At 35.1% G+C, this 72,089-nt stretch overlaps 1 pseudogene; it reads right to left on the bottom strand.

The window, feature by feature from the left end:
• Positions 1–22,232: 22,232 nt before the first annotated feature.
• On the bottom strand, positions 22,233–62,396 carry LOC149535152 (uncharacterized; annotated as a pseudogene).
• Between the last annotated feature and the right edge of the window lie 9,693 nt (positions 62,397–72,089).

Below are 72,089 nucleotides of genomic sequence, written 5' to 3'. Positions count from 1 at the left end.
TCAAATCTTTTTTTTTTTTTTTTTTGTAACTTCAAGTCATGCAATTGCACATTCAAGTCTATGTGTTCCAAAGTCATCATTTTGTAAGAAATTTTTGATATAGGCTTAGCTCTTGGTACTCCAAAATTTTTTTTGGGAGGTAGTCCTAGTAGCTCCTCAGGAAACACATCCCCAAAATATTCAAGAAAAGGAAATTTATATTCATAGCATTCTTCTTGACTAATTCTCCTCTCTACTTCTATATCACAATGATACCTTGTTTATACAGATAAGGATATTTATTTTTATAGCATTCTTCTTGATTAATTCTACTATGTAGTTCTATATCACACTGATACCTTAGTCTCATATATAAACATATCATTAGGGAAGCTGATTTCTTCGGACATACATACATGCACACATAGACATGTATTCATATACTTTCATCTACAAAGAATTTAATGTCGATCAAGTTTTAAATCGGGTGTGTTGGTTTTGTTTAAAGAATATCGATTAGTATTGACTATTGGATTAGCTTTTAAATGATATAGTTGAGATGTGACCATGTAGGGTCATGAATCAATGTGGCACACACACATGTAATCATCAAATTTCATTGACAAAACACTTAATATCGATTAAGTCTCAAATTAGGTGTGTTAGTTTTGTTTAAAGAATACTGATTAGTGTTGACTATCAGGTTAGTTTTGAAATGATATATTTGAGACATGACCATGTAGGGTCATGAATCTACGTGGCATGAGCCACATAGGGTCATGCCCCTACATGTCCATGCCTCAAGATATATTTATATGCCATGTGTTTAATTGCAGATTGATATCAATAACAACAGACAATATCAATCTTAGTAAGGAAGACAAAATCATTTATATAACAAGTAAAATTCACAATAGGACAATATGATCAAAGGTTTGCACTTTCCTCCAATAAAGATCTTATATTAACACCTATGTTTTCTCTTTGCTACTAAGTTGAATTTTTTGTGGAAATCAAGGGCAAAATACTTATTTCATTGACCATGGCAAGAGGTTGTCTTAGAAAACAAATTCCTTATATAAATTCTTTCTCTTCAAGGTAAGATCATATACTCTAATTTGCTAATGCTCACTCTTATCCCTACTTCATGGAAAGACATTTTTGAGGATCATAGTGTCAGAGTACTAGCTAATAGGTGGCAAGTCTAACTATCAAGGTGGATCACTGTCATGTGTCCATGTGGTGTAGTAACTGGGACTGTCACAAAGGTCGAATTGAAGTTTTTGACAACCGAAGCTATTGACATTGCCGGCAGTAGAAGTTTGGTGGGGGCCAGATTATTTAGCGAGCTAAAAATTTGGTTTTCGAACATCATAAAAGTTTGTTTTATCCCAAATTTTTGGGTTGGAAAACATGCAAAGTGTTTAAAAGACACTACCTGTGAGCCTTATTTCAAAGGGAATGCCGCTGGTGAGTGTAGACGTTGTGTGGTGTGGCCAGGAGTTGTATGACACTTGTCAGAATGAGGTTAGCTAGACTATGTGACTGAGGCCAATGTAAATGCCCACCAATAAATGTAGAGTTGAAAATTAATGCTTGCTTGTAGAATTAATGTCACAGAATATTCCTCTGCACAGGGTCGAGATCTGACAACCCAGTTCTGCAAAAAAAAATTTCCCTGACTGGGCAAAATTTTTTGAAAATACCCAAATCAAAAAATAAATTGCAAAGATTAAAATTAAATTCAGATCTGAAATAAATTTGCAAATCGAATTAGATCATGCTCGGTTTGCAAATCAGTGCCTTCGGGTGCCGGTTTGTAATTTTTTTTGGCCTCATGATCAACTTTAACCTAGCATAGGCAAATTTATAGTTGATCTTCAACAATTGATGTTCCAGACACAATGGTGAAGTTAGATCTGACTCTAGACACCCAATTTTTGTAGATACTTCAGATTCAGGTCAAGGTGCTAAAGCATGAACGGTCTCGAATGGCTATGTGTAGAGAATCTCCCTAAGCTCTAATACACATAAGAATTGCCTTAGGGAATAATTCATCCAAGACCAAGGAACTCAAACACAAGCACAACAGTAGACCAAAGAGATAGTATGATTAGAATGATGATATATTCATTCAATATGCCATATGAAAGTACACTAGGAGTGCCTATATATAAAGTCCTCTGGAGAGCTTCTAGAATGAATAGAAGTCAGCAACATGATAAGTCATACAACTAGGCACATGTCCACCAAATATGGGTTATCCTCCATTAAGCACAGAAGTAAGTGCGATGATGAGAGGATAAGCCTACAATGGTGTAGCATGCAAATTTATGTTGTAGACAACATGTGCTAAAAAGGAAGTGAGAATAACTATGTTGTCTATATGAAAACTCAGTGAATGATGCAAACTCCAATGTTGTAGACACCATGTGCTGAATTAGAGTTGTGTACTTCTATGTTGTCAACATCACAACTCATGAGAGTACACAAACTCCTAAGTGTCTCACCTAAATAAATAATAAAATAATGCAATATAATAAAATAATGCATTAATCTAAGTAAACTTAAGTAAGCATAAATAATAAATACTTATTTTCACCAACACCCCCCCTTAAGTGCAACTGAGGGAAACACTCTTAAGCTTATGAAATCTAGGATGAAATACATGATGGGTCCCAGCTACTAGGCCATGTTAGGTACCCATGTACATAATGCAAATGCAATCTCTCATAAAGTGGAGAAAGAGGAAAAACCTCATGGGAAAAACCCTCCCCCAAAAAGAGAGATGAAAAATACATACGATGTGTGGATGGATGGAGTAATCAAGATCCCCCCATTACGACATACATCTAGTATATACATAAAAGAAAAATGAGAAGAGGAAGAGAGACAGAATAGGCTCCCCTCCCCCCCAAAGAAGAATGCTTTCTAGTGACTGCTCGAATGAAGAAGTTGATCCAAGACTACAAAATGGTGTTCCTCTCCTTAGGAAGAAACAAGGCTAAGGGTACAAATGAGATGCTTTCGCTGTGCATAGAAAAATTTTCATAGATAAGTGATGTATCTGAAACCTGATCAACTGGTTGAAGAACCTATCTCAAAGAATTGTCAGTCTCCTCAGCTGATGAAGAACTCCTCTAGAACTGTTGATCATGAGTATCCATAATCACTTCAACCTATAACGATTGATCATGTAGAGAATGAACAAGAGGGTCGGATGGAGCCCTCATGACAATTGAAGAAGGTATTGTTGCATCAAGAAGAAGAAGTAGATCATCAATACTGTCTCCCAAATCTGTTACTGAAGTTGGAGCTAGAAGACTGGATGTACCCTACTGTGCTATACCTATCACCATGGCAATATATGCATGTGGACTGGACTGATGTCATGACCTCTTGCTGCAACTATTGATAGAACCCCACTTGTTTGAATATGTTGAAGCACTATCATTGGTGTCACTATCAGTTTCCACATAGTATGATGTGTGGAGAGGATTAGAGGACAAGCTTGGTGAACTTTCTTCAAAGTGTACATCCTTCTCCACAAAAATTTGATGTGTCTCTAGATCCAATAGTTTGTATGCCTTCACATAGTCTTCATAACCAATGAAAGTACAAGGCCGAGATGACTATGCGTTGCATCCCCTAGAAGATGTGTTTTCCCATCCAGGACAATTGAAGAGTTTAAAGTGTGTCACAATAGGTTTTCTACTGCACCATGCCTCAAAGGGAGTCTTGCCATCTAAGGTTGGATGAGGAGATCGATTAAGAATGTGAGTGACACTACTAATTTCTTTGACTTCTAATGATGGATCTAGAGACTTGGCTTGTATCATGCAACTCACCATGGATTTGAGAGTCCTAATCCTCAATGCTACAACATCTGTCTTATGCAGAGTAAATGCTGGCAGATTCTGAAGATCAATTCCCTCAAGTTTACAGAAGTCCTTAAGTCTTTTGTTCACATATCTACTTTCATTGTCCATCCTTAGAAATTTGACGGCTTTCCTTGATTTCTATTCAACATGAGTCTTGAAGGCTAGAAACTTGTCCAACACTTCATTCTTATGATGAAGAAAGTAGACCCAAGTGTACCTTGAAAAGTCATCAATGAAGGCAAGTATGTAGTGACCCTAGCTGACTGTTATTACTACAAAAGGTCATATCCATTGAACCTATTGAACATTCACCTATGGAAAAGTTTATTTGGGGTAGACCTTTGCACATTCTATTTGTGCAAAGCTGCTGAAGGTAGTGGAAGGAAAGATGTCCATACCACTCATGCCATAATTGGATTTGGGAATTTGATTGTGTTAACAAGGCCCATAAAGGAGACTTGGACACAAAATGGGAGAAAGAGTACAACCTTTTGTCATCATTCACTTTCCCCACTACAACCAATGAGTCATCTTTCAAACTATGTACCTGTACTAAGTCTAGAAGGAACTCAACTCTATGTCCATCTCCAAGGTGAGTGATTTGGTAAATCGAGAGGAGATTAGAACTTAGGTTTGGAACATAGATAACATCTTGAAATTCTCCATTTTCCATTTCCATATTTCATTTCCCTTCAACTTCCATTTTGGTATCATCTCCCATGAAGATGTGCAATACCTTTGACTGCTTCAATGAAGAAAAATCCTACTTTGAAGAACCCATATGATAGGAGGCACCTGAGTCAAGAATCCATTCCTTTGAAGAATTTGAATCTGCTATGAGTGCTTGCCCTTTGCCCTTTGAATCTAAAGAAGATCCTTTCTCCTTGTAAGCATTACACAATGGAACATTATGTTTCTTCATGATAGAGGTCAACTCATCAATCTTCTTATGATGACACTCATGTTCTTCATGACCCATTTTCTTGCAATAAGGACACTTTTTCTTCTCCTTATTGTTGTCCCTCTTCTTGTTGGAATTTGAGGAAGACTTTCCTTGTTGATTGGATTGTGGTGTTGTCTTTTCTGCATCCTCTGATTTGTTCTTCTTCCACTTCTTATTCTTACCCTTTCCTTTATTTGAAGATTGACCAGTTGAATTTTGAGAACCCTCATTATTGGCCACCAATGCTTTAGACTTAGGTGAATTGAGAATCCTCATTGATATCAACTTCTTTTCTTTTGTATACAATAGATCAACATATTCATCAAAAGAGACTGTCTTATAGGCAAACCCTAATATAGTCTTTGAGGTGTTATAAGAGGAAACAAATGTGGAGTACTTAGAAGGTAGCTTGTTATGTATGAGATAGATCAATTTGTCATTTTTGATAGGATGCCCACAATCATTAAGTTTTGTCTTTAGTTCATTCACCTTAATGATGAAATCCTATATAGAATCAAATGACTTTGGATCTAAGGAGACAAGCTCATCTTCAATTTTGAAAACATCCTCTTCAGACACTTTACCATATAGGTTTTCGAGGGTATCCCAAGCTTCCTTGGATGTAGAAGGCTTCTTAATTTGATACATGATCTTTTCATCAACCTCCAAACATATATCACCTAGGGCTTTCCTATCCATTGCCACCCAAGTTAAAATATCACTTTCTAATAAATATCACCTATTGGTTCAGGAAGGATACCATCTACATATTGAGAAACTCCATTGTGCATTAAATGGTACCACATTTTGATGGACCATGTACCATAGTTATGTGGAGTTAATTTTGGAAACTTAAAATTTCCCATAATGTAGAAAATGAAAGAAAATTGCAGAAAAGAAGGAACACAACACCAAGAACACCCTCCATTTTCACTAAATCAAGAAACCCCCTCGAAATAGATGCTTTTGGTACTTTATAAGTAGTGCGATTACAATGGCCACTTGCCAATTTTTGGCCTTCGTGGACTTCTGATATTTCTTGTTACAACCTCTTGAAAGATTAGAAATCTGGAACTTTACAATGTACAACAATTTGAAGTAATACAAAGCAAAGAAAGGCCCTATTTTTGAAAGTGGCACTTTTGTCCACACAACCCACAATCTGATTGTAGATCTAGAAAGTAGATAAAATGCACTTAAAAAAAAAATGAAATCTATTTTCAATTCCAGATGTGCCCGTTCGGAGCATTTGAAGTTGCAAAATACAACATTAGACAGGTATAGCCACCAAAAGACACAATTTGTAACAAATCCATGCACCAAAACTAGAAAAGAGCTGCACCATTGAAAAGTTCAGAAAATTCTACCCAATTTGAAAAAATAATGCACTTGATTTGGAGTCCAGATGACTGAGTTATGGCCTCCCAAAGTTGGACTGCAAAATCAAAAATCAATCTAAAGAGGGGTTGCATCAGCAAAAGATGGGGTTAAATTTGACAATCATACGATCATCACAACAGTTTAAATTTTCCTTGGAATGATGGTTAGATAGCTGTCAAATTTAGGCTCATAAACTTGATGATGTTAGCAACTCCAAGCCTTGCAATGATGTTAGCATGATGTCAGCAACTTGCATAGCAATACAGAACCACACAGACTGTATGGAAAATATAATGTGTTCGGCTGATTGTACTCCACACTAGACTATATGGATCACTAATGCAGGGCCACGTAAGTCCTGATTTGGCATATGGTAGCTGACAGGTTGCAGGTGATGTGGTATATAGTATACGTGTCCGAGGTAGAGTGTAAGCCACATGTTAAACTGAGATTGGATGATGTGGCACTAATTGGATCACCATGTCAGAGTACTAGCTAAATGGTGGTAGGTTTGACTGTCGAGGTGGACCACTATCATGTGGCCACATGGCGCAGTAACTAGGATTGTTGTAGAGGTCAGATTGAAGTTTTTGATGGTCAGAGCTATTGATGTTGCCGACGGTAGAAGTTTGGCGGGGGTCAGATTATTTAGTGGGCTAGAAGTTTGGTTTTAAGATGTTGGAAAAGTTTTTTTTGTCCCACATTCGTGGGTTGGAAAACATGCAAAGTGTTTAAAAGATAGTGCCCACAAGCCTTATTTCAAAGGGAATGTCGCCCATGAGTGTAGATGTCGTGTGGTGTGGCTAGCAGTTGTATGACGCTCGCCATAATGAGGTCGGCTGGACTTTATGGCCAGGGTCAGTGTAAATGCATGTTGATATATGCAGAGCTAAGAATTAATGCCCACTTGTAGAATTAATCTCACAGAATATTCCTCTGTGCAGGGCTGGGATCTGTCAGCCTAGTTTTGCAAAAATAATTTTTCTTGACTAGGTAAAAAAATATGAAAATACCCAAATTAGAAAATAAATTATAGAGATCAAAATTAAATTCAAATTTGAAATAAATTTGTAGATCAAATCATATCACACTCGGTTTGCAAATTGGTGCCTTTGGGTGCCAATTTGCAAATTTTTTTGGCCTTAGGATCAACTTTAGCCTAGCATAGGCAAATTTATAGTCAATCTTCACCAAATTGATGTTTTGGACGTAATGGCATGGTCAAATTTGGCTCTAGATGCTCCCAATTTCTATAGATACTTCAGATTTGGGTCAAGGTATTGAAGCATGAACAATCTCAAATGGCTATGTGTAGAGAATCTCTCCGAGCTTTGGTACCGTGTAAGAATTGCCTTAGGGCAGAATTCACCCAAGACTAAGGAACTCAAACACAAGCACATTAGTAGACCAAAGAGAGAGTATAATCAGAATGACAATATATTCATTCAATATTCCATATGAAAGTACACTAGAAGTGCTTTTTTATAAAGGCCTATGGAGAGCTTCTAAAATGAGTCAACAACATGATAAGTTATACAACTAGGCACATCTCCACTTGATATGGTTTATCGTCCATTAAGCACAAAAGTAAGTGTGATGATGAGAGGATAAGCCTACAATGGTGTAGCACACAAATTTATGTTGTAGAAGAGATGTGCTAAAAAGGGAGTGTGAATAATTATGTTGTCTACATGATAACTCAGTGAATGATGCAAACTCTAGTGTTGTAGACACCATGTATTGAATTAGAGTTTTGTACATCTATTTTGTCAACATGAAAACTCATGAGACTACACAAACACCTAAGTGTCTCACCTAAATAAATAATAAAATAATGCATTAACCTAAGTAAACTTAAGTGTAAATAGTAAATACTTATTTACACCAACAATTGGATTAGCTCTTGGTACTCCAATTTTTTTTTGGGAGGTAGTCTCAGTAGCTCCTTAGGAAACCTCTCCAAAATATTCAAGATAAGAAAAATTATCTTTATAACATTCTTCTTGATTAATTCTCCTCTCTACTTCTATATCACATTGATACCTTATCTATATAGATAAGGATATTTATCTTCATAGCATTCTTCTTGATTAATTCTCCTCTCTAGTTCTATATCACATTGATACCTTACTCTTATCTATAAACATGTCATTGGGGAAGTTGATTTCTTTAGGCTCATTCAACTATTCAATTTTGACAACAAACAACCTTTTTTCTCACTTCATCTTAGTTGAATGGAATAAAGTTGTCTCAACTTCAATTCATGTTTAGTTTTGTGTAAATATAACTTATTCCCTAATTTTTTAAAACTCTCTATTGTTTTGGTAAAATAATCAATTCAAGCTCAATGCTTCCATAACCAATTTATTCTTGGAATAATATAAAATGATCCTAATAATGTGACATAAATATATACTTATATCGTGCAACCTTAAATTTTAACTTTGGTATTAAAAAAAAATTATCTACATGAGCTCTTAACCAATTTTTATATTCTATTGACCATGCATTGGCCATAAAATCAACTCTTTAAACAAAATCTATAAAGCACTTTAGGTAAAACAAAGCTTTTTGTTGCTCTAGTATCGATTAAATACTATATATGGGATTACCATATTAGATATTTGTGGTTTCATTTAAAGTGATCTAGTACTTCAATTTCTTATTATCCAATACTATATAGATTCTTTATTGAAATGTTATTTACTGATTAGGTAATTAAACCCTCTGTGATTGCCCTCCTTTAGCTCTTGTCAATCATTGATTGACATAGTGCTTATCTCCACAGGTATAACACCCACTTGAATAACCCTTCTTAGTTAACTTGTTTGTTGTTTCATTGTCCCTTATAGGATTGAAGAACCCCTTTCTATCCCCTCTACAATGTTTTTGATTCCTTTTATATCTCTTTCTACTCTTGTTTTGGATTAAGGGAAAATAATGTTTTGGGGGGACCCTAAAACTCAAAACAAGGTTGGTTTTGAACAAAGGGACCTGAAACCCACACTGAAAGACATGCAATAGACTCCACAAAAATATAAAGAAAAAAGGATAGAACATAACCAAGACAAAGAAGAGGGAGTGAAATAACACACATCCCCCACAAACACAAGTTGATGGTCAAGAAAATAAAATACAATCAATCATTATACCACCCCAAAAAAGAGATAAAAACAAGATTAATATTTCCCCTTCATCCCATCTTGTGGGATCTAAGGGTCATGTCAAAAGAAGATGAGTTTTTTGAATGTTTTCCATTGACTATAACCCATCCATCTTCAACCTTGTAAGTTGTAGAATGCTAGGAAAGTGAATCCACTAATCTATGAGAACCAACAGTAATAGGCTTGTCCAGGGGAGCATAATCAACACTAATTGTGACAAAGGTAGCTTGCTCGAGAAGATAAGAACCAACATCCCCGGTGGGCTCAACATTTCCTATTGTAGTAGGGCTAGTAGGCACCGTTGGAGTAGAAGGAGATGAAGGGATACAACAACAATAGAATCAACTGAGTTTCATGAAGTAGGAGAAATAGTCAGTACACCATCATTTGATGGAGAAACAACAACATCCAAAGAGGTATTATTCTTAGTAAAACCAAAAGGTGCCTCACCACCATGGATCGATAGTGGAGCATTCCCATCCAACTGAGTAGGGTCCTTAGAACTATGTAATGAGCATTTGAAATGCCCTTCCACCATGAGGAATAATTTTTTGGTTTAGCTTTCACTATCCTAGAGTTAGCTGCAACATGCCTAGTCTTGAAACACTTTCTAAATCTAAAAAGGAAGCCCTTATAGTCTAGAGGCTTAATCACCATGACCCCTATTTGTACTCTTTTTTTTTAGTTAATTTAGTTTCATTTTTTATTGAAAGGTTGAGAGGGTTGTGACCATTTCACCTTATTTCAACATCTATCCTTGATGGTATCATCCTTTATGAGTCTTAACTCCTTCCAATGACTCTTTCATAGGTTTAGATTGTGGCAATTGGTGCAAGAACATCTACATGACCACCAATTTGGTTATTAAGAGTCATACTATACTTCATCATTCAAAATTTATCATTTACTTATTGTTGAGGTACACACTTCAATCAATTACATTTATGAGTACTTATCAATGAAAAATTATCCATGTCCAAGTTCTGAAAATTCTAATAATTTATGGTCATAGAAAAGTTGTGATAACCATATTTTGTCTAATGATTATACAAACTTATCCTAGGTTACCTTTGCAAACTTAGGAATAAACTTGGATCTCTTCTTTTTTCCAAAAAATTATAGCTTCTCTTGTCACTTAGTAGGTGTTGTGGCTTCACAACACACACCCCATTTCTAATTCAAAAATGTGGTTCCTCTCTTTTCTTTTTAGGATAGAGAGACCTGTTCTTGACAATAGGGCATCTTCTTAGATACCTCAAAGAATAGGCTTCTTATTAGTTAGGTTTAGGAGTCTAGTTAGTCCATGTTGTTCACAAAAATGTGTCCAAAAGATCAATTTTTCAATAAGGCATAAAAGAGCACACATGTACACTACACACCCCTATGCACCTAGATAAGGTGCACTAGCTAAGGGATCTCCCCTTTTAGTGCATAGACACATTAGGTGTGCTAAGTGTGCACTTTCCTACATGTGTGACTATAAATAAGAATTACCCCCTCTTTGTCCTCATTTATTCTCTTGACCTCCAGATTGATCCACATTCACATGTCCACAAGCATTGCAACTTTGCACTTAAACACTAAGGTAGTCTCTGTGTGTAGATGCCCCCAAAGTAGGGTACCCTTGCCCAAGAAATCTACACAAACATGATGCAAAATTGCACACCTTGCATAGTTGCCCATGTGTGCAACTATGCTAAGTGCATAGACCACTACCAAGAAAATTAAATCCCTATCTAGGTGCACCCTGCACACCCAAGCATGTGCACTAGTGTTCCATTTCTCCCTTTTTAGGTTTTGTCAGTTTTTATCTATTTGCATCACTTTTTTGACAACCATCTTAGCCGTTAAGTGTCATTTTGATCTCCTAGTAGCGACATACTAACATATGTCTCTTGTGCAAGTTCAAATGGAGTTCTCATCTTCATCCATGGAAGCAAAGATTATACCAAAGCCAGTGACCTTTAAGTTTTAATGTGTACCAAGGAAGTCTTAGTTTGTGACAAACATTTATAAATTTGTGACATGAAGCTAGGTCATAACGATTGGAATGAATCCTTGGTCCTCTGCAACAAGCTACATGAGAGATTAGAGATGATCTCATCACTCATATTGAGTGTTCTGGTGAATGAGGCATCACAACTGGTGTCGCTATAGTCCTCTAAATTGATTATGGTAGTGGTCGAATGTTACATGCCCATGGAGAAGGTGGTAAAGAGTGTCATTGGGGAAATTGTCCCTGATATCCAACCAAACAACATTGGAAAGGTCTTTCACCTTCCTATCATAGATCAATACCAAAATATCACCTATGATAAGCTGATAAGTGGTATCAGGAGCATGAAAAAGAAGCTAAAGATCTGGTGTAAGAGAAGTACCTTCTCACTAGGATCCCACCTAATAGAAGGTTTGGGAAAGTTGACATGACCCATGAATATATGATATATGACATTGAGATATCCTTAGCAGATATTTAATCATTCTTTCTCAAAATAATTTTCATAATTCAAGCATATAAAAATCTGTTACATACCAATAGTATAAATCCAATAAACTCTAATAAAATTTCTTAAAACATGTTATTGCACAATAACCAACATTCAAAGTCAAATCTTAAACACAGTTTTATATTTAGGTTGGAACATGAAGAAAATAACCTATAAGCACACGTGAGAAACCTAATGTGATATCTCCATGAACAATGAGTTTATGTCCACTATCTATTAACATGAGGGGCTACGTCCTCACATTGGCTGAAAGGTGAAGCTTTCTAAATAACTCTTGCAAGAGAGAGACTAAAATTTGAATCATAAAAATGAGCATACCCATGAATGAATCTCTTCTCCTTTTAATCCTCACACCTGTGACTCTTCGGCTTCCTTCCCATCTTTTTGTCTTATCCCTCCTTGTCACCTTTAGCCCACCTTATAATATTAAATTGCCCCTTTTTATTCACACATAATTTTTTTTAATATTATAGGAATATGTCTTTAGATCTTCTAATGTCCCAAAAAGGGGACATTACAAATATCCCCTCCTTGAGATTTCTTATCCTCAAGCAATCAATACTAGGATTCCATACGAATCTACAAGTAGCTCTGTAGTCCAATCTGAGAATAAATCCTGCCACACTATGAAGTAAGGTGTCAAACTACAACCATGTTGACCTTATGGTCAAATAATTTTTTTATTAGGGACTTAGCACTTCATTAGTTGGTTTCATTGTTATCAAGCTCTACAATTACTACCAAGCTTACTATTCTTCTAGTAGTGATAACCAAGTGTTTCAGTTGCAATCGAGCCAAATAGATAGATTGCAATTTATGCCAAGCTTCACAGTGTCTACCAAGCATCTGGGACAAAATATATTGCTTTCTGAGTTCTATAGTGTTTATCAACCTTTAGAGGCAATGCATAGTGTTACTTGAGCATAGAAATGACTACTAAACTTTCAAGTAGACGTGAAGAAGATCTTAGTGTTAATTGAGCTCTATAGTGTTAACCTAGTGAGTTCAGTGTTGACCAAGCCATGTAGTGTCAACTAAGTGAATTCAATATCTACCAAGTTTCTTAGTGTTCATTGATTCATTTGGTGTTGACTTCCTACTGCTTGAAGTGATCATTATGGACTACGCTTCATAGGTCAACCGAGTGCCAGAGTTTTCCAAATGTTGATAGTATTTGTTGACTGTCAGAACATCACCAAGTTGTCTTCAAAACCCAAGTTACAATAGTATATATATATATATATATATATATATATATATATATAAAATATTATATCATATCCATTGTAATAGTAATGTGAACAAATAAGAAGTAGATGAGAGAGAATTAATGAAGGCTACAAACAATATAAGGAATTGTAAAGACTTATGTATCACAACAAGGTGATCATTGTAATCCAAGGAATCTCGTACATCAAATCAAAGTTGTAGATTAGAGACCAACCACTTGTTCATCCTAACAAGTGCGTTAGTCAAATCCTCTAACAAGGTGGACTTAATAGTCTTATGATAAATCTCCTAATAGAGTGCATACTTCATTGTATGTTTGTAAAATCCTTTCACAAGGTGGACTAATAGTCCTTATTGCCCATAATAGGGAAGCTCATCAGAAGTGACCAATTGTAAGCCTTAACAGGCCAACTTTATATTTTCGTACTAAAGCTTGTGGGTATCATCCCCACCCTAGTTTTAATTTATATTTGGAATGTTTCTAGGTCACCATATCTTGTGTCAAAGTGTTATGAATATTTTATTGCTTTTATTCTTTCATGCATGCAACTAGTTTAGAATAATATATGATGGATTAATTGCTGAAGTAAGTTTAAAGATTTTATTGGTTCCTGATTCACCCCTCCCCTCTTAGTAACCTAGCCTATCTTATATTTCCAACAATTGGTATCAAAAATTTTGATTCTCACATCAAAAGTTTGACAACTTGAGAAAAGATTAGAGGCAATGGAGGTATACATGCTAGAAAAGGCTATTGAGAATGAGAAGTTGGATCTAGAACTGACCATTGGAAATCTCAAGAAGGAAAATGAACATCTCTCTCAATCCTTGCAAAGAAGGAAGGAATTAGCAGTACAATTGAATGTCAATCTCTACATTGATGAATGAATTGAAGACTTATGCCAAGAGAAAAGTTCAGATGAAGCTGATGCAACAATGAAAGATCCACTTGAAAAAAATCTCAATCTTCAAGAAGAAGTTAGACAGATAAAAAGAGAGAAAGAAATCAAATCAATCAAGATGTGTGAAAAATTGGAACAAATGGGCAAAGTCAAAAAGAGAAAAAATTACTTAATGAAAGGATAGAACAAAAAGATAATGAAATCTATCAACTATCCCTTCAACAAACATATTTTATTGATCAACTCACTAGTGAAAATTAAGAGCTTATGAATCTAAGATCAGAGAATGAAAGGTTGTAGAATGATCTCAATATGGAAAAGAAAACCAATGAGAGGCTGATGAAATATCAAGAAAGAAAGAATGAAATGGATAAGAAAATTGAATTAATACACAAAGGCAAAGCTGGATTAGGATACACAGATGAAGGTGAATCATCTCAACAAGGAGCTTAAAAGAACAAAAGACCTACTATTATCATTATAATAAGATATGTCATACATCTAATAAGCATTGGAGCAATGGTAAATCAAAGTTTAGTGGAAAGTGCTACAATTGCAACAAGCTAGGACACCAAGCAAGTGAATGCAAAGAGAAATCTAAATTTAATGGAAAGTTTTTCAATTACAAAAAACAAGGACATAGATCTTCAGAATGCAAGACCAAGAAGTCAAACCCAACAGAGCAAATTGTGAAAGCAATATTTGGTTGGGATTACAATACATGGTGTAGATGTCACTACTATGGTGAGTTTGGACACATTGTAGAAAATTGTGTAGAACATCTTATGAGGAAAAGACACACTACAAAGAGATCTTTTGTTTGTAGAGAACTTCAACATCTTGCCAAGAATTGTATGAATAGAGAAAGAGTTGAAGATGAAAAGAAAGATAATTATGACAATATCAAGAGACAAATGAGGCAGTAGTGGGTGCAAAAATCTCCAGAGAACGCAAGCCAAATTCTTGAAATTGTTGACACCCAAGTCAATGTGTTGGGTGAATCAACCATTTCAACTTAGACATCCATGGAAATTACTGGAACTGAGATTTAGAAGTAGACATCTAACATCAGTTCTAGTTAGCAAGAAAATGATCCATATTAGCATTCAGGATGCATAAGGATCACCGAGCCATGATGATAGCTAAAGACCTTACTGAGCAAGGTTGGGTTGCAAGACCATACCGAGCAAGGTTATGTTACATATCTTTATGAAGTTTTGAATCTGCTGAGATGATGACTCTACCAAGTACCAAGTTTAGATCAAGTGATAGTAACCTTACTGAGTTGAAGGAGTCTTTAGAGCATTGAAGACCAAATTGAGTGGAGGACAACCTATCACCGAGAAAATGTTTGTATGAAGCATTAATGGCGATTGTAAAGGCTAAATTTCATTAAAAGAAGAAAATAAAATGTATTGTTTCACCATGAATTTTTAGAGAATAGAGCAAAGAGAAATTTCAAAACCCCTGAGTGATTCAAGTAGCTATTGTTGAATATTTCTCCCATGTTCAAAACCCTACGAAGTGATGTCATCTTCCAATAGCAAGATAAATAAAGGTTCTAAAATGTTGGTTCATGGAGTTAATTGTAAGGCTCCCACATTCAAATTTGCACCAACAAAAGTAGAGGTACTTGACCTTGCTAGAGCACAATCTTAGATACCACTGAAGGTAGTACTCATGCATGAAATTAGGTCATTCTTCCATTGCTCAATTTAAGAGCTTGGAACCCTAGAAATGAATCAGGTGTTCAGTGAGCTATGGTGTTTTAAAACTCGAGCATGAACATTTGGATATGAAGGGTTTGATACACATCATGCACCTGCCAAAGGAATTCCAAGGGAAGTGGATCAAATACATCTGAAGCCATGTCCATGATATGCAATTATGGTTGGATCACCCTATAGTAATAACAAATAAGATGATACACAGAATCACTATACTGCCAATGTTGAACATGAAAAAATCACAAAAACCCTACGTTAGGTTGAACTAACAAAGAGAACTCTTGCTGACTGGGATGGAAGAGGAATGAAGCTTAATGGAGTGACATACATGGAAATCAAGTTTGGAATACATGTTATTACTCACAACATATATAGCTCGAGTAGATTAAACAATGTTCCCTATGAAGCAATTGACCTAATGCTAAAGGTGGTGAAAAATAATTTGTCTTTTGACCTTGCTAAGCTACTATTGATCTAATTGGGCAAAAACATGGAGAATATCCAAGTCTTTATGAACGATCCGTGTAATTTTGGTTCTCTTTTAACCTATTTATTTTTCTATGTTCAAAAGTTCTTCCCTTCTAAAGGAATTGTGGTATGGAGGAAAGACATACCTATATTATATAAAATAAATGAATTCATAGTTGAAATGGGAGAAAAATTTTGAGAGTATAATGGATAATTACTTTGAAACATTCAAAGAGAAGATGCATAACAAATATAAGATACCTAAGAAACTAGTAGAACAATATGAGCAGGACATCTATTTTCTTGTAGACTATGATAAAGTTTACATCCAAGTAGTTAGGCCAAGAGTGGCATGGGTAAATCCTTTGGGTTATGAGGTGAACATTGATGACACCAAAGATATTATTGCTCGACTCTTTTAAATGAGCCTGTGGATCCCAAAGTTACCTATTTTGACACATATGAAGAGGCAAAGGCCAGGATTGAGCTTGAAATCAAGCTACCCCAAGTAGTAAATAGAGGAAGAAAGAGGATAGAGAAAATAATGAAGAATACCAAAGCATCAAGCTCTTCTCTCATGCTGACTGAGGGTAAAGGAGATGACATAGAGGAAGATGAAGAAGAAGAGGAGAATGAAGAGGAAGAAGAACCTAAAGCAGAGAAACCTCCTAAGAAGAAAGGGAAGGTCATAATAATAAAGATTTCAAAGTCTTCCATTGTTGTGTTCACTAGAAGAACATCAAGGACAAGGAAGAAGCTAAAACTGGGTGATGAAGATGAAGATGAATCAGAAAAAAACATATTTCAGAAGATTGCTTCTACCTTTGAGGATACATTAAAAACATTAGAAGAAGGAGGAGGTATGAGAAATTTAAAATCACTCAAGAATGACACTAGGAGTGTAGTAGAGAAGAAGTAGATTGAAGATTCCTTAGTGGAAAAAATGGAAAAATGGAAGTACTCCCTAGATGAACTAGTCAAATAGGTTCCTGATGAAATTTTGAAAGTAGTTACACTAGTATGGGAGAACACACTCAATGTGGCAAAGGAAATTAGAGAGAATAATTTGAGGAAACTAATGCCAAATCTATCAGAAAGGGAGGTAGAGGATTCATTGAAGAAGAATGAGAAAAATCTCACACCTAAATTCAATGCATTACTGATCCTTGCAAAGGACATTGAATCTATTGTAAATTCAAATACTATTGCATGGAAAAATATATATGAGCTACACAAAGCTAGTGATTTTGTTGTTGTACAAATTGATGATAATGATGGTGAAGAAGATGTGGAAAAGAATGATGAAGATGTAGAAATAATGGATGATGAAATATAAAATTTTGATGATGCTGATGAAGATGAAGACCAAGAAGCTATAGGAGGAAATCTGCCAAAAATTCAAATCATTCAAGAAATTGATGTAAAGAAGATAGCAGTAAAAATTATGGCCTCCCTTCCTCACTCTTTGAGAAAATCCTTAGTGCAATCTGGCTCTAAGGAGGTTTCTACCAAGTTGGTTGTGGTTAAATCTAAAACACCTAGCACTTAGCCAATCTCTGAAGCACCATTACCAAGTGAAAAGATGAGTGAAGTTGCTAGCACTTAATCTATCGAGCACAATGATTTGATCATTCCAACATTAAGCTTGACCAAGCAACAATAAGGTATTCCTATTGTTAGTGTTGTTTCTACTCTTTCTACATTTTTTGTTGTTCCTACTTTTTTAATTTCTAATTCTATACCGAGTGTATCTACAATAAGTGCAATGATAGTTGAAGTTAAGCCTAAACTGAGTAAAGAAGTTAAGAGCAGGGAAAAAGAAATTGTCTCTTCTACTATTTTGATAGAAAAGGGAAAGGATAAAGAAATTGATTTGGATGAGGAAATTGTTATTCAAAATTGGGATACCTCTAACCCCAGTCCTAAAAAATGGTTACCCTTGGTGAGTTATAGAAGAAGAGGGCTAGATAGAAAAAACATAGAGAAGAGAGGAAAAAAAGAAATCAAATACTTGAAGACATCAAGAGCATAATTCTTGATTCTCTAAGCATTGAGGTTGATGAGAAGGAACCTATTATGGATCAACGTGCTAAAGTTGTTTGCAAGTACAATGAAGAGCTAAATGGGTAAGAAAAACTCCTACAGAGAACAAAGAGAAAGTTTGAGAAAAAAGTTTTGGAGTAGGTGGCACAAAAGATAACTATTGATCAAGTATAATTATCTACTACTCTTACTACACTGGAAACTTATGGAAATAATGTTGTTTCTTTATTTTTAAAGTTAAGTGATACATCTATCTTTCCTAAGGACATAAAGATAAACTATCCAAGATAGATAAGGACTTGAAGGCAAGTGCACAACAATTGTCACTTCATTCTAGTTGCAGTTCTGACATTTTGTGAAGATCAAGTACTTGATAGATCTTTAGGAAAAATTATTGAGGGAAGAAGCTAGAATTAGGACCACACTTGCCGATATTCAAGGCATGATCTTTCCCAACATGGATGCACTAGAAAATCATATTGCTCATGCAAAGACATTGGTCCATGACAATAACTTCTCCATAGGAGATCACATGATGGAACTTTCAGCAAAAGTGCAAATAGCCTTACATGCATCCAAGGTATTCCAAGAAAATTGGAACAAGTCCATGCAAATCATTTTGAAGGTAAATAGTGATTTCTTGTCACATTTTTGTATTAACTTGTAAACATTTTACACCTTTGGCATTTATGTCAAAAAGGGGGAGAAGATAATAAGTTTATTGAAAAGGAGAGTATAAGAATATTATACTCCAGATATATGTATAGAGGAGAGATATATGTATGGGGGAGCAATAATATAAAAGAGAAACACATGTACAAATAGAAAAAAAATATATTTACAAAAGAAAATTTAAAAAAGAAAAGAAAAAAGAGTAAGGTTATCGAGCTACAATAGTAGACAATAGTCAAAACCAAGTTACTAGATCCAAATTGTTAATAAAGGGAATTTTGACTTGTAATTTTGAGAATTTAGATATTTGACATGATAAGTATTTTTCTCACTAATGCCAAAGGGGGAGATTGTTGACCTTATGGTCAAATCATTTATTTATTAGTGATTTAACACTTAGTTATTTGGTTTCATTTCTACCAAGATCTATAGTTGCTACCAAGCTTAGCATTCATCTAGTAGTGATAACCATGTACTTCAGTTGCTATCAAGCTAGATAGATAGATTGTAGTTCATGTTGAGTTTCACCATGTCTATCAAGCATTTGAGATAGAATGCAGTGCTTGCTGAGTTCTACAATATTTACTGAGTTTTAGAGGCAATGCAGGGGTTACCTAAGTGTAGCAATGGCTACTAAACTTTCAAGTAGAAGTGAAGAATATCTTAATGTTAATCAAGCTCTATAGTGTTAACCTAGTGAATTCAGTGTTAACTGAGCCATACAATGTTAATTGAGTAAATTAAGTATCTACCAAGTTTCTTAGTGTTCATCAAGTCATACTTTGATGACCAAGTTCTTGCTACTCGAAGTGATCAGTATGGGTTGAGCTTTATAGGTTAATCATGTGCTAGAGTTTATCGAGTGTTGACAGTGTTTGCTAAGTGTCAAAACATCACTGAGTTGTCTTCAGAACTTGAGTTATAGTAGTGCATCAACTTTGTGAATTATGGTGAATTTGGTATTGTAGCCAACTCTAGAAGGTAATTAAATGGATTGATATATATTTAATATATTACATCATATCCATTGTAATAGTAATGTAAACAAATATGAAGCAGATGAGAGTGAATTAGTGAAGGATACAAGTAGTATAAGAATTAGTAGAGACTTATTCATCACAACAAGGTGATCATTGTAATTCAAGGAATCCCATACATCAAATCAAAGTTTCCAATTAGAGATCAACCACTGGTTCATCCTAATAGGTGCATCAGTCAAATCCTCTAACAAGGTGGAATTAATAGTGTAATGATAAATCTCCTAATAGAGTGCATACTTCATTTATGTTTGTAAAATCCTTTCACAAGGCAAACTAATAGTCCTTATTGCTCCTAATGGGGCAGGTCATCAGAAGTGACCAACTGCAAGCCTTAACATGCCAACTTTATACTACAGTACTAAAGCTTGTGGGTATCATCCCCACCCATATTTTACGTTCTATTTGGAAGGTTTATGGGTCACCATATCTTGTGTTAAAGTGTTATGAATGTTTTATTACTTTCATTCTTTCATGCATGCAACTAGTTCAAAATAATATTTAAAGGAATAATTGGTGAAGTAAGTTTAAAGATTTTATTGGTTCCTGATTCACTGCTCCCCTCTTAGTAACTTAGCCTACCTTATATTTCCAACAAACCCATCCATCAATTAGATCCCTAGATCCCATATTAATCTATGAAATATCACTACACCTGTAGACTATACAACTCTGATTATCATTGCATCCAGTCTCAAACTGAGTAGAACTAAAAAATTGCTCAACAAGCCATAGATACATAGGATGAACACCTAGATCTAGAACCTTGTTGTCATGACTAGCTGATATGATGTGGTAGAAATGTATGTAGGAGTTATGTATAATTCAGTAGATGGTGACGACCCAACCTAAATAGATGATGTAAGAAATGAGCTTCTTGAAAGCTGAAAACAACACATTGGGCACATCAAATATCATATCGTCATTGTCAATCTGGAGAACCCCCAAGTAATAGGTGTTATGAATAAGAATGAAGCTGAAAAATCATTCCTTGTGATTGAAACATAACTCTCATCAACTCTCCACCAAGATATATTCAATAGATAATGTATGAAATCCATCCAACTCCTGTATGGGTTGAAATTGGGAACCATATTTAGACTAATGAAAGGGTGAGAAAATGTAGTCAATTCACCACACCAATCTCATGAACAAGATTTATCGCTAGGAATTGTTTCTGGATCCAATATTTTTAAGCCAAGATCATCCTCTTCATGAAAATTGAAAAGAGTTCCATCGTTTATCTCTAAAAGGGGATTATCAGAAGTCCAATCAACATCAAATTCTAACAAAGGGTTGTCTACAAGTTGAATGTGATATGAACATTTGGTAGTTGGTCATTTGGGGAAACTATCCAAGTTGTACATCTACTGAATGCTATCAAGTTCATCAATTACTTCTTGGAGAAACTCCTACCTCTCTTTACCCTCATGTTCTTGAACATGATTAATTATCCTAATCTTATTTTCTATTTCTTGAAGATAAAACTGAGTATCATCCAATGTCTCACAAGCATATTTAAGCTCCCTCTTAATCTCCTTAATCTCATTCCTTTATTTATTCAACTGATCAACATATATTCCAGTAACCTTAAGAATATAATCCCTGTCAGAAAGAAAATACAAATTATTGGATTTCATAGTTTCAAGGGCTATTTTGACTACCTGTAAATCAGCAACAAGCTAATCTCCTTCCACTTCCCTTTGACACTTCTTGTAGACATCCTCAACCAACTTATGAGTGCTATCATAATGTACCAAATAAGCCACAACCATGTCTTTACTAACTTTAAGCTAGTTATTTAATGCATACCTTTCATTATTATCACATTGATAAAACTCATCGTCTTGTGGTGTCATCTTGGACTATTCATTGAAGTTAATATCATGCACATAAGAAATGTATGGTTCATCACACAAAGGCTCCAACATGTTTTTACCTTGAGTACAACTAGTCTCATCAATATGCTTGCCAAAGCTAACCTCCAAATCACCAATGTAGAAACTTGTACCCTGTGTAACATCTTCTACCTGGTCATAGTAAGGCTGCAAATCAAAGATTTTTTATTGTACTTCTTTTTCAAGATCATCTATTAGATGATTTTGGTAAATTGAAAACTCCTATACAAATGTCTACACATGTCTTTTACAAGGAGGTCTTGGACCAATTCAAAATACTTCTTTTTTGCCATATCAGTCTTATTTTGAAGTTTTGGATGGAAATCCATGTAATAAATAAAGGCTAATTCTTTTTGAATATTTGGAGGCATTTTTTTGTAATCATCATACATATTAAGTACCTATGTTTTGTAATACCATTTCTAGTTTTTTATTTGTTGAACACTTGACATGACTAGCAAAGCATCTCTATTCTTTTTCCCAATATCCTCCAATTTTAAGGAAACTACTTTCTTTTCTATTTTTTGTTTTAGGGTGTTGCATTTTCTCTATACCTTGTTTCTGTTCATGGTCTCTGATAAAAGATTCACTTGAAAGTCTTTCAACTATATCGCTTGCATCATAAAAGCTCTTTTTTGACATAGTTTTAGAACAAGGTAGAGGACCCTTGGGCGACCGGTATAAGTTGTTTGCATTCCCATCAGAATTCTCATTTGAATATATTTGAATATGTTAAAATGTGGCCACTTTCTCTTTAACTTGATCAGGAATTTCTCTTGGCTCTACATAATTCTTTGATCCTTTAGCTATAGAATGTGTATCCTCTACTTCAGTAAAAGAACAATTACTAACACAATCTTCATTTCTATTAATCCCCATCTAAAAGCTATTAGGTTTCAAGCCTATTGTACTGCCTTCAACAAACTCATCCATATATTCTTCTCTCAAAATTTTGTAGCTCTTTGTTGTTTCATTGTGGATAAGGTCTTTAGTAGATAAATTCAAGTCTGTAGAAGAATCAAAGATGGAAGTTAATTCTAGGAGAAATCAAGTTATTGGATTCACAACCGATGGAGTGGAAAAAATTAGAAGCTGTTTCTAATAGACCAACTATTTCCCAAGCATGACCATGTTGACTGTCTTGCTTCTCCTCTCCATATTCTCCACAATACTCCTATAATCCATGTTCAAAAAGATGAAGAGTGTCATGTAATATTTTGTCCTTCCCATATCTTAATGGAAATGACTTGGATGGAAAATTTTGGTTGGAATTAGTGCCATATCCTTGCTGATTTCAAGCATGCAGAATGAGCTACTAGGAAATGCATTTATTTCTCATAAGATCAACCTGTATATGACCATTTAACTCTACAAAAAGTTCACCTAGCTAGTGCTCAATGAAAGTGATAGTTCTTAAAGATTGAGGTCCTAGAAATGTTTTTTCACAACCTTGACTCTTAGGAAGTAAATGTGTTGAATTTACAAGTGGGAAGATTTACTTCTAGGCACGGGGGGGGTGGGGGGGTGGTGTGAATCAGAAGTAAGTAAATTTAACCTTTAAAACTTTTAGCTGAGATCATTCACATGCATCTAACTCATCTACTTAACATGAAAATAAATAACACAAGGTTTTGGTCACCCTGAAAACCTCCAAAATGAGAAGGTAAAACTAAGGTGGGAATGACACCCACAAATTACCACTGCAGAAATATGTAACTAATTAAGGTTACAAATTTTGACCACTTCCAATGGTTTGCCCTACGAAAGGCTTACCCAATTAAAGGCTTTAAACCTTGTTAAAAGTGACCTAGTTAAAGGATTTACAAACACTCACTTGGAATGTTACCTTATTAAAGGATTTATCACCTTGTTAAAGGTTTACAACATGGCTCTTAAACCAACCTATCATCATAGGATTTTCATTCCTAATACAATGGCTAGAACGTATTAGAATGTGTTGACCTGATGACTTACAATCTTGTATTGCTGATTTCAGATCCTTGTTCTACTTAATCTGATCTGATCCTTCCTAATTTGATAACTTTATGCTTGTATTGTTGATACTTTGTTCTCAACAACTTGATTCTGTAGTGTTTCTCTTTCTATAAGTCTTTACACCCCTCTAAACTTTGCTAGCATTCTCCCATATAACTCTGAATCATCATTGAATTATGAGGTATCAAACTCCTTATAAAGGCTTTGAAGTCTTAGGGTTAGGTATGAATCTACAATCAATATTCATCCATCTTTCCTACTCAAATATTTACACTTTTCTTATTGGTTGCATGCTTTCTCCATTTTTCTAATTAGATGGATGTTGATTACATAGGAAATGGAAAAGATTCGATGTTATCTTTTAGATCCTTCGAGATTCATCTTGAGTCGGCTCAAAAATGGTTTACATCTGAGTTTGTGAAAACACAAACTCATATGCTAATTTTGTGTTACTTGGCACTTACTGATTGCTGATGCTCAGCACATATAGGATTTCTATCTTGCTTGGCTCCTATAGTAACCTTGTCTCGCTTGACATCTATACTTTGCTTGGCACCTATAGTGACTCGACACCTATAGTAACTCGACACTTATAGTGACTCAACACTTGACACTTACTTGACACCTGTTGAATCTTTGGATCAACATATACTATAGCTTGACATCTATATCATGCTCAACATCATTTTAGAAATTGGTTAAGTGTGTTGACACTCAATTGTCAAAACCAATCTGAGACCAACAATCTCCCCCTTTGAGATGAGTGTAAAAAATACTTAACTAAAAATTATGAATTTGATATCTATGAGTATAATATACATCTTTTTTGGCATATGTACATAACTTCAAAAACTTGTTCAAAATTTTGTAGAAGACTATATACTTCAAAAACTTGTAACTCCCCCTGAGCTGATGTGCCATTTCTATGTCCAAAATATCTTATGTTGGATTTGTCTCATGCTAATATTTTTGATACTCTTTATCTTTGCTTTGTTATTCTACTCTGTTTTGCCTACTCTATTCCTGCTCCCCCTTTCACACATTTCCCTTGTAGTTTTTGTATCCTTTTGGCTGTAATTCCTTATCACTTATCAAAATTCAAAATTTTATTATCTCCCCAATTTATTAATATCTCCCCATGTCTTATTATCTCCATCTCAAAAATGTATTTCTCCTCCTTTTTGACACTTATGTCAAAGGGTCCTAAGAATGAATTGAATACTTAGCCAAAAATGTTTTATTTACCTCCATTATTACCTTTAGAGTAGCATCCCAATTGTCTAATGCAATTTCCAGTGCTTTATGCTGGATGTCTGTCTCTGCTGCAAGGTGTACCAAGCCTTCTAATGTAGAAAGATTAGGATCTTTCTTCAAAAAATTCTCTACATAGGCCATTTCTTTATGCAATACTTCCATATGTGGGGTGATTGCAGACTAGATCTTTATTAATTTGGCCTTAATGTTAGCCTCATCTGCTATGAGTACATCTAATTCTTTTTGGGTGTGAAGCATTGTGAAAAAATGCTTCTCACTTTGAGCTAGATCCTTTGGTAGTTGTGTGCTTGATACCTTAAGGTTCCTTTCCAAGCTCAATATCCTCTGGCTAGTCTCTTGTGTGAAATAAGAGGAATCACACAATTTGGAGTACAATAAGAATATATTCTCAAGTGTTGCTTTCACTTTCTCTACCTTCTTAGCTAGTTAAACTTGAGATAGTGCTATTTCACCAAATATTTTCTCATTGACCTTCATCTAAAATTTCTTCTGATACCATTCTAGTAATTTGACATTGGTATCAAGGTATTCATTTTGTACCTAGTCCACTCTATTGGATAGTTGCTCCATGATGGGCTTTGTTTCATTAGGTACTAGTAGGCTGAAAGCATCAAGAAAGATGTCTTTGATTTCTATTAATGCTTACTTTTGTCTAAACTCATTCCTGAGTATCTCCTACTTTTCCTTCTTCTCTAGTGCCTCTTGCACTTCATTGATCTGTACTAGGCTCATTATTTTATAGTCATAATTTGGTATGACTATTTCCTCATCAAGTGTAGGGTCTCCATAATGAAGTACCCTTGCTACCTTGGTAGAGCTTGAGCCTGGTGCTAATATTTGCAATGGTACTACATTAGTGCTCAATTTCTTAGTAGGAGTCCCTATAGTAGGTAAATTTACTAGCATTTGTATTGCCTCTTGTTCTCTCTTCTTGGGGGTCTTCTCCTCTTGCTTGTCTTCTTTAGTTTTTCCTTGATCAATTATAGTGATAAGAGGAGGTGCACCTTGACTCTATGCTGTAGGACCAAAGGTATCTTTCTATCTTGTCTTTTCCATAGCTTTCTCCTTGGCAGTTACTGTGACTATAGTGTCAACCTTAGCAGATGTGTCTTGTGCTACTTGCTCTTGTGGTTGATCACTTGTAGCTATAGGTATTTGTGAAGATGGTTCTTGTGTATTCACCTTCTCCTTGGTTATTTCTGCTACAACCTTTTTTAGTTCCTCTACACTCACCAAAACTCAATTGGTGCCCAATTGTGCTTATAGAGTAGTCTGGTGAAGGATCTTTTTGAGATCCTCTATAGTTAATGGATTCATATTTTGACTAGAAGTATTAGGAACATCCTTCACAATTACAGTTTTTGTAGATGGAGGTACTGCATGTGGAGGACTAGGTGGTGGTAGTTATGTGTCTTGGACACTTTGTTCTTGTTGTTTCTTCTTAGTTGTTGCCTCATCACCTTTTTGTGTCTCTTTCTCCACTGTGACTTCTTCTTTTTCCTTCTCTCCTTCTTCCTCCTTTTCATTTTCTTCTTCTTCCTTATCATTATTTCTTCCCTCAAAGGGATCTTCTTATCCTTCCTTTACTATTTTTAGCCCATAAATCAATTTCCACATTTGTGTGAATTTTTTCACAACATCCTCAATCTTGTTTTACAGAATGCTAAAGGCTTTGTATTTGGGTGGAAATTTGATCCCATGTTTCTTGCTAGCCTTACTTATTTGACCTTTAGTGAGGTCAGGAATTACATGAGCCAATGTTGACTCTCTTATTTCTTTCTCTATGTTTAGGCAAAATGTGCCATTTATTTTCAACAATGGAGTATAGCTCCTTAGGCATAGTATTGTCTACTTCAAGTGGAGTAGTCTTTAACTTGGCCATCATAATGTAGATTGATTATTCCACTATGTTCTATTCCTCTCTACTTAACTTATTAAAATCAATATCTTTTAACCCTATCAAATCTGTATTATCTCTAATATTATCACAAATATTTTCTAGGTTAGATTTAGTGGTGTGTCTTACCACTCTGAATTGTTCATTGTCAGATTCTGTCTTCTCCTCATCTGACTATGGTGGTGCCACATATTTTCTTCTCTTCTTCTCTATTGGCCCTCCATGTTCTGTAGCTTTCTTTTTCTCCTATTCCTTGGCTACCTTTTTTGTAGCCCTTGTATCTACCCTAGTGTTAGGTTTGGTTAGGCTTGGCTTAGCCATTTTCCTCTTTTTCTCTTTGGGCTCTGTAGCAGGATGTTTCTGTGCCTTTCTCTTTTTGGGCTCTACCTTTGTGCTTCTTGTTTGGCACCTTCTTCTTCTTCAGAATCCTCACCCATGCCTTGGGTCAATGCTAGTGGCCCTTGCCCTTGTTCATCTTCATCATCATCTACCTCTTCATCTTCTTTTGCCTCCTTTACCTCTGTTGTGTCTTCTCCAAATTTGGCCTTGAGCTTCTTTACTAGTTTGTCATTTTTCTTTAATGTAGAAGCTATTTTCAACTCCATATCTACCTCTGATCTCACCACATCATAAACACCAAAATGTGGTGCACTCTTATCCACTTCCTCTGCTAGTAAAGTTGTTATGGCTGCAGATGCCTCATCTATGTTAATTTAATAACCAAGAGGTTTAAGCCATTTAGCCCTTGGTATGGTTGCTTGAATGTAAGTATAATCAATATCTACAAGAAAACAAACATCATTTTCATGCTACTCAACTAATGAAATAGGTATCCACAGTCTCTATTTCATAGATTTCTTGAAATCTTCAAAATAACTTGTCATTAGTGTCTCAAAATTTTCCCCCAATTATTTAATATATTCATTCACTTGGGCTACAATGGACCTATTGGTTTTCTAGCTAACTTTACCAAAAGATGGAAATTCATTTTGTACATAGAAAAATATACAAATCAAAATTTCACAAAATTTACATTGGGCTCCCTTAGTTCTCCTTATAGCTCCTATATTTTCATTGATTTGTTGTAGTTGCAATTATGCTAGGTCATAGGCATGATCCTTTTTGACAAGTTTATAGCCAACATCTACTGCAATGCATGGTACATTGTTGAGTTTTCTAGATTGGTAAAACTTGTGAGAAATGATTCTAACAACAAAATCAACAAGAGGATCTTGAATGGTATCTATAGTCATTCCTCTCTTATTCCATTTGGCTCCTGTATTCTTCTCAATGGCTTCCTTGGAGTCACTCCTTAGGGTTTTGGGCTGATCTAGGGTTGGATACCCTATTACCCTATGAACAATCCTCTTTGATATCTTTACTAGGCCATCTTCTAATCATAAGCTTCCATCATGAATCCTACTCAGCACAATTTAAATCCATTCAGTTTTGAAGACAGTAGGGAACTCTAGGGCACGACTTAAATCCTTCCTTTCGAGAATTTGAAATTCTTCCTTCAAAACTCCATTTTCACACAACCTATTGTAAGCTTCTCTAATCTCCATGTCTCTAATGGCTCCTATCTTGTAGTTATAACATCTCCTAACATCTTGTACCATTACTACCTTAGGAGGAATTATGGATATGGCTCTGAATGGGTCATTTTTGTATGCAACTTCAAGGATTGGTAAAAAATATGGTTGCTTAACTTCATTTGATACTAGTTGGACTTCAAATGGCTTTTTCTCCTAAGGTTTTCTAGAACTAGAGCCCATTTCTTCTATCTAGGGTTTAAACATGAAGAAAATTTGAAATTGTGTAACTCGATACTAGTGTAAATACCTTGGAATCGATGAAATTGTGTTGAATCTATGTATAAATCTGCTCAAATGCTTAGAATACTACTTGGAAATCATTCAACTCTCTTCTTCATATTTTATCTTTGTTTGCAATGAAGAAAAAATTATCCAAAATGTGAACATATACCCTAAGCATTTAGTGCTTAGTGTGTTTACAGTTGTCCACTCAGCTTCTGAAGATTTTCTACATTACTTGGCATCCACTGGAGTTTCCCTTACTTGGCTTCAACTGAAATTCCCTTTGCTTGGCTTCCACTACCATGTCGGCTACAGCTAACAACATGGCTTCTACTGATTTTGACAGACAACTCAACATGTACTAGATCTTTTACTCGGCATCTGAAGGCAACTCAACAACACTTGTGAAAACTTGAAAATTTTAACTTTGCATCTCTATTCATGCTGATCTCTCCTTTTTAGTACTTTCTTGTTTTGGAATTGATGTATGATAAAGCTTTGTATATCATTCCCATATACCTTCTTTTACTTAGTTGGATGAAGTGTGACCACTTGACCTTTTGGGTGAAGTGATCCTTTCATTGGATGTTCTAATTCCATCTTTCTTCTTCCATGTCTTATTCATTTCTCTTTTGATGTGTTCAACATCTCCCTTTCCTTTTCCTTTTTTGAACTCTAAGTTGGGTGCCTTTGACCTTGTTGGGAAATTTCTATTGATATGACCAATCTTCAAACAACTAAAGCATGTGGTTTGGCTCAACCATCTATTGTAGTTTCCACTAAAATGTGTTCTTATGAAATTTTTAGGGGTGTGTCCATATTCCTAATAGTAGTGACAACTATGCCTGGTGTTATAGTCCCATTTGTCATGATATCCATGATTATTTGATCTTCCTAGTTGGTTAGGTTTCTGCATAGGCTTTGGTATTCACTCAAAAGCTCTATGTCCATACTTCTTACAAATGTAGTAGTGACCTTAAAATCTTGGTGTTCTTATGGTTCTAGTCCTACAATCATGTGCTTGATGTCCTTGCTTGTTGCACTTGTGATAGTGACCCATGTTCTTAAGTTTTTCATACTTGATGGGCATTCTTACTCCTACACACATTAGAGGTATGTCCCTTTTTATCACAAAAATGACAAGTAGGTTTAGTGTTCTTAGCTTTGTCACTTCTTTCTTTTGCAGTCTTGGATGATTCTCCTTTCAATGTTGGTGTATCCTAGTCTTGAAGTGTCTTAGTTGTTCAAAGTACTTGATGGCCTCATTAGGTTTGTTGAAGCTCTCTACAATTTACTTCTCTCTTTTAGGTCATTTTGTAGTTGTTCATTTTGCATCTTTAGTAGGGAGGTCTTAATGTCCTTGACATTTAGTTCATGATGTGCATTCATCATCTGACTTAGGGTGTCTAGCTGCATGTTGGAAATTTTTGCAAGCTCAATTGACTTTTCTTCCAATCTGTTGGTAAGGTTTCTCTTGTCCTCTTCTAGCATAACCTTATCTTCAATAGCTCTTTTCTTCTATTCAGTTACTTCACAAAGAATCATGGCTTGTGATTCTTGTTCAATCTTGAGAGTTCCGATCTCTTTTACTTGTGCTCTATTCTTCTCCATCATATCTATTATTGCTGCATCAAAATCCTTGGAATCTCCATTTGAAAACACTTTTGAGGTGTCAATCTCCTTATATTGTGTATCATTCTCAGCTATGGCAATTTCTCTTCTTCTCTTTAAAGATTTCCTCAGTTCTTCCTTGGCTTCTTCCAAAGTATGTAGAGCAAGTTGTATATCAATCACCTAGTTTTCTATGACCTTCCCAAGTTTGTAGACTTCCATTTCCAAATCTTTTCTCCAAGTTGTAAGGCTTCTCCTTGTGAGAACTCAGCTCTGATACCAATTGTTGAATTTTCAAGTGGGAAGATTTACTTCTAAGAGTGGGGGGGGGGGGGGTGTGGGGGTTGAATCAAAAGTAACTAACTTTAACCGTTAAAACTTCTAGCTCAGATTATTCACATGCATCTAACTCATTTACTTAACATGAAAATAAAGACATGCATGAAAATAAATAACACAAGATTTTGGTCACCCAGAAACCCTCCAAAATGAGAAGGTAAAACTGGGGTGGGAATGACACCCACAAATTATCATTGTAGCAATATGTAACTGATTAAGGTTACAAAGTTTGACCACTTCCAATGGTCTACCCTATGAAAGGCCTAGCCTATTAAAGGCTTTACACCCTATTAAAAGTGACCTAGTTAAAGGATTTACAAATACTCAGTTGAAACGTTACCTGTTAAAGGATTTATCACCTTGTTAAAGGTTTACAATATGGCTATTAAACCAACCTATCATCATAGGATTTTCATTCCCAATACAATGGCTAGAATGTATTAGAATGTGTCGACTTGATGACTTACAATCTTGTATTTCTGATTTCAAATCCTTGTTCTTTTCAATTTGATCTGATCCTTCTTGATCTGATAACTTTTTGCTTGTATTGCTGATACTTTGTTCCCAACAACTTGATTCTATAGTTCTACTCTTTCTATAAGTCTTTACACCCCTCTAAACTTCACTAGCATTCTCCTATATAACTCTCACTCATCATTGAATTATGAGGTATTGGCCTCCTTATAAAGGCTTCAAAGTCTTAGGGTTAGGTATGAATCTATGATCAATATTAATCCATCTTTCTCGCTCAAATCTTTACACTTTTCTTATTGGTTGCATGCTTTCTCCATTTTTTTTTATTAGCTACATGCTGATTACATAGGGAATGCAAAAGATTTGATCTTATCTTTTAGATCCTTCAAGATTCATCTTGAGTCAACTAAAAAATGGTTTACATATAAGTTTGTGAAAGTACAAACTCATATGCTGATTTTGTGTTACTCAGCACTTATTGATTACTGATGCTCGACACATATAGGATTTCTATCTTGCTCGGCTCCTATAGTAACTCTATCTTTCTTAGTATCTATACTTTGCTAGACACCTATAGTGACTCAACACTTGACACTTACTCAACACTTGTTGAATCTTTGGCTTGACACATACTATAGCTCGACATCTATATCATACTTGGCATCATTTTAGAAATTGGTTAAGTGTGTTGACACTCAATTGTCAAAACCAATCTGAGACCAACAAAATCACCCTTAACTTCATCCCCATTGATTCCTCTTGCAATATTCCATAACCATGTCCCCATATTCTTTCCATAATGATCCTATAGCTTTTTCTCAAAAAAGTGCAACAAGTCTCCAATTGTTTTAACACCAAGATCACTCTCCAAGGAACTCCCAAGGTTACCTCCCATCTATTTCATTTTTTCATTGGTAGATTTGCAAGTAAATTTGGCATGCATGCGTCAAGTACAATGGTCTACCGTACAAGCTTATGCATTCCATTTTGCAATTTTACTAAATAATCATTTGTTAAGATGAGTCCATTACTTAACTTTAGTAATGCTTGTGATAGATGGCTACATACCCCACACAATTATCCCATTTAGTAAACTAAATCTTCAAGTAATTGTTCATGGGCACATAGCCTACACATTGGTGTTTCCATTACTCCCGTTGATATTTTGTGTGGAAATATATTCACTCGTTGATGTTAGAGGAAGAGTCCTCTTTTTTGGTTATACTCCAACTTGGTCATTATACATCTACGAATGACCCCAACTTGGAGACACCTACTCCAGAAGGCATCAATCTACACTAGTCAGGACAATGTTTGATTGTTCTGTTGTTGGCAAGAATACAAACCTTACAAGCCTAGTTTGTATTAGTTTAGTTTTCCATAATGCTTGCCAAAGAAATGTTTATTTAGTTCTAGTTTCTTATGCCCAACATGCATATTAGTGACATTTCACCTTCCCACAACATAATCAACTCCTTCCGAAAAATTGACAACTTCATAAACTTGGCTCAAAATTTCTTCTTCACACACTTCCGTTGAGAGTTATATGGAATTTATCACATAAATACATGATTTTTGGCCCTATTTAAGGGGATATGTTGAGACATTCCATGCAAAAATTTTTCACAACACCTTAGAAGATTTTAATTCACTCATAAAATATTCTAAAACTATAGTCAAATCTGATAAGTCTCTATTAATTATTTCCTTAACAAATCGTTGGTCTTTCTCAATCTAGTTGAGCACTACTCTTCTTTACCAGTTCTAATATTCTTTTCTAAACTATTCTTGATTCCAACCAACTATATAGAACTTGTTTGTTTCTTAATTATAGCTAACATGACAACTCCTCCAGATTGGTGTTTGATTGAAACTACTCAACCCAAAACATCCATGGCAAATAAAGATTTATGTCTTTATCGAGCTCCTTTGCATCTATAAGAAATTACTGCTCGAGCATATGAACTTCATAGAAATTGTCAACTAAAAAGTTTTCATTTCTACCTATTCAAACATACTATTTCTTCATTATTTAATATGCCTGAAGCAATACCTTTTTGATCACACTTTAATTCCAAGAGACCATGTAAATGTATATTATGTCAATAAATACCTTATGAAGCCTACTATAGTTAACAAGTCTTAATAATAAAATGGTCTTCAAGAAGAAGTCATGATAATGAAGGATTACTTCATAATTAATATCTTTGGAAACTAGCTCAATGTCTTCCGCGACTACTTATTTCACCAAGTCTCATGGCACTATGTAAGCAGCTAGAAATATCATAATATGCCCACATTATATCTTTCTCAACTCAGCAATACTAAAGCACCTTTAAAAGTTCTTTGAATTGTTTATCAAAACTACAAACTTTAGTATTGTTGTGAATATTCACGTTGTAATTTGTGAACTTGACAAAAATGATCTTTATAAAAACTTCCACCTCAAATACATTGATTTGAAACTCAACCACGCTGAAGCCAATATATATAACTTGTGATAAATCAAATTCCACTTAAAATTTCATGAAGCATCTGATATTCACCTCTTAATTCCTTAATTTTTGCAAAATTTGTGTTTGTATCTGAATAAAACTTCACATGCTAGTAGGAAAACTGAATCTGGTACCACTAAAATATCCCCAATAAATATTTACTTGTTCTTTCTCAAAATAATATTCAGAATTCAAGCATATAAAAATGCATTACATACCAATAGTATAAAAATAATAAACTCTCATAAAATTCCTTAAAACATGTTATTGCATTATACAACAACAATACAATAATCAACATTCAAAGTCCAATATTAAACATAGTTTTATATTCAGATTGGTACACAAAGTAAAAAACCTATAAGAATACATGAGACACTTGATGTGACCTCTCCATGGACAATGGGTTTGCATCCACTATCTGTCAGCATGAGGGGCCACATCCTTACACGGGTTGAAAGCTGAAGCTTTTTGAATAACTCTTGCAAGAGAGAAATTGAAATCTAAATCATAAATCTTTGAATTTCTTCCTCTCTTTTTATCTTAGCCCTCCTTGTCACCTTTATCCCACCTTATACTGTTAAATTTTCCCTTTCTATTCATGCTTTCATAGACAATTTTAATATTATAGGAATATGTCTTTAAATCTTCTAATGTCCCAAAAAGGGGACATTATAGACATAGGTTACTACATAGTCCTTTTAAGAAAAGTCATGGGGCTCTCGATGACAAGTCATCTAGAGACTTGGATGCTCCACTTCACAGAGAACATCAAGAGAAGAGGCCTACAGATTGATTGGGGCACCAAAATCAGCAACTCCTTAGATGACCAACTCATCTAAGTGAAATTAGACATTGGGTTCTACACAACCTCTTATGTGGTCTACTTGTTGGCATCTTGACCAAAAAAACTATCTAGGATTGGTGAAGAGGGGAAGTGTGCAAGATCCTAATGCATAACACTATGTTGTGTACCCCCAGCTAGTAGAAATAAGATACTAGATAAGAATCTAGGATACAGATTTGCAAATGATGCTTTTGTTTTTTCTGTAATCCAATTCCTTGAAGGGGATTATGTAAAGAGGATATCAGTAGAGGTTGCTACTAGAATAATGCAAATGGGTACACACTATATCTAATTCAAGATATTTCATACATATCTATTTGGCTAGGACTCTCCTATGACCTAAGAAGCTTCCACACTATCCATCAAATAAACTCATACTATTAGAGATTCATAGATAATTGGCTTCACCTTATGATAGAGTGCATAAGATGCACAAGAAGAGATGGGTATGGCCAATTACCATAGTGCCTTTTGAGGTGAAGAAGTAGTTAATTTCCATCTACAAGATAGAATGTGATCAATATCCTTTTGATGAGTCTGTGATGCCTCACCCCTACATTGACAACATTGGGATGACTCAACATCTCCTAGGAAGGAGTTCATACTTGATACATCTATAAAAGATCATTGGATGAACTACATGGATGAATAAAAAGTTTAGATTAGGAACTATTGTAGGTTGAGTCAACTACTTGGTGAAAGTCCACTTAATTTGTGTATATATTTAAAGGTATGGGACAAGGACAACCATGATGTACTGGACCCACTCTACAATAGGGATAGAATATTTGAACACTCCATAATGTTTCCAAAGATAGGCAAAGAAGAAATTAATGACATCTAGCATAGGGCTAGGCATGTCGTTATGCTCACAAAAGACTGGGTTAAGAAGCCCTTCCACTTGGAACCAGTACCCAATGTTCCAACCCTAAAAGTACCTACAAGACCCTAAAAGGGAAAATGGACCAAAGTCACCATCCTATGAATTAGGAGAATTCCCCACTGAGACCTGAGACTATGTATGGACACAAGAGAGAGGTGACATAGTGGTGTTTTGATAGGGTTAAGGGGAAGAAGAAACAAAAATTTGTTGAGACAAAGGAAGCTCAACCCAAAGAAACCATAGTGCAAATAGAGGCCTCTCCCTCAGTTCCCAAGAAGAGTTAGCAAAAATAATGGTTGTAGGTACAAAGAGGAGGAAGTTGAAGAAGATGAGCACTACATCACAGGGGAAAGAGATACCTCATGAAGCATGGGTAGGGGAAAGGGCTGAGGAGTTATTACTATCTCATCCGATAGCCTAGAGATATCCTCCTCATGTACAACTCTGATGTGGTTGATATGAGAAGTTGAGACTCACCAAAGAAGATAAAAATAGATGGAGGTAGAGAGAATGCCAATTTTAGTGCAAGTTGTAAGGACAACAATGTCTCCTATGGAAAAGCCACACCAAATGGCCTTCATTTCAAGGAACATGTAGGATGACATGATTGCACAAATAGCTATTCTTCTTTTCTGTTCTACTCCAGAAGACATCATGCCCCAAGATTTTTAGATACACGAGGTCATTTTGGGGAAGCCTACTAAAGACACCACCAAAGCTTTGATGAATTTGGGGCTGAAATATGTGTTTCAACATCTAGATTAGGGAGAAGAGGAGATCCAAGTTTTAAGGAGACAAAATTTTTTTTGAAAGGTTTTATGAGAGAAGTAATGGGTCCCATTGAACTAGACCATCCTGAGATTGCATTAGTGGCTACCCTTAAGAAATAAACACTGGCCACACATCCCACAAAATCATATTTAGATGTGTGCAAGAGATGGCACTGCATTTTTGAAGAACAAGGTATTGAGATAATAGAGGCTAACATGCATATATTAAATAGTATAAAGAAGAGTGCAAATAATCTAGTGATAATGGTAAATGAATATTTTGGATTGATTAACAGAGTGTATACTTTGAAATATGACTTAGAAGCATTAAGGACCATAAAAGGTAAAAAATATTAGATGATGTTGAGTGTATATTCAGGGGAAGAACTTTATAAGATAGATGTTTGGCTAGAGAACATTCAATCAAAAAATAAGGTCATACTGCACCTATATGAGGATATCCAAGAAGCAAAGGCTAGAGCTCAAGCTCAAGTTTTTGGAGGTTAATAAGTTTTATAGTGTAGCTTGTGTGGATATTTTTCAAGATGCCTCTAGGAAACAACTATGTTCAGTAGAAACAATGGCACTATAGTTTTAGGTGTCTTTTGAAGTAGCATTCTTCGAGCATGAAATACATAAGATATTCATGGCTGAAGTGGTATTGAAGGAATTAGACTCCAAGTTGGATGATTTTGTTGGAGTAAGGCAAGAGGTGTGGGATTTTCACTGAGAAGTGAGAAGCAAGTATCTGGATCTTGACTTATCAAAGCCTTAAGAGATTGCACCTACTATTGATCAATTGAAATTGAGGTATCCATGCATCATTTTGGTGGAAGGGCTAGAAGACCTAGATGCTAGAAATCAAAATTTTGGGAGTGAGGAATATCTTGCTAGTTTGGACCCTATGACACTTGAAGGTGTGCAAGTGCACAATTTTACAAGGTGCACAGGTGCACTAATAGTTTTGGATAAGTTGTGGTGGCATGGAGAGTTGATTTTTAGTTTTATTTTTTGAGTGTTTCATGCACTAAAATTTTTTTTTGGTGATAGTTTAATTGATTAGTGAAGCTCAAGTTCATATCTAAAGAAGTGTTAGAGATTACCAGATCATCTAAAGTCTTCTCTCTTCTTATATTCTTTTTCTTTTTGAGTTTTGAAGTTATGTAAAGGTCCTTGCACTATGTAATTAAATAAAATAAAGAGTGCGTGCCTATTAAGGACCTATTTAGGAGTCTCTTTGTACATAATATGCTTAAAATGAGTGTTTTTAGCATTATTTTTGCAAGAGAAATGCCCTAGATCCAAAAATTTCATAAAGGATGGGGTTTCCTATAAATATAGAGATGTAATATATATACAAGGCCAATATTTTGATGCAATAAAGTATGCTATTGGTGCTCTCATTCTGTGTAGTGTTTCTTGCTAGAACACACATTTCCTTTATGAATTTTATGTTCATGAATAGTGATAGAGCTAATGGTTTTATTGTATGTTAATGATCATGTGATCAATTATTTCAAGTGTTTGTTATATTTGCTAAAAACTTCATCTATTGTGATGAATTGGAGTAAGAATCACCTTCAAGTTCTTGCATATCAATTTGTCTCATGTGTAACACTTCCTATGGCTATGTAATTTGATGAGTTGTGAAACATCCTTTGGTTTCTATTAAGTCCCATTTGACAATTGCATTAGTGGAGTTAAGGATGTGCTGCTCCTAATTTCATTGGTTTTATACTTGAACCCTTTTGAAAGTTTAATTCCTAGACATGTTGTTGCTATGACTTTTATCCATTAAGAATTTATTTTCAATAGTTTTCTTTAATTTCTCGTTACCTAAACTCTATCATTTTCTTTTGAACATGTGGTTATAATAAGAATTGATGAAGTTTCATTTTTAGCACTTTTATTCATAGATAAATTTGAAAACACAGAAAAATACATAGGTTTGCAAATGCATTTCTTCAAAGTTTTGTAGGATTTATAGATAGCAACAAAGGCCTCCTTGTGAACACTCACACTTATCTTCAATTGAGCTATCCAACGGGTTGAAAAATAGCCATCTAAAACCTTGGAGTTGGTTAATTTGATAAAATTTTCAAGAGAGCAATTCATAAGGAATTCTACAATTGTCATCATGTAAAATGAATGCTTAATAGAAGTGGTGGTAGAAGGAGGGAAAATTGTGTAATTTATACAATTATGAAGTTTCACAAATATGAAGGTGAGTAGGTGCAAAGGTGTGTTAGGTGAAATGGTGCAAAGGTGTTCTAGTTGAAAGGTGCAAAAACTAGAAAATATTGATCCACCATCTTCCTTTTAGAAAGCATTAAGGTCTTCACCCAACAAATGTGAGTTCCCAGAACTCAACCATTTCTACAAGCCTCACAACAAAAAAGGGATACCTAAACTCTAACCATTAATTCAATAAATTCCACAATTATCATCATCCCCCTCACATTCTATTACTTCCATTCACACCATCCCACATAACTCTTCACAACAATAAAGTCAATTGCCATTGCTTCCACTCATGGATTTCTTTACAAATGCATGAGATTCACCAATTAACATGTAGGGCCCACTTCACAACTTACTTAAGAATCCTAAAAAATTCTATCCAAAGTTCATCTATGGTGAGACACGAAAAATAGAGGACCACATCAAACTTTTCAAAGAAATATGTAACATGAAGTAGATTCAACATGAAGACATAGTTCTCCACTTGTTCTCCTATAGTTTGGGAGAATTTGAATTCAACTAGTATATCAATTTACCATTGAAATCTATCACAACATGGGAATATTTTTAAAAGTCATTACTAGATTAGTTCAAGACATTCATCAATCCAACTATCTTGCATCACAAGTTTTTATCTATCAAGAGGGACCCAAAGAGACCATCTCACAATTTAACCATAATTTCTACATGACCTACTGAAGGTTGGTTCCCCCCTACATTGTACCACTAGGAGCTTTCATACAGATTTATTTGAATTCCATGGATTAACTCACCTCTATTATTCTACGAAGACTTCCTGCTATTTTTCTACTAAGACTTCCTACTATAGACATCAACACACTAAAGAAAGTCTTCAAAGAGGTGGTTACCTTCACCAAAAAAGCCAATTCTAATGGTGGAGGGAGCATGGAGATTCCCACTAATGTCACTGCAATGGTACCACCTTCTCCCACAAGAGCATAGATGGTACCCAATCAATCTCCCTCACTAAATCTTATACCAGTACAACAAGTACCTATAGTCTAAGACCCTATCATAACTTATCCAAGGTATAAGCTTCCAAAGTCAATAATTTTTTAACAAAAAGTTACATCAACCACTAAAATAATAAATAAAATGTCAACTGAATTGGAGTTGATGAAGAAGACCATGAATTGAATTACAAATGATCTCACCCACCTCCAATTGTCACAAGGACATAACAACACTTTTTAGTGATCTAAAGCAAAACCAAACAAAAATAGTTATGTGCAGAACCCCAAAAGGAATATTATTCCTATGGGAATAACACCATTGGAAACAATTTGAATGCATCAAACTACAACAACGAGCCTCCTATGAAAAATAGACAGTGGAACACTTGCCCAAAGAATATAAGCATCCCAACTGATAAGGATACTAATGTTCAATTTTATGAAATTATTCAAGTAGACATGAACTAGAATAGACCTAATACTAACAATATGCTTTTTGGAGTAAATAATGATGTGGGCCATAATCCACATGATGCTAATGACAGAATTCCCCTTTAATTCAAAACAATGTTATGGTAATCCTACGATGCTCCACTACATATGGAGATGGAAGATTTTTCCAGTGAATAATTTGTGTTTCCATTCAACTAGGAGGTTGAGATTGGACCTAATAAAATGTTTGCCTCCCACAATGATAGAACACTTACAATTTGCTAGTCAGAAGGAGCCACTGACAGACAAAATCCCTCAATGATTATGACCTACTCCTCCCGATCTACAAGAAAATAAAAATACTATACCCACACACATGCAAGTCCACATGAAATAGTCCCATATGAAAGAAACTATTCCCACCTTATTAAAGAATCCTACTTGGTCAAAGAAAAAATATAGTGCACAATTGAAAAAAGGCTAAAGCAACCATCTTGGTGTATGACATGCTACAAAGTTAATGTTGCTAAGGCAACTACTGACACCCACTTTTGAAGACCATTGACGATGCTAAGGAAACTATTGAAACCAATACCCAAAATACAACCACTCCCTAGGTTAATGTCACTGAGGCTTTACACATTATGTTCAAACACAAGAAAAAAGTGCTTTCTTTTATGCTAAATATCTGAATCTTTTGAAAAAATCTTCACAATTTCCTCATTGAGTCAAGTCCTTCATGCAATGTCACACCATTTTCAATATCAAAAATGCTAGGAGCCACTCCACAAACTACTAACTAAGTGGTAATCCAACTTGATAAGATAAAAGTAAAAATCATTTGAGTGTTAAAGGATGTACATATTCATTTGACCACAAATTTCATGATCCAAGATATCATTGACATTCATGTAGTGGACATCCTTGGTACATATGGTAGATCATGAGCAGGGAACAAACATGATGTTTGAGAGGATGGTTCTCTACATATTTCACTTAATTATGGTTACCATGGAAAGGATTGAACAACCATATTAAGATCAATACTAAGCCCAAGTTGAAGAAGATGATCATAGAATACAATGCCCCTAACAAAATATTATTTATTCAATCTAACTTAGGATCCTATAGGGTGATGGAACTTGATGTGCTTTAGGGAAAAAGATCCAATGGTAGCCCTACCACAAGATTTTAAGAGTCCTATCCATAGGATGAACTTATCTCTCAATTTTTTGGCAACATGTTTGCCAATTTACAGTGTCTTGGATAAGATGCCAATCCAAATATCTTACTCCTCCCTAGGTTTTGTAGGTTGCATCACACAAGACATTATGAGTCCAAATGTCTAGATTGCCAAAATATTGGTGCTAGGGTTTTGACTTAGCTATCTCATTCCATTAATGCAAAGTCAAGAAACCTTTTGGTAACAAATGACGAAGCAGCTATTGACACTATAGGGAACACCATAAATGATAATGATATTGGGGTTTATTAAGAAGAGTTTGACACCATAGGAAACACCACTATATAAGAAATTGGAGAGGATCTTGATGCTTCAATAAAATGATACATCCTCAGATGGAAGGTCCCTAGCCTCTCATCTCGAGGAGATAACTACTATTCATAGAAGGAAATGCTTTGTGAAAGGACAATGTTTGGTCTTTGTGGTTGTGCATCCCAAATTTCAAACTTCTATGGTCACTGAATTCATTGAAGAAATTCAAGAGAAACAAAAGGAACAAACTATTCCCATGTTAGAGGCAACTAAAAGTAATGGAACAACTTGAGGAAAGATGCAATGGGTCTCCAAGAAGAGGTCTTTTAAAGACCAAATGAAAGAAAAGGTTAGAATGAAGAAACAAAAGTCCAAAGAACCCAAGGAGGAAGTAGTTTGGACTCTTAAACTTGATGGATCCATGTGTAAACAAGGATCCAAAGTCAAAATGAAGATAATTAATCCCAAGGGTAAATATTTTTATGTGGCCTATCACCTATAATTCAAATGAACCAAAAATGTGGTAGAGTGTGAGACCCTAGCATGAGGAATCCATTTCATACTGGAGAAGAATGTCAAGGTCTCATAGTGGAATAATATTCTCAGTTACTAATCTAACAAGTCAAAGCAATTTATTCTTGCAATGACCAGATGCTAGTGGCCTATCACAAGTAGGTTTGGGAATTAATGGATGACTTCAAAGAATTGAACACCAAATCTATCCCCAGAATAGGAATGCAATAGCTGATGCACTTTCTATCTTAGCCAGTGAATTACAACTTATTGAGATGACAAAACTCAAATGGTTTTCTAACAAAATTGTGGCCAACCCATCTATCCTAGATAATGGCACCAACTTTCAAGTCTTCCAAGTTGATCATGACATCCTTGAGTTCATCATGTGAAACAATTTATTCGAAGGAAAAATAATTGATGAAAAGTCTGAGGGAGACCCCAAACAAGAAGGGGATGAAGACATCATAAACCTTAAAACTAACACTATCCCTAAAGGGATGGCGGAGTTAGAACAGATCTTCGATCATGAAGAGTCATCACGCAATAAAAGAGACCCATAGGAGAAAGGTAACAACAAGTGAGACTCTTACAACTTGGGCACCGAGGATTATCTTGAGATGATTAATATTGGGAAAGCATATAGCAGAAGGGAAAGATATGAAATATTATGTATCCTCATGGAATACAAGGATGTTATCACTTGGAGTTACAAAGAGAGCAAGACATACGATCCTAGCATCATCACACATAGTATTCCTCTCAAGCCTAATGCTAAACCTTTCTGCCAGAGGAAAAGACTAATAAACCTAATCATTGAGCCATTGATAATGAAAGAGGTCCATAAATTATTGGACAACAAGATAAATTTCCTAGTTGGACACTCTACACATGTTTCTATCTATTTTGATAAGAAATAAAAGTGCAAAATTTTTGGCTTTGTGTCAATTTGAGAAATATGAATTGAGCATCTCAAAAGGATAACTACCCAATAAACTCACTTGACGAAGTATTAAAAATTGTGTATGGATCCAAGATGATGTAATTTCTAGAGGGGTACTCTAGATGTAATTATGTGGTGGAGGATGAGGACGATAGATTGAAGACAACATTCATCACCAAGTGAGGAACATTTACATATAGGCGGATGCTCTTTGGGTTAATCAACATAGGAGCCACATTCCAATGACCATGGATGAAGCATTTAAAGGATTGGTGAAAAAATGGATTTTCATCTACATGGATGATATCATAATTTTATAAAAAGAAAGGAGTAACCAAATCACTAACCTAAAACTTGTGCTCAATAAATGCAAAAATTATGTTATATCCCTCAATCCCAAGAAATTCTTGTTTGGAGTTACAAAAGGAAAACTCTGTGGATACATCATTTTTGAAGGTGGTATTTGAATAGACCTTGAACAAGTAGAGGCAATAATCAAATTATTTCCACCCAACAACCATAAATAGTTAAATTTTGTCTTTGGGAAGATTAACTTTGTGCAAAAATTCATCAGTGGTTTTTTTTTGAAATAGTACGCCCTCTCATTGATTTGTTGGAAAAAGGGGTAAAGATCGAATTGAATCTTGAAGGAAAGAAATATTTCAAAGACATCAAGATGGCTATTTATATTGCCTTGTTACTTGTGAGTCCATATTATCAAATTTCATTTGAGGTATACTCTTTTGTGGTGGAGAATTTATGTGTAGGCATCCTCACACAGATGAATGATGGTGAAGATGAGAGGTTGATTGCTTTCATGAGTCACCCTTTGAAGAACATGAAATTGAATTACCCTAACCTAGAAAATAAATTATTTTCCCTTGTAACATAAATTAAGAATTTTATCCTTTATATACTACAAAGAAAGTTGTGTGCCTTTATGCCTGACCCTCCAGTCAAGGCATTGCTGATACAAAAATGAGCTAGGTGAAAGAAAAGGGAAATGGATTGCCAATCTACAAGAATTTAATCTAGAGATACAACCTATGAAGTTAGTATGAGGACAAGGACAAACCAATATGATGGAAGATAATGCAGAAGAAGGCATAGCTTCTTATGTGTATGCAAGTGAGGGGGTCATTTTAGATGTTTGGTAACAAGATATTGTGTATTACCTCCTACAAAATTGATGCCCTCAAGGAATGAATAGTTCATAGTGCTGAGACCTAAAGATTGGATGTGAGTCATATATGGTTCAGGATGAAAAAATCTACAAGAAAAGTTATGAAGGGATATACCTAAAGTGTTTGAACTGTGAGAAAACCAAGGAAGAATTGGCGCAATATCATGATAAATATAGTACTAGGCATGTATCAATAGAAGCCATCACTCATCAGATTTTGAGGTCTGGCTATTAGTGGCCTACTCATTTCAAGGATATATATGAGCATGTGCAATCCTTTCATGTCTGTCAAACAAGTTCTAACAAAGAGAGACACCCTTCCATTGTAACGCCCCGCCAAGGGATCCAAAAGAATTAACCTAAAGTTTCACTAAGTTTGCTAAACATTTTTTTTTTTAAAAGTAAGAATGTATAACATACACATCAAACACATAGTAGCGGAAGCAATAACATGTAATCATCGACAAACATACATTGCAAGTTACATTTCTTAAAGATCCCAAGACGTTGAGTCACGTTTAAATTTAATTAAATCTAAGTCTAACAACTATCACATACATATGAAAGAATAATCAAAAAGTCCCATGTCCATAATATACATTTGTTCCGAATGCCTCTCGGCAAATTAATTCAAAATGCTCAATCATCCACTGTACAAGTCACAGGGTATGAAAGGCTTAAAAGAATATACATATGTAATAATAGAAATACATCAACCTCCATGAATCCATGATACAAAGTACAGTAAAGATATATAAAAAACTATTCACCATACTTGATACGTCCATACATCCATAATGATAAAACATCTAACATAAAATCTAACCATCCATCATAATAATCCAAGGACATAGTGAAGGTAAATGCCAATCACGAAAACTCCAGCCATGGTGACCACGAAACGGATCTCAATGGTAAGAGTAAAAAGCACTACCACCTGACCGCGTGGAACCTAAATGGTCCACTCCCACCGCGCTGAGGAGATAGTCTCAAGTCCCAAACGAGGTATCAAACACAAAACACAAGTACAATCTAAGTCTGGGAAATCCTAAAAGTACACTAACACAAAGGTTCCAACATAGATAGACATCTAGACCCAGAGGCACCACAAAGACACGTAGGAAACCTGCTATGCAAGCGGGGAAGTGTCATCACAAAAGTCACGTAGAAGTTACCCGAGCAATCCCTTAGGAATCTCGGGTCCCTAGTGATTCCTGCGGCCACTAGTATCCTCTCGTACTGATGAGGCATACTACGGAATGCAAGGTCGTAACCAAGCGTTCTCTCTACCCCATCCTAGCCTGTACTAGCACTCAAGGCATGGGAGAGAACATACAATTATCTTATTAGGTTCATTTAAGTCAGTATTTAGGTGAGATGTTTTCACTTGTTAAAACAACTTACAATGGGTTACTCCAAGCAGCCTCTTAGGGCCCCGATCCCCATTGCAAGCCACTTCCCGACACTACACATAGATAACCTACCCTAGGCTCATGAAATCACAAATCAAAGAATCATAATAAAATCACCTCAGTCCTATACAAGCAATTGAAAAAACATCATAAAAGATAAGCCACAAAAATTACATCAGTTCTTCATGAGCAACAGGTAAGCATCAAATAATAATCATATGATCACAACAGTTCTCTATCAGCAACTGAAGGCATCAATGATAAATCACAAAATCCAATGGTTCTCCAATGAGCAACCAGAAAGTATCCCAATAATAAATCACAATACTGATCAAAGACTCCAAAATGGTCAAGTCAACACATGACATCATCAAGAACATAACAAACACTTCAGTCCTCTCAAGCGATCGAAAAGCAATCCAAGTATAACTGATCGAGACTCAAAAATGGTTATCAAATATAACTGATCGAGACTCAAAAATTGTTAAGTCAGGTATCTTATATACATACACTTCAACTTCATACCAGGAAATTGGTAAGCAACAACAAACAGTAAATACATCCATCATAGAGCATACTATCACCTTACCTTGGTTGGTTTGAAAAGATCGAGAACAAATCATCATAACCTCACATTCACAAACTCGGGCCTCTAGTAACAACCTAAACTGGTCAATACTAGAACAACCCCAAAACACAGAGAACACATAGAAAACATCAAAGTCTCACAGATTGGATTTGAAAGTATATTATTGAGTTAAGGTAAGGTTTATGTACCAGTTTAACGTCTATTTCAAGTAACTAAGTTTTCACAACTACCCCTTACGATTAACCCATTTCTATAATAACTTCCATTTAAATCAACAATCCAAATCTACAATTAAATCAAATAATATTCATTATTAATTAACTTTAAATAAACTAATTTTAATTAAATTAATCAATAATTACTATTCTGATTACTTATTTTAATCCATTCACTAATTGTTAATTTATTAATATTTAACCAAAATTATTAATAAATTAATATTACAAAAAAAACTATGTTAGATACATTAATATTTAATTATTAAATATTAATATAGATTAAAATATTATTAATTAAAAAATATATATATTAAAATATTTATTAATTAAAATTTTAAATAATAATAAATAAATTTATAAATAATAAATAAATTATATAAAAAAAAATGAAACTAAAACATAACATATTATATTCATACGTTTTAAGCCCGTCGGCTTTAAGACTGCCTGCTGTCTGCCGCAGTCTTGCGGCCGCAGGGCCTACGGTGGCAGGTACCCTGTACCTATCGTCGCAGTACCTGCGACGCAGGTACTGTCGGCTCTGCCGACAGTGGGGGTGGGTACGGGGTAATTCCCTCCCCCCCACTATAATGTATAAAAATTTATTTTATAATTTTTTATTTTATTTTTTATTTTTTTAAATACAATTTGTTTATAATAAATTTTTATTAATAAACCAATTAATTTAAAGATATATATAAATTTATAAATATATTAAAATAATTTCTTAAATATATATATTTTTCTTTTCAATTAAAAACTTTTAAATACGTTTCCTCCAAGTATTATATATACTATTTTAAAAAAGGATCTTTGTTTAATACATAAACAATCTAATCACTAAACATGTATAATTAAACATTTTATTTTATTTTATTTTTTTAAATTCTAATTTTATTTTATTTTATAAACTTTTATAAATATAACCCGAATTTCCAATCAAGATTTTCTTTTCTTTTCTTTCAAAAGCTCTCCCTAGTTTAAATTGTAAAATTCTATCATCTAGAACGAGGGTTTCAAATTGATTTATTCTTCCAATTCTGTTATATAGATGAAATACAATATAGTATCATAAGGTTTATAACAAGAGAGTGAAAGGATCAAACAGTGAAATCCAGACAATTCGGATTTAAAATCCGCAAGCACGAAGAAGATAGGATTATCAAATTGTATAATTCAACCTGTGATCAAACACAAGACCCTACCTCAACTTGATGCTATTATGCAATCTCCAAAAACTGTAAGAGAATTCGCTCCTCTTCAATAAACTTCTTCTGAAAATCTTCTTTTGAATTCGCCTTCTGAAATTTGCTTTCAAAAGTGTCTCCCAAAATTTCTGTCTCCCCCAAATTCCTTGTCCAAATTCGTGTCCCCCAAAAATGAACCCCAAAGTTGTGATAAGGAGTTTTCTCTTCAAATCGGAGCACTAATTGTGCGTTCACCCGAGAGGACTCTTTGCTCAACTGAGTTAACTCAAAATTATCTTTTATTAATCTTTGCTTTATCTTTTTAATGCATATTAAATGAATCATTAAATAATTTTATTTAATTTTTCCACTTGACTTCTATTTTTAATCTTTATTACTTTTAAACCCATGCGCACTTTATGAAATTAAAATAACATTATAATTTCCTCTTATTTTATCTTTTTAATTAATTTCTTTATTTTCAACACATGCTCGCATCATGCAATCTTAGAACTTAATTGATAACATATTTAATTAATTTAAATAACAATAATACTTAGCATTTATTTAAAAATGAACTCCAAATATATTATTATTAAATTAAATAAATATTATCCTGTTCTAAATTTATCCTTGAACTTTAATCTCCAAATTTAATTCTTTTATTTAATTAATTTTTCAATTAATTAAATATAAAGATATCATAATAATTCTCTATTAAATTAAATCATTAATTAATCTTTTTAATTAAACTTAATTAATAGAAAATACACCAAGGACTCATAAAGCAACATACGAAAACCCAACATAGAAAATTACATACCAAATCAAACAAAAAAGGTTATAATCATGAAATTACATCATTTGATGCATTCGGAGGGTACTTAACTTAGATACTTGCCCTAATTATCAATTAGGACAATTGGCTAAAGGGTTTAGGAATTGGACTTAAGAGTTTATCTCCCCTCTCTTACCATTGAGATAATGCGATAGGGTACGCTCATCCTGGCAATTCAAGGAAGTCGATACCCGGTACCTGCAACTTGCATAAAATCCACGCATGCACAGACACAATATTCTAAGCTAAACAGACAATGGCAGGAAGTGGTGCATCGTGTAGATCCTGACTAGTAGGCGACTACGACTCCCTTCCTTAACCACATCAGAAACACCATACATAAAGAAAACAAACACGCACACCATACACATGCAGTATGGGGTAAGTATCCATAAAAAAGCACATGTGATAATAAACCATATAACTAATCATCATTGATAATTGAAAACATTGAATAATCATCATACATGCATGAAATATAGAGTACCAAGTCATCTCATCATATAATAAATTGAGTGTAAAACAACAGCTGATAATCTGAAAGTAATGCTACTAAACATCAAGTATAAAACTGGCCTAAAAGAGTTTGGCAATTAAAAAAAAATGTGAACTAGGGGTAGGCACTACATCCACCCCCCCTAGACTTAAGCTTACTCCTGGAAGCGTACATGAATGATAAAACTAAGGGTCTCACTGTGTGGGTCCAATGGAAACCTTTCCCCTGCAGGAGGATATGTCTCCACTGAGAACACTCTTTGGGATCTATCCATATCACCAACCGTAGGTTCTGAAGCTGCGGTTCTCTGATCCAAGGGTTGAGGTTTCCTTTGAGGACAATGAGACACCTTGTGTCCACGTTGTCTACATATGAAACACTCTCCCTCGAAGCTCCTCTGAGCTTTAGGTGCACTAGTCTACAAGAAACTACCCCCACTAGGATAAGGCTGAACACTCAAAGATTGTCGATCATACTGGTTGGGCTTGTTGCGATGAACCTTGTGATAGTTCCTAGCATTGGAACCATCGCCACCACACTGTGCTGGAGGATAAGTACCTTCCTGCCGTTGGTTACCCCTAGAAGGAGGTTTCCTATTGCCACCTACACCTTGATTACCCAGATATGGCTGGTAACGTTGGTGGCGCTTATTACGCCATGCATTACGAGCTTGACAAGAGTTCATGCTCTTAGGTCTATGCTTAGGTCCTGCCCGAGGTGCTCTATCATGGTCATGAATAGGAGGTAGGCGATAAATGATGGTCTGCAACATTTGCCTCAGATCATCCTCCTCAGAGACAAATTGTTGCTCTCTACAGTACTCTTCCTGATGCTCACTGACATGCTCTTCCCTATTCCCATCTTGGATAGGTTCTTCATGGATAGACTCATGGACACTGATAGCTCTGTCTCATCCATGGCCTTCACCATGGTCTAGGCTATGGCTTATAATAGAAGATCTCGCCCCAGATATCATCCTACAATAATATCCAGATACAAGATGGTATCATAAGCATACATATATAACTTTAAATCACTTAGAGCAATATAATTCTGGTTTAATAATAAACCGAAAACCATATTGATCCAACATGCATCCTTCCTAACAAATATTGAAATCGATCACCTAAACTCTCTAAAAAAAATCAACATAATACTCTCAAGGATAAACAAAATCACACTACTTTAAAACATAGACAACAAATACATGTTTTACAAACAAGCTAGTTTCAATTTTCAGTTTGCCTATAATTTTGGTTTAAGTATAATTTCAGTTTGAAGTCTAAGTGTTGAAGTATGAAAAATATGCAACTAACAATTTAAGTTATGTTTTAGTTCAACTAGTTTCAAGTTTCAGTTTGAAAGAGATACACATAACAGTTTAAAGTTTTCGTTTTTGTTCAACTAGTTAACCCTAGTGGCGTTCCAATATACCCAGAGCTCCCAATGTAGAAACTCAAGCTCTGATACCAGATGTAACGCCCCGCCAAGGGATCCAAAAGAATTAACCTAAAGTTTCACTAAGTTTGCTAAACATTTTTTTTTTTTTAAAGTAAGAATGTATAACATACACATCAAACACATAGTAGCGGAAGCAATAACATGTAATCATCGACAAACATACATTGCAAGTTACATTTCTTAAAGATCCCAAGACGTTGAGTCACGTTTAAATTTAATTAAATCTAAGTCTAACAACTATCACATACATATGAAAGAATAATCAGAAAGTCCCATGTCCATAATATACATTTGTTCCGAATGCCTCTCGGCAAATTAATTCGAAATGCTCAATCATCCACTGTACAAGTCACAGGGTATGAAAGGCTTAAAAGAATATACATATGTAATAATAGAAATACATCAACCTCCATGAATCCATGATACAAAGTACAGTAAAGATATATACAAAACTATTCACCATACTTGATACGTCCATACATCCATAATGATAAAACATCTAACATAAAATCTAACCATCCATCATAATAATCCAAGGACATAGTGAAGGTAAATTCCAATCACGAAAACTCCAGCCACGGTGACCATGGAACGGATCTCAATGGTAAGAGTAAAAAGCACTACCACCCGACTGCGTGGAACCTAAATGGTCCACTCCCACCGCGCTGAGGAGATAGTCTCAAGTCCCAAATGAGGTATCAAACACAAAACACAAGTACACTCTAAGTCTGGGAAATCCTAAAAGTACACTAACACAAAGGTTCCAACATAGATAGACATCTAGACCCAGAGGCACCACAAAGACACGTAGGAAACCTGCTATGCAAGCGGGGAAGTGTCATCACAAAAGTCACGTAGAAGTTACCCGAGCAATCCCTGAGGAATCTCGGGTCCCTAGTGATTCCTGCGGCCACTAGTATCCTCTCGTACTGATGAGGCATACTACGGAATGCAAGGTCGTAACCAAGCGTTCTCTCTACCCCATCCTAGCTTGTACTAGCACTCAAGGCATGGGAGAGAACATACAATTATCTTATTAGGTTCATTTAAGTCAGTATTTAGGTGAGATGTTTTCACTTGTTAAAACAACTTACAATGGGTTACTCCAAGCAGCCTCTTAGGGCCTCGATCCCCATTGCAAGCCACTTCCCGACACTACACATAGATAACCTACCCTAGGCTCATGAAATCACAAATCAAAGAATCATAATAAAATCACCTCAGTCCTATACAAGCAACTGAAAAAACATCATAAAAGATAAGCCACAAAAATTACATCAGTTCTTCATGAGCAACAGGTAAGCATCAAATAATAATCATATGATCACAACAGTTCTCTATCAGCAACTGAAGGCATCAATGATAAATCACAAAATCCAATGGTTCTCCAATGAGCAACCAGAAAGTATCCCAATAATAAATCACAATACTGATCAAAGACTCCAAAATGGTCAAGTCAACACATGACATCATCAAGAACATAACAAACACTTCAGTCCTCTCAAGCGACCGAAAAGCAATCCAAGTATAACTGATCGAGACTCAAAAATGGTTATCAAATATAACTGATCGAGACTCAAAAATGGTTAAGTCAGGTATCTTATATACATACACTTCAACTTCATACCAGGAAACTGGAAAGCAATAACAAACAGTAAATACATCCATCATAGAGCATACTATCACCTTACCTTGGTTGGTTTGAAAAGATCGAGAACAAATCATCATAACCTCACATTCACAAACCCGGGCCTCTGGTAACAACCTAAACTGGTCAATACTAGAACAACCTCAAAACACAGAGAACACATAGAAAACATCAAAGTCTCACAGATTGGATTTGAAAGTATATTATTGAGTTAAGGTAAAGTTTATGTACCAGTTTAACGTCTATTTCAAGTAACTAAGTTTTCACAACTACCCCTTACGATTAACCCATTTCTATAATAACTTCCATTTAAATCAACAATCCAAATCTACAATTAAATCAAATAATATTCATTATTAATTAACTTTAAATAAACTAATTTTAATTAAATTAATCAATAATTACTATTCTGATTACTTATTTTAATCCATTCACTAATTGTTAATTTATTAATATTTAACCAAAATTATTAATAAATTAATATTACAAAAAAAACTATGTTAGATACATTAATATTTAATTATTAAATATTAATATAGATTAAAATATTATTAATTAAAAAATATATATATTAAAATATTTATTAATTAAAATTTTAAATAATAATAAATAAATTTATAAATAATAAATAAATTATATAAAAAAAAAATGAAATTAAAACATAACATATTATATTCATACGTTTTAAGCCCATTGGCTTTAAGATCGCCTGTGGTTTGCCGCAATCCTGCGGCCGCAGGGCCTGCGGCGGCAGGTACCCTGTACCTGTCGTCGCAGTACCTGTGACGCAGGTACTGTCGGCTCTGCTGACAGTGGGGGTGGGTACGGGGTAATTCCCTCCCCCCCACTATAATGTATAAAAATTTATTTTATAAATTTTTATAAATTTTTTTTAATTTTTTTAAATACAATTTGTTTATAATAAATTTTTATTAATAAACCAATTAATTTAAAGATATATATAAATTTATAAATATATTAAAATAATTTCTTAAATATATATATTTTTCTTTTTAATTAAAAACTTTTAAATACGTTTCCTCCAAGTATTATATATACTATTTTAAAAAAGGATCTTTGTTTAATACATAAACAATCTAATCACTAAACATGTATAATTAAACATTTTATTTTATTTTATTTTTTTAAATTCTAATTTTATTTTATTTTATAAACTTTTATAAATATAACCCGAATTTCCAATCAAGATTTTCTTTTCTTTTCTTTCAAAAGCTCTCCCTAGTTTAAATTGTAAAATTCTATCATCTAGAACGAGGGTTTCAAATTGATTTATTCTTCCAATTCTGTTATATAGATGAAATACAATATAGTATCATAAGGTTCATAACAAGAGAGCGAAAGGATCAAACAGTGAAATCCAGACAATTCGGATTTAAAATTCGTAAGCACAAAGAAGACAGGATTATCAAATTGCATAATTCAACCTGTGATCAAACACAAGACCCTACCTCAACCTGATGCTATTATGCAATCTCCAAAAACTGTAAGAGAATTCGCTCCTCTTCAATAACCTTCTTCTGAAAATCTTCTTTTGAATTCACCTTTTGAAATTTGCTTTCAAAAGTGTCTCCCAAAATTTCTGTCTCCCCCAAATTCCTTGTCCAAATTCGTGTCCCCCAAAAATGAACCCCAAAGTTGTGATAAGGAGTTTTCTCCTCAAATCAGGGCACTAATTGTGCGTTCACCCGAGAGGACTCTTTGCTCAACTGAGTTAACTCAAAATTATTTTTTATTAATCTTTGCTTTATCTTTTTAATGCATATTAAATGAATCATTAAATAACTTTATTTAATTTTTCCACTTGACTTCTATTTTTAATCTTTATTACTTTTAAACCCATGCGCACTTTATGAAATTAAAATAACATTATAATTTCCTCTTATTTTATCTTTTTAATTAATTTCTTTATTTTCAACACATGCTTGCATCATGCAATCTTAGAACTTTTAATTTATTTTAGAACTTAATTGATAACATATTTAATTAATTTAAATAACAATAATATTTAGCATTTATTTAAAAATGAACTCCAAATATATTATTATTAAATTAAATAAATATTATCCTGTTCTAAATTTATCCTTGAACTTTAATCTCCAAATTTAATTCTTTTATTTAATTAATTTTTCAATTAATTAAATATAAAGATATCATAATAATTCTCTATTAAATTAAATCATTAATTAATCTTTTTAATTATACTTAATTAATAGAAAATACACCAAGGACTCATAAAGTGACATACGAAAACCCAACATAGAAAATTACATACCAAATCAAACAAAAAGGGTTATAATCACGAAATTACATCATTTGATGCATTCAGAGGGTACTTAACTTAGATACTTGCCCTAATTATCAATTAGGACAATTGGCTAAAGGGTTTAGGAATTGGACTTAAGAGTTTATCTCCCCTCTCTTACCATTGAGATAATGCGATAGGGTACGCTCATCCTGGCAATTCAGGAAAGTCGATACCCGGTACCTGCAACCTGCATAAAATCCACGCATGTACAGACACAATATTCTAAGCTAAACAAACAATGGCAGAAAGTGGTGCATCGTGTAGATCCTGACTAGCAGGTGACTATGACTCCCTTCCTTAACCACATCAGAAACACCATACATAAAGAAAACAAACACGCACACCATACACATGCAGTATGGGGTAAGTATCCATAAGAAAGCACATGTGATAATAAACCACATAACTAATCATCATTGATAATTGAAAACATTGAATAATCATCATACATGCATGAAATATAGAGTACCAAGTCATCTCATCATATAATAAATTGAGTGTAAAACAACAGCTGATAATCTGAAAGTAATGCTACTAAACATCAAGTATAGAACTGGCCTAAAAGAGTTTGGCAATTAAAACAAAATGTGAACTAGGGGTAGGCACTACATCCATGCCTTTATAACTAGTGTTTGAGGTTTTTCCTTTTGCCAAATGGGGGTTGGACTTCACTGGACCTATGAACCCACTATATTCAAGAAGGAATGATTTTATATTAATAACCATTGACTATTGTACAAGGTGAATCAAAGTTGAAACATTCCAAAACTACAATGCACAAGCAGTCACCAACTTTCTTGAAGAACATATCATGACTATGTTTGGGATGATCTTCTTTTTGGTGTGTGGCAATAGATCCCAATGGGCCTTGGAGAATTAGGGTATAATCAAGTTTTCATCCAACTACTACCAGTAAGGAAATGGAGTTACTGAGTCTACTAATAAGAACTTGATCATGATCATAAAATTATTACTAACAAAGAATCCAAGGGACTGGAATATATAGTTAAAATATGCCTTGTGGACTGATAGAGTTAGAGTAAAGACCATTTTGGGAACCTCTCCATACTTTTTGGTTTATGGATGAAAAAAATGTACATGAAAAATTATGAAGGAATATAACTAAAGTACTTGAACTGTCAGGAAGCCAAGGAAGTGTTGGAGCAATATCATGATAAATATGGTACAACCAGGCATGGATTAGCATATGCCATGGTTCATCAAATTTTGAGGTTCATGTATTATTGGCCTACTCTTTTCAAGGATACATAGGAGTATGTGCGGTCCTGTCATATTTGTCAAACAAGTTCTAACAAAGAGAGACACCCTACCATGCCTTTATAACTAGTGTTTGAGGTTCACCCTTTTGCCAAGTGGGGGTTGGACTTCTTTGGGCCTATGAACCCTCTATCTTTGACCAAGAATGCTTTTATATTAATAGCCATAGACTATTTCACAAGGTGGACTGAAGCTAAAACATTCCTAGACTACATTGCACAAATAGTCACCTACTTTCTTGAAGAACATATTGTGACTAGGTTTGGGATACCCTTCGTTCTAGTTTACAGAAATAGATCCCAATTGGCCTTGGAGAATTAGGTGATAATCAAGTTTTCATCCAATTACTATTAGCAAGGAAATGGAGTTACTAAGTCTACTAACAAGATCTTGATCATTGTTATAAAATTCTTACTCACAGAGAAGCCAAGGGACTAGAATACATAGTTAAAATATGCTTTGTGGACTGATAGGGTCAGAGTAAAGACCGCTTTGGGAATCTCTCTGTACTTGTTGCATTATGGCCAAGAGCTTGTCTTTCCCCTCAATCTCAAGATCCAAGTGGTGAAATTCATGAGGGGATATGTTGAAAATTTGGATTAAGTCTAGGTCAAATTGATGAACCTTTTAGACTTGGACGAGAAAAGGACAACAATGTTGAAACTTGTGTCAAAGTATCAAGCTATCATCAAGCATTGGTTCAAGAGGAGAGCCAGACTAAAGAATTTTAAAATATCTGACCTCATTCTCATGTGGGATAAAGTGAAGGAGAAGTTAAAAAGTAATAGTAAGCTCTTACCCCTATGGGTTGACCCCTACCAGATTGACAAAATTTTAGGGGACAATACTTTCAAGTTGTTCACACTTGAAGAGAATGGATTCCATTTTTAGTAAATGTCCAATTCCTCAAACACTACTTCGAGGCTTGAGTTATTTGAAAAAATAAAAAATAATTTTTTTGAGTCCTAGTTAGATTGTTCATTATGTTTTTCTTGTTTAGTTTGAGTTAGGAGGCAATGTGTATTCGGGTGTCCCCTAGGTAAATGAACCACTCTGAATGACTTTGACCCTTGGAGGAGGTATCTCTTCATCAAAATATTTGGATGATGTTGTTTCTTACAAATACTAAATACTAATATGATGTATAGGTGATAGGAAACTCTCAACTCTTGGCTAATTTGAGGATATTTGTTATGACTTCAAAACACACGCTTCACAACAAACACCCTATTTTCAACTCAAAAATGGGGAACCCCTCTTTTCTTTTTAGGATAGAGAAACCCATTTCCAGAATAGGGAATCTTCTTAGGTGCCTCAGAGTTTCTTGTTAGTCAGGTCTAGGAGTCTAGTCAATCAACATCATTTTTAATTAGGTGGTTGCTGTAGACACCTAAAAATCCTTTATAAAATAAAGTATTTTTATTTTATGAAAAAATTCCCTGATGACATCATCATTAATTAATTAATTAATTAATTTTTATGCCATTAAATCCCTTTATCTTAATTAAAAATATTTAATTAAGGAATCCCTCCCAAAAATATTTAAATATCATTTAAACATTATTTCCTTATTTATTAATTATTTAATTAATAAATTGACCAAAAATCCCAAAATAAATAAATAATTTATTTTTTGCCCAAAACTTGGCCAATATCCTTAATACCATTAACCTCTTCCAGAATCTTCTAATCCCTCTTTAATTTTGATTAAATGCTAATCCCATAATTTTCTAACCCTAATCCCAACTCAAAATATTTAATTAAGATTAAATATTAATCCTCATGTTTATTAAAAATATTTTAATAAATATCTCCTCAACCTAAACCCTTGAAATAAATAAAACTTTATTTATTTCCTAAAAACCTTATTTATCCTCATCCTAGGAAGTTCTAGACTCTTTTAAGAAAGTCTTTATCCTCATCCAAAGCCTAGACTCTTCTAGAAGATGTCAATCCTTATCTTTGATCCTAATCCCCCCCTCCCCTAACCTTGTCACATTCCCTAAACAAGGTTAGCCAACTCCTAAGCTAATCCTAATCCCTCTTCTAATAATGTGCACAACTTAAGCAAGGGTTAAGACTTGCTAACCCAAGCCAAAGTCAACAATCTCATCTTCCTCCTCTCCATCTCTATTTATGACCCAACCATCTCTATTTATGGCTCAACCATCCCTCTTTATGGCTCAAACTCCCTCATTACTCCTTTGACCAACCCTTATCCTATCCTCTCACATCCAATCATCCTGTGACATGTGTCACTTCCCTATTGGCTCCAAACAAGCACAATCCATGTGCTCCCCTTTGAGTGCATCTTGACCCTCCCTCACCATCTTTCCATCCTTGCATCCTGACCGTCCATCCCTCTACCCCTTGGCCTATAAATAGAAGCCTCTTCCTTCACTAAAATCATCGACTTTTCAAGCAAACCTATAATGCTATTTTGAGAGCCTAAAAACTACCAAAATACCATCATAATGCTGAAACCCCTCCATACCTTCATTGCTGAATCATTCATCCACACCCATATTTGATTATCACTCATCCACTTGGAGCTTGAGCACATTGTGAGCATACATCTGCTATCCATCAGGGGCATAGCTTTGTCATCATGAGAAGCACTTGAGGAGTTTAACATCTTTGGTCTACTTTCCTCAATTTTGTCTTCTTTGGTCCTATCTTAAGTGTTTACTTGTTTTTAGTATTGAGAATGCTTTTTATAGATTAGTGTTCATTTTACTCTACTGAACTAGGTGATATAATTGCGAGATCAATTTTTTCACTAAGGTAGAAAAGAGCACACATGCTCACTATGTGCACCAGCACACCTTGATAAGGTGCACTGGTTAAGGTATCTCCCCTTTTAGTGCATAGGCACACTAGGTGCACTAAGTGTGCACTTTCCCACGTGCATGCCTATAAATAAGAGGTCCCCCCTCTTTGCACTCATTTGGACTCTTGACCTCCAAATTGACCCACATCCACACATTCACATGTTCACAAGAATCACTCCTCCACACTCAAACACAAAGGTAGTCTCCCTCCACAAATGTGCACCATACACACCTTCACAAGTCCACATGGTGTGCAATGTGCCCTACATGTGCCCAAAGTAGAGTACCCTTGCCAAAGAAAATTGCATAAACATGGTGCACAGTTGTAAATCCTGCATAGGTGCACAACTGCATTAAGTGCACATACCACTTCTAAGGAAATTAAACCCTGATCTAGATGCACTAGGCACACCGTGCACACACATGCTATGTGCGTAAGTGTGACATTTTCTCTTTTCAACTTTTGTTAGTTTTTTTCTATTAGCGTCAATTTTTGGGTAGTTTGGCTTGGCCGTTAAGTTTCATTTTGATCTCCTAGCAATGTTATACTAACATTGATATTTTGTCCAAGTTAAAATGCCATCCTCATCTTCATCCATGGTGACAAAGATTACACCAAAGATGACGATCTTTAAGTTTCAAGGTGTACCAAGTAAGTCCCAATTTGTAGAAAGATATTCAGAGATCCATGACATAAAGCTAGGTCATATAGCTTGGAATGAATTCATGAGGGGATATGTTGAAAATTTGGATAAAGTCTAGGTCAAATTGATGAACCTTTTAGATTTGGATGAGAAAAGGACAACAATGCTGAAACATATGTCAAAATATCAAGCTATCATCAAGCATTGGTTCAAGAAGAGAGCCACACTAAAGACTTGCAAAATATCTAACCTCATTCTCATGTGGGATAAAGTGAAGGAGAAGTTAAAAATTTATACTAAGCTCTTACCCCTATGGGTTGACCCCACCAGATTGGCAAAATTTTAGGGGACAATACTTTCAAGTTGTTCATACTTGAAGAGAATGGATTCCATTTTTAGTAAATGTCCAATTCCTCAAATACTAATTCAAGGCTTGAGTTATTTGAAAAAATAAAAATAATAAATTTTTTGAGTCCTAGTTAGATTGTTCATTATGTTTTTCTTGTTTAGTTTGAGTTAGGAGGTAATGTATATTCGGGTGTCCCCTAGGTAAGTGAACCACTCTGAATGACTTTGACCCTTGACGGAGGTATCTCTTCATCAAAATATTTGGATGATGTTTCTTACAAATACTAAATACTAATATAATGTATAGGTGATAGGAAACTCTCGACTCTTGGCTAATTCGAGGATTTTTTTGCGACTTCAAAACACACGCCTCACAACACACACCCCATTTTCAACTCAAAAATGGGGAACCCCTCTTTTCTTTTTAGGATAGAAAAACTCATTCTCCAGAATAGGGAATCTTCTTAGGTGCCTTAGAGTTTCTTGTTAGTCAGGTCTAGGAGTCTAGTCAGTCAATGTCATTTGTAATTAGGTGGTTGCGAGGCCAATCTTTTCACTAAGGCAAAAAAGAGCACACATGCTCACTATGTGCACTTGCACACCCTGATGAGGTGCACTAGTTAAGGTATCTCCCGTTTTAGTGCATAGGCACACTAGATGCACTAAGTGTGCACTTTCCCACATGCATGCCTATAAATAAGATTTCCCCCCTCTTTGCACTCATTTGGACTCTTGACCTCCAAATTGACCCACATCCACACATTCACATGTTCACAAGAATCACTCTTCCACACTCAAACACAAAGGTAGTCTCCCTCCACAAATGTGCACCATATACATCTTCACAAGTCCACATGGTGCACAATGTGCCCTGTTGGCTCCTGATTTAACATAATTTGAATAACTAAGTATGTAAGGCAAGAATGCATCTATGGGAAGCTATCTCCAATAATGGACACAATTCACCAAGAACCTGGGCCAACTATAAGGCTACACTCCTTCACTTCAAGATCTGCAAAACCTAGGCGGGTGAACCTCTTAAGATCTGATTATGTGACTAGTGCAATAAACATAATTAGGATCTAGAATAACAGATGAAACCCCTAAATCTTCTATACTTAACCAAGACATCACAAGCATGAAATAGTTAATAGCATGACTCATGAAACTGGTAAGCTAAGTGAGGGTTAGACTTTGAATAACTTTCAACATAAAAAGGAAAAAGATGATTTAATATGTTGATTACAACAAAACCTAAGTATGAGCAATCGAATTGAATGATCCTACAATTGATCAGTGCCTTATCTATTGGGCAATGACATGAATTACCACCATACATCTCCTGGAAGTCTTTGACATAACTCCTACATCAAGATCCCTGATCTATCTTTCACCTTATGAATAGAAATCTGCATCAAAATGAATCTCATACTTTGAACTGTCACATCATGAAATCTATAAACCCTATGATAAACATCAAGCAATTACATGGCTCTTTGTTCCATCAACAAGATACTTCAATCACATACATTCTTAAACAAAATGCAACTTAGTTTATGCTCTTTGTTCACAAACTAGACAAGATTACAAATCTATGAGCGAGAGACAAGATTCAGATTGAAATTAAAACCCTTTGTTGTGTTTTTATTCATTTTCTTTGAAAACAAATACATGAAAAATGTACAGAAATACTTCACAAATCACCTAACAAATGATAACTATTTGCATAAAACTTAAATGCTGCTCAAAACAAAAGAAAACGCTGGGTGTGTGGCTTTCACAGCTTGAGCAAAGCTCCTAGAACTGAAAATTGAAAACCAACCAACAACTTGTACAAAAAAAGAAGACAAACGAACATATAGCAAAAAGGCAATTCCCAGATTTGATCTAAAGATGACAAGTGTCCCCTCAGAATTCTTTCCCAAGAAGTTGAATAACCTTTCTCTACCTTCTTCCATTTGATCTGATATGGTTTTGATCATTATTCTGTAACAAACTTGCAAATATCTCTGCTGAATGATGAAAACCTTTATGCAACCAAAATATCTGAAAAGCCTCATTAAATGCTGAAGGAATTGAGGTTTAACTAATTTAAAAGTGACCCAACTCGACCTGAACTACATTTTTACCATGTTTTATCAAGCTTGTATTTGCATTTTCAAATTTCGCCCATTTCATTGAGAAGACCCTAAATTTTACATTTCTGCCTATAACTCGAACCAATGAATTCTTGTGCAAAAAAAAACTCCATAATCGAAAAATTTGTCTTCTCCCGATTTTGACAATATATAATATGCCTATATTCACCTAGAGAAAACCCCTTTAAAGTCATTTTGAAAAATATGCCCCTTTGCTATAAAATTCCAACTTGCAATTTGAATTTTCAAAAATTAAAAATTTCTAAACTTTAGAAAATACTTCTTTAGGTTTAAAATCTATACCATTCAGTTTTGAAAAACAATTAAAGAGAATCATTTTTTAATTATTTCTTCATTTTCAAGCTACTTGCCACGTGGCATTATCTAATTGGCTACCCAACCACTGCACAGTCATCATCACATCGCCACGTGGCAACTTTTGATAATCATTTTAAAATTATTTCTTCATTTTTTACCTCACCCTTGAATTTCGGGGTCAAGCTACTTGCCATGTGGCATTATCTAATTGGCTGCCCAACCACTGCACATTCATCATCACATCGCCACGTGGCAACTTTTGATTGGTTCACCAACCAGCACCGGACTGCCACATCATTACCCTGAACGCACCAGCCATCATTGTCCAAGATCAGCTGCCAAGCTACTTGCCACGTGGCATTATCTAATTGGCTATCCAACCACTGCACAATGAGCATCACATCGCCACGTGGCAACTTTTGATTGGTTCACCAACCGCCTCCAGACCGCCACATCATTACCCTGAACGCACCACCACACCACTGTCCAGGACCAGCTGCCACGTGGTGGCTTGGTTCTTCCCCGCTTTCTTTATCCTCAGAGCAACTCCATTTTGCGGGAATGCGCCGATTGTCAGATCTCGCCACGTGGCAAAATTTGTAGCGCCCATGTCAGAGCTTCCTTGTGGCGACTTGGTGCTTCCCCGCATTCTTTATCTTAAGAGCAACTCCATTTTGCGGGAATGTGCTGATCGTCAGATCTCGCCACATGGCGAAATTTGGAGCGCCCATCTCAGAGCTTCCTTGTTAACTGCATACGGAGCTCGCTAACACGTGTCAGCTAAGTGCTTTCCCGCATGCACAATCAACAGCTACTGAAAGCAGAGAAGAGCCGTTGCGACACGTGTCATCTCCTAATTCGCTGTTCTGATGCCAGGGAGCTGACACGTGTCAGCTAAGTGCTTTCTCGCATTCACAATCAGCAGCTGCTGACTGTGTAAGCGGAGAAGAGCCATCGCAACACGTGTCATCTCCTAATTTGCTGTTCTGACTGTGTAAGTGGAGAAGAGCCACCGCGACACATGTCATCTCCTAATTTGCTGATCTGATTGTGTAAGTGGAGAAGAGCCATTGCGACACGTGTCATCTACACAATCAGCAGCTGCTGACTGTGTAAGCAGAGAAGAGCCATCGCAACATGTGTCATCTCCTAATTTGCTGTTCTGGTGCCAGGGTCACAGCTCGGTTGGACCATCTGAAATCCACGTCAGCATCTTAGTTCGAGTTGTCATTCAAATTCTATTGTACTTTCCAGCGGGCTGAGGCCCATCGCGTGGGCTCATGTTTCCAAAACGTCCATCTTCGTATAACGATTATTTACGTGGGTGATCTTTTATTAACCATTCATAAAAGACACCGTGCTCACAATGGGGGATTAAATTTTTTAAGATTATCTACCCTCGCTGCATAAAATGCCTCCCCTGCGGCTCAACGCAGCTGGTCCATTCATTGTGCAAGGGCTGGAGAATTTTCCACTTCACTTACCTGCGGCTGGATGTAAACCGGTTGGTCAAACAAGGTAAGAACCAGGGGCAAAGGTGAGAGCCGGGGGCCTACCAACCTATGTGACCAGGAAACAACAACTATTGATCAAGTTGCTAGTCCAGATAGGGAGTCTCTCACTTAGTAGCAGGGTGAGCTACAGAGGCGTGAATGTTATTAATTTCATTCAATCTTACGGGCCCATCAGGCTAGGTTCATGACGAGAACGAGAAAGAGACTGTTGCAGGTGGTGCCGATGTATTTAGACACTGTATTCGGATGCAGCTGAGTTTCCAAATCTTTCCAAGAATCCTGCATATATGAAGGCAATGGTCTCTTCTAACACGTTGAGCTGTGCTTCAACGTGGACTGCCTCTCCAAACGGCTTCCCCCTTCACGTTTGACTTGAAACGTCCACCTTGGCACCTCCAAATCTTCCTCCTCCACGCGTTTGGAGATGCTGGCTTCCTCTTTTTCATACGCTGCCCTGCCTTTTAATTGACTTCCTTAAAACGTGGATGTTCTGGCTATTGTGGCGTGGATCTCCTCCAATGGTCTTCGTATGCCTTAGAAAAGACTTCTTCAAACAAAACGCCTTCCTCTTGTTCACACGCTGCATTCTCCCCTGCTTTGGCATGAGTTTTGTTTATTTGCTGGGGTTGCCCTTTTAATGGCGTCTTGTGCCCTGTTTTATACAGACTTCCTCCTAAATCGCTTCTTTGCCTACCATCCCCTTTGTTTGCTGTGTGGGCTACTTTTCACTCCATTTTTGGCTTGGGCGTGGACGCTGGCTGCCTTTTTAGACTGGCAGCTTGTTTTAAAACTTCCTTGATTGCCTGCGGGTCCGTGGGCTACTGCTCTCCGTTCTTCTTTGATGCAGTTTCTTCCTCCATGCCTACACACAAAAATTCTTTCCAATTCACCCTCAATTGTGAATGTTGTTGCAGAATACCGCTGAATTTGCAAACCTTTGTAATTGGTCCCTACGTAGCCAACACGCATAGCCACTTTTCTTTTTGCCACTGATTTCCATCGTTTATAATTTACTGAGCAGACATCTGCCTCTAACTTATCGATATTCAAGTCGACTGTGGGACTGGTTACCCTGCCGCTACTTCTTCTTCTGCTGCAATAGATTTTGGGGAAACTTATGTGGGCGTAGGTTCTCTTTTTCATGGCGGCTCCCTCCTTTATGCGTGTATTGCCCTGCATTTTCTATGCGGCATCTTATTTTGACAGCGGCTTTTTCCAAATTCATTCTTCAAACATTGAAGCTTGTTTTGTACTATCTTCAAAGAGCACTTGACAGCACTAGAATTTTTTTTATCATGAAATAGGAATGCAAGTTAACCTAGCAAAACCAAAATTATGATCTTTTCGTTGAAGAAGAATAGGGGCACACAAGATGAGTTTCTGTTTGAAAATAGCCCACTTGAGATTGTGGAAGAGTACAAATACTTGGACATTGATTTTCATAACAAATTCAATTGGGATACTTGCAGATCAAAAAGGATCCAAGGGGGCTGGAAGGCGTTATACTCTTTACAAAACAAAAGTAAGTAAGTAAATGGGTTTTATAGTCCACGACACTATGCCATAGTTTTTGGGTTTACATATAGTGACAGTGATATGGGACTACCTCGTACTCTTTTTCGAGAGGCGCTTGGCGCTACAAATGAGGCATACATACCCTACCCCCCAGTGGGATTTGAACTTGTGACCTCTCTTTCAAGAGTACAAGTTCTCCACCACTAGGCCAACTCGGGTTGTAGGAACACAGAATTATAGGATTGGACGACCATGAAAACTCTTTTTGGTTTGCTGGTCACTCTGGTTATTCCATACAGATGTGAAGTGTGGGGAGGTAGTATGTCCGAACAGAAATAGCGGCAAGTAGAAAGAATTCAAAAACACTTCATCACATGCACTCTTAAAGTCAAGACCATAGTTCTTCCGTATGAGATCCTTTTGGCAGAAGTGGGTTCCTTTCCATTAGAAGCCGTTGCTTTGGTCTGGATGATAAGCTATTTGAAGAAAACCCAAGGTCTGGAAACACATTGTTGGCCCAAGTTGACCATAGAGGAAAAACTTGTGAGGCGGAAAAGCAAATGGATGAAGCAAAATGAAAAATGGATGCGAAAATGGGATATCAACATCCAAACTTGCCTGGATAACATTACAGAAATAAAGAAGTTTGTCAATGAAAAATTTTGCAATATTCTGTGGACAAGACACATAGGGCGGAATTTTTTTATTACATTAAAGAATTTAATCCCACTTCTAGTCATGATGAAAAGGCCTATATAAGAGCACCTATTAACTGGAAAGCAAAAATGTTGATGGCACAACTTAGAACTAGTTCACATTAGCTGCAATGTGAAACTAGTCGGTGGCAAGTTCCAAAGGAAGAGTGGGCAGACAGAATATGTTTATTTTGTAATATGGGAACAGTTGAGATAGAGCAACACTTTGTCAAGGAGTGTCTGGCTTACAATGACATCAGATCTGGTTATAAAAAAATACTGTAGAACAAGGACTTCAACTATTTATTCAAAGAAGATCAAGTGAAGAGAGCAGCGGATTTGATTACCAAACTTCAGAGAAGGAGAGACAAGTTAACCAAAACTTTACAGCTCACTAGTTCTGCTCCTGACTCAGGAGGGTGATTGCATGGGTCCCATAGACTACTTTAGTCTCGTGGACGTCATTAAAATCTATCATATCATATCATCATATCAATCCTTATCTTGAAAGTTGTGATGGTCGCAAAAGTCCATTCGGTCAACATGCGTTGCACCCAACTTTTGCATGGCCAAAGAAAGTGACTCTGGACAACCAATGCCTGTAATGCACAATACAACCTTATTCTAATCTGTATTCAAATGTACCTTTGAAAAATGGCATTGCATTCTAAAAAAGTAGCATGGGACCATTTTGCTAAGAAAATGGGGATCTTTTTCTTTAACACATCTTTCAATGCAGTTCTGTTGTATTGACATTTATCATTTGTAATCAAATCTGCATGATATAGGACAATCAAATTTGCCCGCCTCAACTCTTCAAGAAATTCCCTCAATAAACTCCAATAAATGAATTAATATAGGATTTAGATTCCCATTCTTTTTGGCATAATCCATGCATTCTATGCCTCCAGCATCAAACAGTGTAAAAGAATGGATGGAAGCAACACATCCATAGTGGAGATGCTCTAAACTCCTACCCATCTTGGTGATCTTTTAAGTTCATTGTGTTTTCATTTGCCTTGCTGTTCTTGATTGTATCCCTTTAATCATAATGCTTTTCCTTGTTCTTCATAAACCCAAGATGCTCCATGGAATGCCTCTTAGTATTTACTTTTAACCCCTACATTTCTATTCAGTTGGATGCAATTAGTTGGGCTCCCAAAAATGGGTCTGACTAAAAAAATTTCATTTTCAAACAACTAAAATGCAAAATTGACTTATTCACCCTTTGGCATTGATTTAAAACAAATTTGACCACTGAAAGTGAATTTGAAGCTCATTTTACATCTTTTTGCAAACTGTCAATTTTGCATTAGGAGGTCCTTTGACTGGCCTTAAAAACTGACCAGAACACCTAATTGGGATCTGAAAATCGGCACATTGATTCTCTGTTCCTCATGCTCCTATTGTGTCGAATCTCATCTCATGAAAAATTTTTAGTCAAAAGATATTGACTGTCGAAGTTGCCCTTTCAGAACTGCCTGCAAGAAAACATGTCAGAAAGCAGTAAATCACAATCGAATTTGGCTTTGAAAACTGGGCAAACATACACTTGGGAAAACGAAAACTAGGGTGTTGGTTCTTTGTCATAAGGAGAGTATAAACTTGCAATTTGGGATAATGATGAATAATGGGGCAAGTTTGGCAAGTGGTCAAAGTAGGTTACTTAGAATTTGCAGAGTAGAAACACTGACAAAAAAATGATTTTTGCAAATAGAATTGACCTGGGAAAGTGTGCAGACAGATTCATCAAAATTTGAAAATTGGCACACTTGAAGTATTTTCAGAGTACAACATAGTGGTACAATCCATTCAATCTCACCTCTTACAAATTTTAAGATATGACATCATGAATAGGGGTTCCAAAAAATCTGTACTTTGTAACACTAGTAAAACTTTATAAATTGCATTTGGAATCACATTTGAAAACTGATCAAATAGATTCGTCATAAACTAAAAATTGAAATGTAGAAAGTCTCTGACCTCCAAAATGCAACGCAAAAGGAATTTTGTCAATTCAACCAACTAGGTCAAAGTTATAACAAGTCAAACAGGGCTTCCTAGAATTTAGAATAAATTGCATCAGCATGACATCAATAAATGACCAACTTTGAAGGATTCAAAACCTAGTCAAACGAATTCGAAATGACTCTTACTCTAAAACATAGACTCTCTGGTATGGACACTAAACACTCCCAAAGCGACAAGTCATGAAACATGACTAGGTGTGAGATATTCAGTTGCAAACAAAGTCTCCTGTCCCTATTTGACACATGCAAAAATGTAGATTTGACAATTGCTCAAAACAAGACTTCACAGAATAGCTCAGAATGTCAATTTAACTTCATGAAATGAGTGGATATGCTGAATGGAAGGTGCTAGAAACATTAAACACCTTACGGGCCTCAAATGGATAGGCGGGTATATATGCATTAAAAAGTGATTATAAGGCTTACTTTTTTAATGGTACTCAAAATCGGGGCTTCGATTTTGAGTACCAACATGCCCAAAGTAGAGTACCACTGCCAAAGAAAATTGCATAAACATGGTGCATAGTTGTGCACCCTGCATAGGTGCACAACTACACTAAGTGCACATACAACTTCTAAGAAAATTAAACCTCCATCTAGATGCACTAGGCACACCATGCACACACATGATATGTGTGTAAGTGTGACATTTTCTCTTTTCAAGTTTTGTTAGTTTTTGTCTATTAGTGTCAATTTTTGGGTAGTCTGGCTTGGCCGTCAAGTGTCATTTTGATCTCCCAACAATGGTATACTAACATTGATATTTTTTCTAGGTTAAAATGCCATCCTCATCTTCATCCATGGTGGCAAAGATTACACCAAAGATGGTGATATTTAAGTTTCAAGGTGTACCAAGGAAGTCCCAACTTGTAGAAATATATTCAGAGATCCATGACATAGAGCTGGGTCATATAGATTGGAATGAATTCCTCTGCAACAAACCATGTGAGAGATCGAAGATGATCTCATCAAGTTATTTTCTAGGATCTCTACAAATGTTATTATTTTGCCATTGTTATATATCCAAATGCAGATTTAAGGACTCATAAATATTAGAGGAGGAGACATGTCTTATGAAGAGACACGTCTCTATAATTAATCATCATTAGTTAGTATAACCATATGTATAACACACACACACACACACACACACACACACACATATATATATATAACTAATAAGGAATCTAATAATGATTTACTATCAATAATGAATCTTATGATCATATCAATTTGATAGTAACTACAAACTTAACACTCCCTCTTAGTTAGTAAGGATTGATATAGAACATTGAATGTTCTTGAGTATACAAAGAGATATCATCTTAGTATGATATTCCTAGAATGACATATTTAAGGATATCAACATAAATCCATCAACACACTCACATATTATATATGGAATTGGCTATGATTCACAATGAGGCTAATTTCTCAACACTTTTCTTTTAGCAAGGAGGGAAATTAAGAAATTTCTATAAATTTAATATAAATTAAAATACCACCTTAAGTGTGGTATATAATAAATTTAGGTTATGGTGTCCGAAAATATTTGACCCGAAGAACCATAACAACTTTCATGGTGTTTGAGGAAATCTGGCCCGAAGAATCATGATAAGTTAGTTATCAAGGTGTTTGACAAAATATGGTTTGAAGTACCAAGATAACACTTTATCCAACATATTTTGGTGTTAGGAGATAGGTCAATTATTGATAAGATCATCACCTTACAATAGTTACCTTCTATTCGTTATCATAACTCCCAACACTCTAGGACAACAACTTAATGTAGTCTTTTATGATAACAGGTTCAACTATTGATAAGATTGTTGCCTTTCAATAACTCCCCTCTAAATGTATACATCAATGAAAGATCATCACCTTTCATGAAATAATCACAACAACATCATGTAGTAACTCACATGATATCCACCATGAACCAAGTCAGAGGGTGGACCCACCATAGTAGCTACTTATAGGGGGTGGAACAAGGGTTTTCACCTCAGACTTCTCTCTCAGAGGGGAGAGCACATTTCAAATAATTTCACTTAGAAGTTCTCCTCATAGAAAATATATCATCCACAAAGGATTGCATCACAAAATTTCTCCCTTTGAACGTCGATCCTATGAAGTCAGGTCCTCTAGTTACTTCCTTAGAAACTCTCTTCACCCAAGGATGCTTGTCGAACTCACTCTAAATATGATATCAATTTTCTAATTTTTTGGTGATAAGTCATCACTTCCTCATGATATACATAGGAGTAGGCCCATCAACATCATGCATTCATCCACATGTATTTCTAGACTCCCTCTAAGTACTAATCTTCTAAGCTCCTACATTGCCTTCGAAGAAGTGTCATACTCTCTCTTAATGTAGAAGAATCTCATAATCTCAATCATCAAAGATGAGAGCCTTATTTTATCTATCTTGATCATCAGATTCTTTGGAGCTACTATCAATTAGGTTGAGTCTGCACAATATCTGGTAGCATGTGTAAAGTACCAAATTTCTTTTCCTGTAAGAACATCCTCAAACATAAAAGGAAATATCAAGGCAAATAACCATTATAGTATATATAGAAGTTAGAAATAAGATAGGGATAAATGTCAAAAATACAAAAACTTAGAATTTTCTTCTTAAATTATTTGAGAATGGAACATTTCCCCTCAAAAAATGGGAATGAAACATTAACTAGTGTTCCCCCGCAATGTAAAATTTCCACTTATTCTTTGAATTTTTTTGTATCAAACATGACAACTGCTTTCTAATTTCTAACTTTCTCTTTTTATCCATTAAAATTCCAAACATTCATTTAGCTTAATAGTAAAAGCGAACACAAACTTGTCAACAATACTCCAATATCTTGATTGAGTATGATTGTGCCATTTGAATGACTCTATCACTCATACATCAAGTTTCATTTATCAAAGAGAGACTCGTAGATGGTTTAATTGAAGTCACCACTTTCTTATGATGTACACAAGGGGTAAGCCCATTAAAATCACATAGTTGCATGAATTACAGTCCTCTGACTATTATAATTTATCAATAACTGAAGATTCCATCACAACATAGTTTACTCCCTCTGAATCACTATGATCAAGATCACTAAAGGTTGATGAAACCATATCCTCTATCTTCTCCCTCTCTGTCAAGGTTGCAGCTGATGAAATGTCAAATGTCTGGCTCCCTCTTAATCTCAATCTCCTTTTTTTCTTTCTTTCTCTTTCTACAAGAACATTCTTGCAGGAAAAGATCAAGGCAAATAAAAAATATCTTTATATGAGAGAGAGACTACAATAATATTCAAGGATAATTATTAGTTCTACATAATAAGACCATTCCAATAAAAATATAGATAAATTATATTTTGAACATACATATATTCAAACTTCTATATATTAACATATTATTTCCTTATAAATACCACATAAAAATATAAGGCAACCAATTTCACTTATATTTATAAAAATTAATAATCAACATATATTTTTGGTTATCTCATATAAAATACCTGTAAATAATTATTATAAATTTATATCTATACATATATATATAATATTTAATAATAATAGTCATATTTATATTCATAACAATAATAAAAAATAAATACAAACTTTACAATTAATAAAAACTTACCTTAACCTTACATACCTCTCCTATTTGTTTCCCTATAATTTTGTGTTTTATCCTTATGACTTTTTATCCCACCTTTTTTGGAGTCAAGGTCTGACTTTAATAGTGATACACTCTAGTCCTCATGGCAATTAGACTATGGCATTGAGGTATTTTTCTCAGTCCATGTCTGAGGGTTGATTGTTCCACATAATTTCTGTAAGTAATGATGGATTCATAGATTCACCACTTTGACCCTATACACTCATGTATATTGAATATTGTATTTATCAATTCATTTTGTTCAATATAAAATTTAGACAGGAGAGAACATGAATCATTTCTAATATCTTTTATAATAATAACTTTCAACAAATTGTTTAGTTTTCAATGAATTTCCCATAGAGAGGTGTTCTATAGTCTTATTCCTTTCGTCTAGAAGAAATTTGTGAAGTGGTTAATCATTACTAAGACTACTATTAGTGGTGCCCAGGACTACTGCAAAGGCCCATACCAAGAGCCATAATAATATTCTCTTCACTAGCTTTGAATTTTCCTAATAACAATTTAGTCAATTCTATTATGTTTCCTTTGGCTTTCACAACATAATGAAGAGTAATCCGACCATCAAAATCTTGTTCTTCAAGTGGATGGGCGTCTCCTTTCATAAAAGTATCTACTGCATCAAAACTCCACAGTTTGTAGTTTCTAGTAGGGCATGATATCATGCAACTTGAACTCGTCACTAGTTGCTTAGATTTTCTTTTTATTACCCCACATTTTCTCTCCTTCAATACTTAATAAGAAAAGGATTCCTTAATTTTTTGTGCAAACTTTAATAGTTCATGTGTGTATGGATTCTTCTGATTAAATGCTTATAAATTCTTTCCAAGTGATAACTTGATGCCTAGATTAAAATATTTTGATCTCAGACACAAATATTAGTCACACTTTATAAATTTTTATCTAAAG

Source organism: Cupressus sempervirens, chromosome 10, assembly GCF_028749045.1.
Source record: "Cupressus sempervirens isolate cs-2001-9-10 chromosome 10, ASM2874904v1, whole genome shotgun sequence".
Lineage (NCBI taxonomy): Eukaryota > Viridiplantae > Streptophyta > Pinopsida > Cupressales > Cupressaceae > Cupressus > Cupressus sempervirens.
This window is presented reverse-complemented; position numbering and strand designations above follow the sequence as displayed.